The 72,089-nt window shown below is 35.8% G+C and overlaps 1 protein-coding gene across 1 annotated transcript; it reads right to left on the reverse strand.

The window, feature by feature from the left end:
- Window positions 1–347: 347 nt before the first annotated feature.
- Window positions 348–27,779, reverse strand: LOC145668742 (lysozyme-like). Its single transcript, XM_081736872.1, has 5 exons — window positions 27,539–27,779; window positions 9,516–9,698; window positions 8,864–8,937; window positions 4,728–4,866; window positions 348–390 (listed from the first exon to the last, which is right to left on the reverse strand). The coding sequence occupies exons 1-5, from the start codon at window positions 27,597–27,599 to the stop codon at window positions 365–367; spliced, it is 483 nt and encodes a 160-aa protein (XP_081592998.1). The 5' UTR covers window positions 27,600–27,779; the 3' UTR covers window positions 348–364.
- Window positions 27,780–72,089: the final 44,310 nt, after the last annotated feature.

The raw sequence follows: 72,089 nt of genomic DNA on the forward strand, positions 1-72,089 counted from the left end.
ACATAATATTTGTATCAAACCATGATCGAAACACCGATACATTTTGTATACCTGCTATCCTCCGAGGCAAAGCTTGTAACGAGAGCACAGTCTTCGATGCACCAAATAATGCACTTAACAAAAAAGGGACTAAAATATTTTAAATTAAATATTTAACTGTTGCACAAATTCTGAACTTATCGAATTCACTCAAGAGGTCGTTGATGTTAGAGATACGACAGGTTCCTGCAACCACGTGTTTTGGGTGAACTAGGAATCACCAAGGCCACTTCAGAGAAATGTATTTCATATCGTAGAAAAATAAAGTTTGAGCAATAATATTACTTTTCCAGTCTCGATGATGTTTCTTTACCCAAAATATATTTTAGGCATTTCTAAAGAATGCTGAACCTAGAAAAAACAAGAACAGAAGATTTTCAATTATTATGTTAAGGAACAACTATAAATATGTTATTCAATGATTTCATAGAATTTCTAGATATTTCTGGATGACCGAAAACTCATCATAATAGTGACTTAAACGAGTCATAAACTTGTTTAATTAATAAATTCATTACACTTTGATAAAATTCTTTTTGTTATTCTTGAAGTATTAGAGAAATACTAGTAATCAAAAATTACAAACAAAAACTCACAACACATGTTCGATTGTACTGAAATAAAAAATAATAATCAGGGAAAGATCTTACAAGGAATATTAATAGTAAATCTTGTTAGTATATCTAAGGTGTTTTCTTGTTTAACTCTCACTTTCTGCTGCCCTTTAATCTCGGGATAACTAGATTCATATGTCCAGAATTTTCAATTGCATGTGCGCTGTACATGAAATTATCTCATAATACAGGATGGACCAAAAATAGGTATATACCCCTGCATTGATCAAGTATAACATTCTAGTTTATGGGTTTATTTACTTCGGCTTATCCGAGCTTAGTATGTAAGTAAAAACACATTAAGAACAAATAATAAATAAACTAAGTACGGTATACCTGATAGATAACAATAAGAAATGATATAAAATGCAATGAGCTGATCAGTATGGTACTGTATACCTACTTTTGGACCACCCTGTATGTCATCTTATCATAAAATTACGTAGCTGTTTATATTTTTAATGTAGACCTAGATTTCAGTGTAGACAATTTTATTTTAATTCATTTTTAATGTAGGTCTTCTGTCAATATATATTAAAGTGTAGTTTCCTATGTTGTCTGTGTTGTATCTCATTTCACATTTACAGTTTCCAAGTTGCATACTGGTATGCATTTTCCGCAATATTTCTCTTTTAAATGTTGCAAGTTGTTTGTTTTCATCCTCCTTCGTTGCTGACAATGTCCTGTTTTCGTATATTAGAATAAGCCATATGTTTACTAATGTAATGATTCTTCCGTCTTTCTTGATAGGACTTTATACTAAAACAATTTGAGTACTGCAAAGTAGCATGTATTTGTACTAATTTATCATGTGCTTTTTGTGCATTACCTTACTTTTAAAACTATAAAAGTCCATCTTTTTTCCTTGCCCTCATTGTCATATTTCCTTTCCAATTACAGTTTCCTGTATCATTCCTTCAGCTATTCGAACTATTATACGAGTTCGTATGCGAGTGTTCTTTTCTTTCATCTTAACTTCCTTTGGCACTTTCAACAAAGTATCCCAGTTTAATCAGCCAAAAGCCTTGTCTGAATTAATACATACTATCTATATTTTCTTATCCGTTTCTATTTAACTATTTCTCTGTGTAACAATCATTGTTATTGTTGCATGTTTATTGTTGACATTCTGTTATATATTTTGTTATTTTGTTACATTTTCACTATAAGATGGCCAGTATGCGGTACCAAGAACTATGAATATTTTTTTAAATGTATTTTATCTGCCCGGAGTGCTTTCTCACTTCTCACCTTTTCCAAGAGCTTACTCAAATTTCTCTCATAGTACCGTAAACTTGTTTCTGCCCTTCTTGCTTTTTATTCTTTATATTCGGACTCTGTAGTCGATTCTTACCTACATATAATTCAACATAAATAGTTTCTATTTAAGTAAAGCTGCGCTTTCCAAGTTCCATACTATTATCTTTTCATTCTTACTTCTACCGTCATATTTATTTTCTCTTTCAGGTTTCCATGTATTTGTTCAGATATCTTGTTCATTCCTTCCTACTGTTTGTAATCCTTCTATTTCTTCGTAATATATTTACCTGGTTTTGTTTGTTTTCCTTCAGATTTAACATTGTCACATCATTTCTTTAAATTTATCTTATATTCTTTCGTCGATATTATAATGCTTCCATACATTACTTCACCCATTTCCTTTCATATTGGTTCATTACAAAGAATGTTTGAAGGCACTAATGTAATTAATGTAACTAATGTAAGAGAAAATATGATATTTCCCGAAAATTTGTAGTTTGAAAAAATATTCTGCTATTAATTGAAAATACATTTGCATAAACATGTAAAAGAAAACTGAAATAATTGTGTGACCGACTTAATTGACCAAGAGTGCGAATTCTGCCTTTTGCAAACAACTAACCGATGTCATTCCAAGTTTTATAAAGAAGCAAAATTCAACTGCACTCAATTCATTAAAGAGGATATTATTTTGTGTGGCAGTCGAAGGAACATTGCTCTCATGTTTACCAATCTGCTTACAGGAACATTGGCTACGTTCTGTTCTGAGAGTTTGGTTTGACTGATATGTTCCATGTTCTTAGCAAGACAAGAGCCTTATCAACACATCACAATTTTCATCCCTAAAAGCAAATTCTTCACACTAGATTTGGCAACAGCGCAGTCGCGAGTTTATTGATTCAGACTAACGCCAATTTAGCCGCTATATGATACATATAATTGAATTTTACAGCAATGAATTTAAAAGTTTTCAAGATTCTGCAAAATGCATAATCATAAAACTTAAGAAAAAAAAGAGACTTCACACTCGTGTCCCACTCATTTAAAATGTTACAAACAGAGGCAGTATAATATACTATGAAAGTACGCTGAAACTTTGCAGTACAACAACCCCTGTCCTGTTATGCAACCACAAACACGTTAAAGAATGTATGGTTGTCTATAATCATGTTACTTTGATGTAATCAACTTAGCATTTGTTAATTATAAATTGCTACGATCTACGTCCATTTTCCAATATATTTGAGAACTTTTCCATTGTTGAGCTGTACGTTTGTAGGTAAATTATGGTATCATTCACTTTGGTGATGTACTGCTCAACAAGATGAGAAACTTCCAAAAAGTACTAATTATCTTAGATTAAAGCACTTTATGAGTCCCCTGAGAAATTCATGAAAATACAGGATGATTATAAATGATTCACTAGGATTGAAAGGCAATATTTGAAGAAGTATAAGACAATAACGAATAATACAAAAATATACAGAAGCTGTCCAAGATTGACTGTTACAAATGTTCGACGTGGTTTTCGTCACACGACACACATCTATGCGATATTCTAGTTCGCCCGACATTCGCTCCAGCATATCCTTACTAATAGTCGTAAATGCAGCTGTAATACATCCTGGAACTCATCCAACGTTGTTGGTATGGAGATCCGATCCGTACACTGTGTCTTTCATATGCCTCCTAAGAAAAAATCACAAATGTCAGATCTGGAGATTTAGGGGATAAACGCTAAATCATTTTTAGCACATCGCCCAATCCAACGACGTAGTTCTTCATTCTGGCAGCGAGGCACTTCAATATGCCTGTGGAAGGGTATTCCCTCAAGTTGAAATAATTTATTCGAATCCTCTTTCATTTATGGAAACAATCACAAGTGTAGCATATTGAGGAATTACATACCGTTTACAGTGTTCCCCGCGAAGGTGAGCGGACCGCACACCTTTGATTTAGACAATGCACTAAACACATTCATTTTCAGGGAATCTCGTTTATGTTGCATTATAGCATGTGGTTCAGTACTCCAGATATGAACATTATGACGATTAACCTTAGCACTCAAATAGAATGTCGCCTCGTCACTAAACAGAAGGTCAAGAAAACCATTGTCATCCATAGCGTTCTGCATAGAAGTAGAAAATTCATGTTGTTTGACAAGATTGTCCGGTTGTAACATTTCCAACAACTGTGTGTAGTACGGTTTTAATCGCAAGAAGGTTCGTAAAATCTTCCAGATAGTTAGTTGCGGAATAACAACTTCCCAACTGGCGCGCGTGTTAGCTCCTGTGAAAGTGTGGGCTACGTGTGAAACTCGCCATAACTGGATATACTGTTTCATCATAAACACTTAGATCATGTGCTTATACACTTACAGAGGCAGCCAGTATCCTTGAACTGTCGATACCATCTGAGAATATTTTGGTGACCGGGAGGTGCTGTTGGAAACTGCATACAGAACACACGGTGTATGATAACAATGGAAAAGTAGTTCTTATATTCCATACAACAGAATGCTTTCTGCTGCATAGACGCCATTTTGAAAACTAGGCTTGTGCTACCACCAAAAGCCGAGATTATGAATATGATAAATTAAACTTTCAAATGTTTTCTTTCATTTCATCATTAGCACAAACATATCGTATTAATAGTTTTCGAAAGATTTCACTTCAAGGTCCATGAATCAGGGTGTACCTAGCATTTTAACAAGAAAAGAAAAAATCAAAATATAAAGGAAAAGAAAAAAGCTTCGCTGTAAAATTCAACGCATAGTGTTAACTTTAGTTGAAACTAGAAAAATTTCTACTATACCTATTTCCCTTCCTCCATCACATTTCGAATATCTCCTGTAAAAAATTGTATCCTCTATAGATCCTTCGCATCTTACGCCACCGTTGAAGTGGATATGAGCGTAGTCAAGACAATTTGTTACTCCGTCATTGTTGCAATCCTGTTTAATAAGCAACACAAAATTAAATTATTTAATACAAAATATTCGAATTTGCATTAAGGATCTTCCCCAAGCACCCCCCCCACTTTTTGAAGATTTTAGTGAATAACTTAAAGATAATAAAGAATATCAAACATATAGAAAGTCAGCAAGATAGTATCTGAAAAATACTATTTTATGAGCGAATAGTCATTTTCAAGACAATCCGTATACAGTAGTGTATAAATTTGGGCGCCCAACAATTTTGACGTCACAAACTGCACACTCGAATTTCTGCTCTATAAACAAAGGTTTGGAAACAGTTAACAGAAAAAGTGAGGGAGAACGCACGGGGACGTCGTTCCTTCACTTCCAAAAATATTTACAGCGTTCCTCCACTTCCTAAAATTATAATGGACAAAAATGGGCACGAGGGACGGAGTGACGTCATGCGTCCCTCTACCTTTTCAGGTCCACTTTTACCCCTGGAGACAGTTATTAGTTAATTTAAGAACATTTTGTAGATATTATCTTGCTCACTTCATACATTTTTCTTATATTCTGCATTTCTTTAAGTTATTCACTAAAAATTAAAAAAAAATGGAGGTAAGCTTAGCGAATTGTAATGTTACATTTTACAATTACGGTTTAAGGACTAACCAGAAACAATTCAATGAACAGATACGACAATTGTTTTTATTGTTTTATTCTTTATGGGAATAGAAGACAATTAAACATATACAAGGAATATACAGATAATTTTAATCTCTGACAAAAACTTGAAATCATGAAGCGGAACTATTGAGAGGTTCTCGACGCAGATGATGAAGAACGTTGTGCAGAGTTCTCTACACTTTTCGTCAAGTAAAGAAAACTTTAGGATCACGTGTGAAATGCAAAAGAAAGCGATCTACTATGCAGTTGATGGCCCCGCGTAGAGTAGTCGCTAACGCTCTCGCCCTCGGTGCAAACGGTCCCGGGTTCGATTCCTAGTGGGAGCACTCGGTCGAAAAAGTGTTAAGTTCTTTTTCAGGCCAGCCATCCTGAGTGAGATTTTCCTGTTTTTTTTTTTCATTACCCTGATTGGGGTGGTACCTAACATAATAGGTCCCTGACCGCTTCCTACCTCCCCCAATCCTATCATCCTTCCCTTTCCCCGGATCGTGTGATCACCGAGGGACGTCATCCCTCATATGTGACGGGCTAGCATGGCTATAGATGCCGAAAGGCTCAGAAATCCAAATCCCAGAGAAATGAGTTATACGTTTTCCACCCACAACCATTTTTCTTTCTTTTGTTTTCGTTTTCGATTTCTTTTCTTTTCTTTTTCTTTCTTTTTTTTTTTTTTTTTTTTTTACTACTCGTGACTTTTGTGACAATAATAGGTTACACTACCGGACAAATCAGCTTGATTCCTCAACATATAGCAGCCACGTGATTACTTTGATGTCCAGGATGAGAATTACTGGGGGATGAGACAGGAGCGGATCCAGGACCGACTTTTTTTTTGGGGGGGGGGGGTTGTCATACTGCTACTTTTAAGGGCTCCAAACTTTTTGATGGGTTTTATTTATATATATAAAATAAGAAAGTTTCCTCTTCTGGGGGGCCCCTGGATCCGCCCCTGGGATGAGAGGGGTTTTCTCCTTCAATAATTTTGATCTCCTCAAAGAGACCAACTGAAGTATCCCTGCCACCTTCTTTTCCCTTGTTCTTACTGGTGCCCACCTTAACTCGTATTTTATTATGCCTACAGTTGTTACTTGCAATCCTATCTTCAACCTAGACGGGTTACATGCTCTAGGCCAGTGTTCCTCAACCTGCGGATCGCGATTCCTAGGGGTTTGCGAGAGGGTTTCATGGGAGTCACGAAGATAAGAGGAAGAGATAAATATAATTAGAATCTAATACCGGAAAATATTTTTAAATATTATTTTGAATCTTGTTCTGATAGGTCTTTCTTTTTTAATTTTTCTACATACTATTCAGAATAACAAAATATAGATCTACTAAACATTTTCAACAGGTGCAGAGTTGATTAAAAATTAATTTACATGAAAGAGGTACTATATGAAACTAATGAGAACTACATATTGAAATATCAGAAAAATACAAATGGAACAAAATCTGCATAGGATTGAAATACAATTAAAACAAAGCTAATGATATACTTGTGCATATTATGATTTCACTAGTGCGGCAATGTCCGGTTCAATCTTCGTGACGCACATTATCAAGCCATTTAAAATACTCAATAACTTTTCTAAGAACTGTCCAAGTTTTTAAAACCAAAATAAGAAATCACTTAATTTTTTTATCACATGACCCAAAATTAAGGGAGTTAGGAAGTTTTAAAATTTTCAAACGGCCTCCATTTTGAAACAGTATGACGGATAGAATTCGATATTTGTAATATGAATGAACTGACCAAATTTGATTTTAATCCATTCGCTTTTAGGGAAGTTACTGTATCTACTATAAACAAGAAATGGATTCTACTATTATAAAAATAGATGGATATCGTGACATCTCCGCAATAGGTATATTAAAAATCCCATACAAGCTTATTACGAACCAGAAATTATACGGGGGTTGCTGGCAAGAGAATGTGATAAAATGGGAGTCGTGATAAGAATTAGGTTAAGAACCACTGCTCTAGGCCAGTTATGGCAAATCACGGCTCGCTAAAAGTTTCTTTCCCGCCTGGCATGATTCTTAATTTGACAAATGAAAAACAAGAATTAAAGAAAATAAATAATTACACAAATTATTTCATAATCATCTACTCTCATTAATTATCTGTTTCCTTTAGCCTAAATGGGGTTTCTTCCAGAAAATTTTGTCCGCGGGCGGGGTAAGAGGGAGTACAAACTCAAATTATGAGGAGATTGCACTAGGACACTATTTTGATACATTGGCAACGGCAACTTATTTTTTTTTTTTTTTTTTTAACTCCAGGGTGCAAAGCTTCCCCGAAAGATACCTGGAAGAAACACTGAACCTAAAACCTGCTATACACTATAAGATAGATTCTAGGAAGTCTCTCGCTATTTTTCCTAGAGTCAAAATCTAAACATGTATGGCATCAGATCGCATGTCATTTCCTATGTTCTGAACGATTCTATGAGATTTCTCTTGTTTAGAGCACGCTCTATTTCGGCAAGAAAATTCGTAAGACTTCGATTTAATCGGCATCAGGTGAGAAAAAGTGAAAACAAATTTGGGTACAAACAAATTTCAGCCCGCCAGCCGTATATGGGTGAATGAACAAAAATACTCGACAAACTGAAGAGTGGTGTAGGGACTAATGAGGTGTTTTGCTAATTTATATTCTGATTTTTATGCTTTATTTAGAAGTGTGCAATTTAACAATATAGCGCCTGGTATCAATATCAGTAGGATGTGCAGTGTAGCTACGTGTATGGTACAAAAGGGTAGGCTTTCCTACGAGATATATGGTAACATTTTTCCTCAGATAAATCCTAAGATATTTCTTAGGACTTATCTCATAGTGTATAGCAAGGCTTAAATGGCATAACAATGGGTCATTAAATTGAATGTATAGCAAGGCCTAAATGGCATAACAATAAAGGGTGATTATTATTTTTTTTTTAAAGGATATTTAATTTTACGAGTGGTAGCCCATAAGTTTGCATTTTCTTCAAGTTATCACTCAAGAGCACGAATGTTCATGGGTGAGTGTTAGCACACTTTCGATCGTTTAAGTTCTTTGTTTATTTTGCTATGAATTATAATCATAATAGACACATACGTAATTCCAAATGCATTTTTAAAGTTCTGTTAGCTTGAATTTTTCCATATAGGTAATTTCCTTGTTACGCATGCTAATTTTAGCGATGTGTTAATTAAAGCTATTGGCATTGTTTTTAGTCGTTACTCTTTCCTAAATTTTACAAAATCGTAGTTATTACCATTTGTTCCTATTCTATAAAATTTAGGATTTTAATTATCTAGTAAAATTTCTTACTTGCAATTGTTAATATTAAAGTTAACTTACCCTACCATATTTTGTCATGTAGTTCTCTACAATGTGTTTAGCACAGTTGTACTCATTGGCACAGTCTTGATAAGCTGTACAAGAAAAAAAAACAATAATTAAAAACTATAATCGCAGAACCTGTAATTAATAGCTTTAAAAAATCGAAATGAATTTCTGTATTAAACATTAAATTACTCTAAAAAGATTTAAATTTATTCATTTAAGCATATAATTGATAGATGTGGTTTTTCTCTTTCAATTTCGAAAGCTTATATCAAAATTAACTTTAAAAATAATTGTAATTCCAAATTCGAACGTCTTGTCTCCGTGGCTGTTCCTCATCGTTGCGAAGAACTGGTTTTGCTCAAGGACAAAAAATCAGTTAAAGGAGGATGGAATGTTTTTTTTCTAATCTTTTAGTGGTTTTATTCCAGTTTCTAAATTCTAAATAGCTCACGGAATCTTCCATACAGTTATCCAGAAATATGCCAAGCCAACAGTATGGATTTCTATAGAGAACAAACATACAGTGTGCATATTTTTATATATTACCAAATTACCACATTAATACGGAAATAAACTGTAAGAAAGAGTTAACTTTACTCTTAAAACATAGCTTTATTTAGTTACTGATACTTCTCGAGCTAATATATATATAATGAAGTTTTACCTCCTTCTCTTTCAGGATCATCTTCGGGAAGAACGTGCTTTTCTGCATCCACCCAATATATTCGTGAAATATAGAAAGGACCACAATAACCTTTCGTACAACCATGGCTTACATTGCATCCTGGAGTTGCGGCTTCACACAAACATCTCATGCAAGCGTCGTTCAGATTGGGAAGAAATATAGCTGAAATAATAATTAAAAGGAAAACATATATAATAAATGTTCATCATGACCAAAATATGTCTTCGATGTTCATAATTAGAAAGTGAAAAATAGGTATTGTGATTTAAAACATTCTTGTTATCGTCACCTTTAGTCTGACATCGCTGACAAATTACTTTAAATTCTTCCACGCACTACAGTTCCCCACTAGTTGAAGCGAAAGCAGCGAGTGTCTATATTTGACTCTATCGACATTTGTGCGTCTACCTGTTCTATGATAGCTCTCGTAAAACTTTTATTTGGATGGGGAAGTGAATCGCCAGAACATGAGATATTGGTCGGATGCAAACCCACATGCGATCAATCCCCGCAAGAGGGTTACCCCTGCTCATATCATGGTGTGGTGTGGCATATGGAACACGTCGATTATAGGACCCTTATTCATTACTGGTACCCTAAATGGTGTCCAATATCTAGACATGTTACAGGAGTTGGTGTTTCCGTTGCTTCTCCGCCCTGATGCCACCTTGCCGCGATATTTTCAGCAAGATAGTGCCCTACCGCACCATGCGTTGCCTGTGCTGGAATGCTTGGATTTGCATTTTCCTGGACGTTGAATCGGTCGTCGAGGCCCTGAAGAGTGGCCAGCCCGGTCGCCGGACCTCACTTCCTTGTTTTTTTATGGGACACTTAAAACACCTGGTGTATCAGGATAAGATTCGGGATGTTGCACACCTACAGGGACGTGTTCAGTACGCCTGTGATACGCTGTGTTGTTACGGGTTCAGGAGGACTGGATTAAGAGACTCCGGTTGTGTGTTGCAATGGACGGGCAACATGTGAAGCGCACCCTGTAGGTGGGACTTTGGGGCGTCATAAGTTTGGAACGGAACATGATAATTCATTTCTGCTTCCGAGACTGTATTCCCCTGCAAAAAACAGTGTTAATTGATGTGTCACATGCCTAACTTCTCAGTTGAAAAAAAAATAACCTAGATTCAAGATGGCGGCCATCAAGATGGCCGCCATTCACCACGCATGCATCAATCAGTAGCTCCTTTACCCAAGTCAGCCCTCCGCTAACCAAATTTGCTTTATTCATATTTGTTTCCAAAATAATCCACTGTACTGACTTATGGACCACCCTGTACATATGTTTATGCCAAAAATATTTATTAACTTCTCTCAGTATATTTAATCTTTATTTGCAGATACTTTTCGCATTCTAATTTTTTTTAATTGTGTATAATATTTGTAGATTACAATATATTGATATAGATAGATAGTTGTGTTAATTTCAAATACTGAGCTGTTTGAATCTCAAAGAAGCCAAACATATTCAAGAAACCGTGGACGCTTGCGGAGCTGAAAACATTAAAAGCGAACTTGCATTTATCAATGCTCATTTCAATTCAATTTCAAAGATCATAACGAGGTTAGAAAAGCGGGGATTAGGACTTTGTAGTGCATTTGAGCTGTTTGAATCAATAACGAAACAGACTTCACCAGGACCAGTCGGTCAAGCATTTGTTCGAAAGCCACAATCAATATGCCAGCGAAAAATCCTGGAATAAAATTATTTTCTCACGTAAATAAAGTGTTCCTGGAAACAATGAACGAATTTCCAGATTTATCGCCAAGTAACATTGCTTCTGTGAAATGCTGTCCTTTAACGACCTGTGACGCGGAAGGAACATTTTTGATGTACAGAAATGTTTTGACTGACAAACGCAGAAGGTTTTTGCCAGAAAATACCGAGCGTATTGTAACATGAATGCATCATAGTTATACTTGAAGTATATGTAGTTCAAATAATACAACTTTCTTCCCTAAGATGTAATAAGATTTCTCATTTAACTTCATCTTTTGATTGGTGCATATTTATCCTTTTATGTGCATATTCACATATTTTTACTGCATGTTTTCGTGATCTTTAGCGTATATTTGCTGATTTTTAGTGCATACCGATCTGAAGTCTAGTAATTACATATTCTAGGCAACATACTCCTGTCAATTTCCAATATACAATTAATAATACATTAATTACAGGAACAGCTAGTAAAAAGACTAGTGATGAGGACAAGAGTCTTGGTCTTGCAGCTTTTGCAAGTCTTGCATGCAAGACCAAGACCAAGACCAAGACCATACCTGCAAGACCAAGACTTTTGCGCAAGAGTCTTGCACAAGTACCGGCTCGGTGGTAGAGCAGTCACGTGTGGTTATACGGGTCCCTGGTTGGATTCTAGCTTGCGCCATAGGAAAGATTTGGTGGGCAAACATCGTGTGCGTGGGTTTTCTCGGGGTTTTGATCTTTCCTCGTACTTTCTTCACTCCACCATTTCATTTACTTTTCATCATTACCGTCCCCCTTAGCCTCGATGCATAATCGTGGTAAATTAAACTAGATATTTCGTTTCGTTTCCAAACATATTAATGGTACTTTTCTTCCAAAACTAAAGAGAAATGTAGTATTGAACATTGGTAATACCGTACACTACAGGTGTTGACTACATGGGTATGGCCTTGGTTCCGAGACTCAAGCATCCGTTGGGAATTTTTAATGTGTGCCCATAAAATTAATATCGAAATAACATTTTCATGACATTGACAAAAACTTAGTACATGTGACCGCAAGTTTGATTTCATGGGTGGATGCTTATACGTTGAATAATTGTTTAACAATATAACTTCTAGCCTCCTTAGGTATACGGCGCATCGAGGATTGAGCGATATAACATTATACTATAACAATAAATCTATATTATAAAATAGAAAGTGACTATTTTTGTGACTCCTAATCTCTTGAACCACCCGACCGATCTCGATCAAATTTTAACATAGATGGAGTTTGGGCCCGGGATTGTTTTCGTTATTTCACTTTGACGGTAAAACTTAGGGGAGGAGAGAAGGGGGAGTTGTAAAATAATAAATAAAACTTAATAACTGGAACCAAACGAGCAATCTCGATCAAATTTTTAACATAGATGAGGTTCAAGCCTGGAATGGTATAATGTCAGTTCACTTTGACGGAGCAACGTAGGGGAGTGAGAGATGTACAAAAATCAATATGAATAAAAATAAAAGTGGCTAAGTTTGTGACTCAATAACTCTTGAACCGATCTCAATCAAATTTTTAACATGTATGAGGAAATTTCCTGGAAAATTTCTTAGAATTTGTTTCACTTTGATGGTAGAACGTAGGGGAGGAAGGGGGAAGGGGATATACTAAGAAACCATCTCAGTTAACCCATTATCAGCCATTGTCCCTTTTTTGGGACGGTTTATTTCACTATTTTTTGAAAGCGTTTGGAACGATATTCTTCCAATATTTCATTTCCTCTCATTTGTTCACAGTCTCTTCTGCATGATACAGAATTCACCTATTAAATTCCCTGCTTTTAGTCGACTTTATATCTCAAACAGTTATGAATAAACACATTTTATGACATTAACAACGATACAAGTGTTTGGCTGGTAATAGGTTAATATACTATATAAAACTTAATAATTCTTGATCCACCCAACCGAACTCGATCTTATTTACAATATCGGACCTGAGATGGTTTCTGTCATATCACTTTGACGGTGCAGTTTAGGGGGGAGGGAGAGGAAAGATATCTTAAAATGATCGAAAATGATCGACATTAAAATAAATCTATAGTTTTGGGGATCGCTGAGATAAACAATGATACTTCCGGTGCTGTTTAAATGAAAATTCACTCCTGTAGTTTGGCGGAGGGGAGGGGAGATATATAAAAATGATCGAAAATGACGAATATTAGTGTCGAATCCATAGTTTTCGAGGGCGCTGAGTTGAATACTGAGACTTTCTACACCGTTTACGACCCAATTCAGCCTCGTAACTTGGGGAAGTGGGAGATGCATAATAATGATCAAAAATGAACAAATATTAGTGCCGAATCCATAGTTCTCGGGGTCACTGACACGAACAGTGACACTTGTGATAACGTTTAAATCCAAATTCAGCCCCGCAACTTGGGGAGGAGGAGAAGACAGAAACATAAAAATAATCGAAAATGACCGATATTAAAGAGCGCTTTACTAATAGTAAAAAAGAGATTGACTAACGAAATATATTATTATTATTATTATTATTATTATTATTATTATTATTATTATTATTATTATTATTATTATTATTATTATTATTTTAGTTTAACCCAACGAAGTGGGTACTTGACGCTAGTAATCCATATTCACAAGTGATTCTTCAAATAACTTGGAGTTTGATGCCGTTATTTTGTATTTCTAATACAGGTCAACAGTATTTATATAAATTGAGTTTACACAAAAGACATAGACAGTTGAGTCGTTTTCAGTTTTCACTCAAATTATTCTAAAATATTAAGAGGTTTGATTATAATAATAATTATTTTAATTTTCTCTCCCTCTTTTTTGGTCAATATTGTTAAAGATATCATCGTCTTCATAATAGCTATTCTGCCATTATTGGCAGTTTATTTGCTTCAACAGACAAGGTTCGACGTTCGGGGTCCTCAGCTAGTCTCTTCGTCTTGACGTAGCAATTTTCTGTTTTTATACCTTCCTTCAACTAGTCTGCTTCGCTCCCTCCCTCTCTTTCCTTCCACAATACTCTCTAGCACGTCCCTCATAATAGAGTTCCTCCTCAGCCAATATCCTAACCAGTTCCTCTTCCTCCTCTTAACAATATTTAGAATTCTTCTTTTTTGCTCCTACTGCTAATATTTCTAACACCTTCTCATTCGTGTTCGTTCAACACAGCTAATTATCTCCTTTTTTCTCCATGCCCATATTTCAAAAGTCTGCAATGTTTCATAGCTTTTGCGTAATGTGAATGTTTCTGCCCCATAGAGTACATATTGGAATGAGTAAAACAAAGTTTCAATATTTCATTGGAAGTTTGTTTAATACAAAGATGAGCTAATCGTGGTTGAAAAGAAAAACCTGACGCCTTTAGAGTGTAAAAATAATTTTGCAATTCATGGTATTTCAATAAACTGTGCCGTCTGATTTTCTTTCATGCGTCTCAGGGGTAGCCTCCCCAGTTTGGGAACTCGTGGAGTGTTGGATCTGTTAAAAAATATAAACATATTACGAAACGTTGTGATTTACGCATATCTTATAAGTAGTGAAGCATGGGCACCCATAAAAAATAAAGGTCATCAGCTATGTTATACACTATCATCATACTTACACGACGTTGAATTATATTACATTTAGAAACATACATTGTATTTCCGTTACTACTGGTGCATTGTAGAGTTTATTATCCCTTATATCCATAGTAAAATTTTCCTATGAAAAGCTTGAGATTTCTTAAATGCAAGACTTGCAAGACTCTTGCATGCAAGACCAAGACCAAGACCAAGACCAAGACTGGGTGTGCAAGGCCAAGACCAAGATCAAGATCAAAGGTTCTAGTGCAAGACCAAGACCAAGACCATCCTGGTCTTGGTCTTGGTCTTGCATTTGCTCATCACTATAAAAGACTTAGGCATATTACTAGATAGTAAACTTACCGGTAACTACATACCACATATAGAAAAGTATGTTAATGAATTATTCAGAACTCTAGTATTTTTTACTAAAGAATTCAAATTATCTAACAAAAAAATTACAGAACTTTAATAACAATATTTAATATACTTATTAGAAGTAAGGTGGAGTATGCTTCTGTAGTATGGAACTCCTTTTACCAATGTTATGCCAAGAAAATCGTGAGAGTTCAAAAGTTCTTATGCTATCTGCATTATAAGAAGTACAAAAAATCTTCGTACAAAGAAAAAAAGGTCTATGATGTATGTGTGTCTATAAAAATTAATTTCTGGGTGATTGGGATGGACTAATTTTTTAAAAATAATTTGTATGAATTTGGATAAATATGCCACTTTGAGATGCGAGTAACGTTGGAGAAAGATACACATCAAATTTCAGTAAGAATTTTTAGGAACATTATTTTTAATTGCCTCATTCAATACTGTATAAAAGTAACATAGAGCATCATTTGGATTTTCGTAGCCACACGGTATTTGTTCCCAACGTACATTCTGTAAATTTTTGTACAAATTACGGAAATCAGCCTTACAATAATTATATACAGAAATAGCGTTACACCTAACATGTGGTATTTTAATAGAAATAGGTAAATCAAACAATAATGGAGGATGTGTTCTTGGTTTTATTTTTTACGTTATTCACTTATTGTAAATTAAACAAAGCTAAAAAAAATAGAGTGCACATATGTGGTCTCCTTCTATGAGATTCTAGCTTGAATCTAATACTGAAGGAACGTTAATTCCCCCGTTATTATTATATTGTCAGATTGAGAATGTAGAATCCATAGGACTAGATCTGGAATCATAATGGGAATATTCTCGAACGAATAGAATCGATACCAATTGCAGCTCTCATGCGTCAATAGACTAGCAGTGTTTGGCAGACTTGAAGCTTTGTCGTGATACAATTTCACACGATGTGTATACAATGCTGGCCTGTATTTCGTCAATGTAAACTGAGGATGAGACATGTTCTCGGTATGTGATTTTGACAATTTTTTCGATCTTTCGAATCTTGTACCAGAACCAGTAACATCAATGAAATCAGTACCCAGTTTTCTACACTCACTTACATAGATCCATGCTTCGCCCATTGTAAGGACAAATTTAGAGCGACCACCAGCTAGGTGGCGTTCTTACAAGCTTCTTTCTGTACTTGCTCTTTTACTCTGTGATACGCCGTGGAGTCAATGCATGCATACTGGCCATGCGGACAGTTTGTAATTTCAATTTGTAATGTACTCACTATTGATTGGGGCACATGTAGTTGTTTTGTCATAACACGTTGTGTTAATGGATTTCACAGGTCTATATCCCATATCTTCTTTAGCACAGGCATTGTGAGTTTTCCTGACACCCTCCGCGGTGTGCTGGTTTGTACAGACTCTCAGAACGTTCTAAGACTGCTGAATGTTTTCAGTAAGCACATTCTCGTTCAAGACATTCTTCTGAGATGCTATCAGCTAGCAACAGGGTTTGGTCGTCGTTGCCTTCTGGGTGCCGGAATATGTAGGCATTCGGGAAAATGAACGTGCCGGCACAGCTACCAAACACACCACCTTGGCCGGGTTTCGTTAGAGAAGTTCTCCTCGTTCCGACCTTTGTAAATGTCTTAAAGATCCAATGGGCTATCAGCAGCAAAGCAAACTGATTGGAACCAGGCGATTGACTATAGACTTCACAGTGTGAAGCCAGTTTTGGGGCATGAGCAGACATCCTCACGTGCCAATGATGTGTTTCTGGCGCGGTTGCATATTGGACACTCTAACACATTCTTATTAATTACGAGCTGTTATAGCTATTATCTTCTCGACATTTCAACATAGAAACTTCGTTATTGCTTCATTTCATTCAGAATAGATTTAAAATTATTATTTATAACGACTTCTTATCATACATTATTGTTATCTTCAAATATGGAGCCTTAAAGTGAAAGGAATGTGCATTTTCAATTTGATTTTAATCTTTAACTGTGAATAACTTTGAAACGGAATTATATACGGGAAAATGTTCTGAAGTAATTGTTATTCGCTGTTTCAAGATCTTTCCAACGATCCTAAACCATTGTTCTATTTCTAAAAGTAACGCAGCTATTCAGTTTTACGTTGAGCTAGCAGTGATCGCATGCCACAATTTGTTATTACGCTATATTAGTTGATCAGTAGATGGCGCTACAGCTCAAATTATTATTAACGTTTAGTGGCATGAAATCTAATTAATAGAGGTTCTATTACTTACGAATAGAAAAGAAAAAAAGTAGATTTCAAATTGGAATCGTTAGGCTTTTGTACGGTAATGACTTACAAACGATCTTTGAAGGCAGGAACGTGCCTTCTTCAGGTGGAAGATGTCAGCACAGCTCTCCCAGAATCAAGTATATATATATATATATATATTTAAAAAAACTCGACTAGCTGATCTATGCTGGATGTTGGGGTACATGATGGAAGAAACGTCAAGCTCTAGTTGGAATGGATATATGGACGCTATGACCAAAGCAAGGCCGAAAGAATATGAAACATCAGCCGTTTTGCCTCTACCTTTTGTGAATCTTGCCCCAGGAAACCCAAGTACAATTTACACTTGTCTCCTGAACGCAGTGGAGCAATGCATGAAAATGAATAAAAAATCCTGTGTAGTGACATTTGATCAGCTACTATACGCTAAAACCATAGACATGGTTCTAGCAGCAGAAAAAGACAGTCCTCTCTTGTGTGTGATTGTGCACCTTGGTGTTTTCACCTATTTATGTCATTTCTCGGTGCTGTTGGAAACACTATGGCTGGTAGTGGTTTGGAAGAGTTATGGGAAACCATCTACGCAAAGAACACAGTAACCCACATGATGATTGGGTATGCATATGCTCGAGCTATTCGTGCGCATTTTCTGACTCAGGTTTCGATTGCAACGCTGTTGCTAAATGAAATGAATGAAATGAAGATCTTACTCACAGACTGAAAAGCTTGCACTTAGATGTACTTCGAGGTACATTGTTACAGGAAAATATAAGCACGTCTCAATGTCTACTGGACATTCAAAATGTTACACGAAACATTATACAATGTATCTGTCTGAAATCGAACCGGAAAACTATGGGCGCAATACTTCGAAACGGTTAATATTATGCGTCTCTTTATTAGAACAGAACGTTCAGGTGATTGGAACCTTCCCCTTTATAGCGTCCAATGTATGATCCCTTTCTAGCATGCTGCAGGCCACTTCAATTATGCAAAGTCTGCCCACACATACACCGTGCAACAAATACTGAAACTAGAAACAATCATGAGACCTGAAGGATTTGACAAATTCGTGAAGCATGACTATTTCACAATTAGAAGAACAGAAAAATTTTGGTCAGAAATATGGACGGATATGACAATCGAACAAGTGTTAATGCGTACGATGAAGGCTGCAGATGGATTAACACATGGTCGAGGAATGACCGAAAATGTGATTGGGCGCTGGGGCTGTGCAATATCTACATCAGCACATGTTATAGACGCCGTCGAAATCTTCAACGATGTTTTCATTACAACGTCCAAACAAGACGTGGAACTGAGTGAATCTTGGAAAGCCAGGACAATAAGGATCTTCGGAAGATGATGAGTTGCCTCACTCGCACAAACCTTTTATAATCTCATCAAATCTTTTGGTTTCCATATCTACTGTCTTAGTGTGCGATGAAAGTGTAAATTGTGATTGAGCTGAAGATCGAGGTGTAGCTGAGATTAAATAAATTGTGGGTCAGCGCTTTAGTGACGTTCATCTGAAGTGATGAGACAAAGTTCTATCGTAAGAAATGTAGCCAAAACTATGAAATTTAAAGAAAGAGATGTTGAAGTTAACCCTAACCAACTTTTTCATCGTATTCTATGTGTCGTGTGTAGCGATGAGGAGTTGGTCTAATACTTGAGGTATGAGTTTACCGCAAGACCACCTGCTCTTTTTGATGGTGTTTCAATGCGAAAAGGCAAGAAGTCAGCATTGATCGCTGTTTTGGAGGAACTTGCTCCTTCCGAGAACGTATTACCAGCAGATCCCGTATATACAATCGACGGAGGTTTTCTATTGCATCGTGTAACGTGGATGCGCGCGGCCAACTTCTGTCAGATATGTCTCCAGTATGTTAAATATATTCAGCAACACTACGGATACAGAGTTAATGTCGTTTCTGATGGCTACTCAGGTCCAAGCACGAAAGATGAAGAGTACGAGAGGTGAAGGTGTAAAGAATCAGCAAGAGACAATAATCGTGATTTCAAACCATCGATTGTATCCCAAGAGCTGTTTTTGGCAAACGTCTCCAACAAAAGATGATTTATAGAACTTTTAACAAAGTATCTTCAATCAGCGGATATTAAGGTACCTCAAGCTTCCACCGACGCAAGCTTCTTGGCGGTTTCAACATCAGTTGCCGTACCAAGAACAGCAGTATCTTCAGTTCTTTTATTAGAAGACACTGATTTGTTAGTTCTTTTGGCTGCACATGTTGATGTAGATTTCGAAGTTTGGATGCTAATACCAGGATAAAGAGACAGATCTCACAAAGTTTGGCAGTAGGAAACTTTCTTTTGGCCTCGGAGAAGTTCTTTCTAATTTCTTTTCCTCCATGCCGCAACTGGGTGTGATACGTTTAGGAGAGGAAAATAACGATAGCTTTTAGGAAATTTCGAGAGAACTCTCTTTTAAGAAAACATGTAAGTGTATTTAACAGATCAGACACAACTCACGAAGAAATTGTGAATGCTGGGGAATCTTTTCTTCTAGATTTACATGGCTTCGATATAAATGGTAACCTGGATAAAGCAAGGTACCGTCAATACATGAGAGCTGTGGCAATACAGTCTGTTAGGTCAGCATTTAACTTATCTTCACTTCCACCAACAGCAGCTGCACCAAAGCATCATTCCTACCGAGTTTAACACTAGGTTCAGCAGTGGAACCGCGTGAATTTATCACCAACGGATTGGGAATGGATGTTAATAGACGGTCGTTACAAACCTATTCCAAGCAAAAATGTACCTAAAAATATCTTGTAAGTCTGGTGGAAACGAAATTGCGAATGCCGAAGTGGCTTAAATTGTTCGACAATGTGTTGGTCATGGCTGTGAAAACCGTTCACACATTCTAGATGAGGACGATGATACCGAAGAGCTTGAACTATAAGCAGTGACATGAGCAGTTCCATATTTCATTGACATAAGCAGTTCCACGCTCATTAATTATTCTTCTGTCTAACAATTATTGTTTGCTTCTTTCACTTTATAATCATACACATCTTGTTTCACAAGACTATATATATTGAACCGAAAATATAATTTATTCTTTGAATATTTATTATAAAAAGGAATTGTCTCAAAAGAAAACAATATGGATCAGTTGAATCATTAAGTAAAGAAATATTTTTCAGCATTGAAAAATTAAGTTTTAGAAAAATTATAACTTTCATCTGCCTCTTAAGAACATTCCGTAAGTTGTATGTTTCACACTTATTTATGGTAGAAATATAGACTAACAGAAGTCGTTCCGAATATTGCAACTATTATTTGCAATATAAATTTCATTTACTTCCGTTTATAACGTCATAAATGATTTTGATGCGCTCATTTCTAAAGATAGTTGGGTACTGCGAGTTCTACATTAAACTGGCTAGCTCTGTTATTTTTAAAGGTGGAACAATGGTTTTGGGCTCGTTAGAAAGATCTTAAAACAGTGAATAACGATTACTTCAGAACATTTTCCCGTATATAATTCCGTTTCAAAGTTATTCACAGTTAAAGTTTGAAATACAAATTGAAAATACACATTCCTTTCACTTTAAGGCGCCATATTTAAAGACAACAATAGTGTATGACAAGAAGTCGTTATAAATAATAATTTTAAATTTCTTCTGAGTGAAATGAAGCAAGAACGAAGTTTCTACGTTGAAATGTCAAGAAGATACGACGTTTTAAAATTTAAGGGATAAATTCTGTCGTCGGCCATCTTGATGATGTCATATCTTGGTTTCCCTAAGTGGGATTTTTTGGGACTTTGAGTGTGTTGTTCAGAACAACAATGTGAACATCTCTACCAATTTTCAGCTTGTTATTGTAAAATTCCGGGTTTGTACCATTTCTTTTGTCTAACTGTGTGCATTGTGAGGAGTGTATTGTACATCTGAATATTTGGTATATTCTTCTTGAATGCCCTGAATACTCAGATCCCAGAGAACGTATCGGACTGCCTAGTACTCTTAGGTATGCTTTGGGGATGATGTAGTTTATGTGGAGAGAGTTCGTGCTGCTGACCTTATTCGCGTTCTCTGTGTCTTCATAATCGTTGCCTCTTTTTTGTTTAGCAATTGTCTTAGATATTGCCATTTCATTTTATCTTATTTTATGTATCGTTATTTATTATATGTTTTATCTTCTCTATTTATTCTTTTGACTATTACTCGTTGCTTTATTCTTTCTCCAACATCGTTTGATTTTTCTCCTTTGTGCAATTTTGATCTTTTTAATGATTTTTAGAGTTTAAACGTTTTTCTTTAATTTGAAGTCCATGCACTTCGTCAGTAGTCTCTCTCTATGGTGACGGGGGCAAATAATTACGATGCTGACGTCTATATTATTCCCCCAATCACTCTATCAAAATCTTTGAATACTACGTCGATGGTGATGTCTGTGGGTTGTGGAAAAAGTTGTTATGCATAATGTTTAATTCTAACACCAACAGTGGCCCGTCCTATCACAAAACCATTTTCCGATATTATTCCAATATGCGAAAAATGTTAAAGTTTACATGAAAAGGGCCATGATGTACCTTTCCAATAAGCGATTTTCTTGGCAGTATTTTGCACTACTACACAACGACGTGCAGTTAATTGCTCTGTAAAACACGATTTGACATGTGTCGCTGTTTGCAAGTTGTTCGAATAGAAATTGACCAACATGTGTAAAATCAAAATTTGTTCAAATTTCAACTTCCTACGCAGAATGGTTTCCGAGATATGAAGAGTAAAAGCTTACCCTCTTCCTTTTCGACCTCTTAGATGATGAATTTAACAACAAAAAAGTTCCACCTTGCATGTAGTCAAACCCGTGGAGAACCGAAGAGCAGTTGTAGATACAAAATTTAAGGTTCCTATGTAAGAAATTTTCGTAGATCTAAGAAACGGTGAAAAAGTTCTAACCCTTTTCCGCCTTTCATTCTTAGGAACTCCATTTCAATCAGTATTAATATCAGTGTTAGATTCAAGGAGAACAGCTGCACAAGATTTTAAATTTCAAGTTCTATGCCCATCAGTTTCTGAGTCCTGTCAACGTCGTTTTGAAAAAATAAAGAAATCCTGTTTTTCAACATAGGGGTTGCATATCCTAAATTCTCTTTCATTCTCAAATTAGATTGCAAAGAAAACGTTTGTTCAAACATTTAAGATCCTATCCCTATAAGAGCTTCGGAAATCTTTTGATCGGCGAAAACTGGTTCAAGCCTCCCCTTTCCCATTTACGGGTCGAATTTCTTTTTTAAAAAGAAAAGAAAGAAAGAAGAGAAAAAGAGAGAAAGAAAAAGAAATCCTCTTATTTATGTCTATATACAATATATTCATATATATAAATGTATATAAGCGCGAGGTCAACTTCGCGAAATGTGCGTGACATATACAATGGACAGTACGTACTAAACATGCAAAAGAGCAATAAAAATGTCTGAGAGATTCTTGACCTGGTCAGTAAAGAGCCATAAGAAAAAAGTAACCTTCCAAAGTTTGTCAGCCACAGTGACAAATAAAGCGTTGGATTTGTTTCTGGTTTAATATTCCACATTTTTTTAGAAATTAAAAATAAACAGCAAAATATACAGGATGTCCCCGAATAAGTGGAAAGTAAGAAAGGAGGTAATTATTTGAGACCAACAGAGAAAATATGTTCCTAAGAAGTGAGATGAAAAGTTGATAGCTTGCCTTCTAGGTGCTTCTGAAAATGTTGGACTACAGACGGTAAGGGAGCACAAGGAAAGGTGAGGAACAGTATTGGTATCAGTTAATGAAACACATCAGAGATCGCGAAGTGTTGACCGTTGGCCTGGAGACAAACGGCACTGCATGCAGTCCGATATACCGGGCATGTGTTGGACGTGTGTGAACGCCGTTGAATGCATTCATGCAACGTAGGCAGGTTATTAATTGCTATCATTATGTCGTCAGATGCATTAGCCAATGGGAATCATTGTCCTGGTACATTCTATATTGATACATTCTCCTTCTCACTTCCAGAAACCTTCCACATATCTCGTTCATGGATTGGAATCTCAGAGCTATCTACCGCGCAAATTATCAACTTTTTACCTATAATTCTCAGGAACATATTTCATCTTGGGCTTCAAAGAAGCGTCTGCCTTACTTTCCACTTATTTTGGGACACCCTGTATTTTAATAACTTGTTATTTTCGGCAATGCATCAGATACATTATTATTATTATTATTATTATTATTATTATTATTATTATTATTATTATTATTATTTTGCCATCAAGATTAATACCGAGGTATGATCATCTATTTTAAAATCTAAGAAATAAAAGGAAAGAATTGCTCGGTTATTATTATCATTGTTGCTCTGTTTTGAAGCACATATTTCAATTACATTTTTAAAATGTATTCTTCTAGATCTAATACGTTACTCTCCTCCCCGTTTTGTCCAGCTCCGTTCTGTTCAATAATCGAAGCAGAATTTTAGCTACACACGACAGCAAAGCCCTTAGTCTTCACACCTTTCTTAGTCACTATTATCTGCAAGAAATAAAGTGTCTAGTGTTGAGTAAATAATACCTACAACTCTGAAATTACGATGGGGGGAGGGGTCAGTGGTAGAACGCTTACCTCTGGTGCGTAGGGTTCTTGATTCGATCCCTGGCCAAGTAAGTTTGTGGTGGACAACATCGTGCTCGTGGGTTTTCTAGGGGTACTCCCGTTTCCTCCCACTTTATTATTCCACCATTTCTTCCATCATGCACTTACTTTAATCATCGTTTCCCTTAGCTTAACAGGCATAATCGTGGGACGTTAAACTCAAACATTTCATTTTTAAAATTATGATGTGTCTGATTGAAGGTGATGTTACATTGCCATAACTCCTACACAAGTATTATTAATAGATATTTGGTGCGTCATTCTGTTAGTATTAGGTATCTATAAGATATGCTTTGTTATAATGAGTTTGTATAAACTAAAACAGTGTTACCATATTTGAATATTCCATAGCTTCATGACATATAGTATTGTTGAGATTAATACATAATCCAATCTATAAACCATATTCTTTATGATACTCTACATATTTTTCCTTAATTTCTTTCAGGCATAATGATATTGTGATCTTATAACAATTACATTTATCTACTTTTCCTACCCATTAGCCTTATCGTGATGGGGACAAATAGCCTTGTTGCTGACGTCCTTATTAAAGCATAACCATCCATTAAACCATAAAGCATAATTAAAGCATTCGTACATTTCCTACATCCTAAGGTCGAAAACAAAAAATAAAGAATTGAAATTAAATTTTATTAACATTTCTTATTGCTGGGAATTTGGTTTGATTGTCTATTATGTTACTGTACAAATTAATTTGCAGTCATACAAATACTTATTGCAAATTCTTTACAATAAATAATATTATATAAAAATTTATTCCATTTTATTTTATCCCTGACGATGTATTTTAGAAACGCGTTTCTAGCTGATATTCCTGAAACATTTAACAAACAACTGCAACATGACGTCTTACTATGCATTTAGTATTTTATAATTGATTCCTTATCAAATTGCTATAGTATTATCAATAATATGCAATATTTTGAACGTTCGAACTAGAGAATGAAGCCAGTTTTTAATATAATTTTGCTATGTGCTCAAATCTAGTTGATAATTAAAAGACAGTTAAAGTTTAAGGAAATGATACATACATTCTTCCTACTCAACATTTCATTCCGGTGGCTTTGGCAGATAAGTGAAACACAACAATTTACATCAATAAGGTAAGGAAGTCTTTTACGAGGAAAAATTGCCCTTCTCTTACAAGAACGCCGGTCACACTGTAGCAAAAGAGGCACAGAAGAGTAATATAACTTCCTCCATTTCAATTTTACAAATAAACTTAGGGATTTTAATTCATGAAAAAGGAATTAATTGCCACAAACAATGATATTTTCACGAATAATATACATAAAAAATGTTCAAATGTTTTCTGTCAGTTTTGAAAAAAAAAGTAAAATAAGTATAATGCATTCAGAGACATATTTGCGTATACAAATTGGGTAGGCTACATGGACGTGAATCCCGCCCGTTATGGTAGGCATAGTAATACTGTAACTTGTATTACTAATTTAATGTAAAGGTGATACATCGATATATTATGAGTGGGAAGAAAGTGAAGTAAAATATCCTGTGCAGAACAATCAAACACAAAACGTGCACTGAAGATTATACAGGAATTCAATAATTCGTCTCCAAACTTCCAAAATGAACCCATTTTTGACAACTATCGTAAAAAAAAAGGAAAAAGAAATCTCCACCAGTGTTAAAAGAAAAACAGCACAGGGCAGTCAATATAACTATTAAATCAAATATTTTCTGGAACGTTGATGAAATGTATTTTACTCATTTTAAGAATCAAAGAGTCCAGGCACGTAGCCAGGATTTCGTGAAGGGGGGGGGGGTCCGTGACATGAAATATTGTCGTCATCACACCAGAGGCTCGATCATTCTAAACTATTTTACTGGAACATATATTGGTTTGTTTAGCCAGGATTAGGGGGGGAGGGGAGCGTGACGAAATTCTGAAGGCCCAGGAGATCAATTAATCTAAACTACTTTACTATCAACATATATTGGTTTGTTAGGACAATAAAATGAGGATATGTTGGTAAGTATTTTAATAACAAACTATGAAGAAATCTCAAGTAAAATAATAATAATAAAAAACGTATTGAAAAAGATTTTACAATATTTACGTCCTTCCTCTGTTCATTCAAATATAACTATTTTCCTTTCATTATAACCTCAACTATTATAAAAAGTACATATTCACTATTATGAAAAGTACATACTCAATAATGTCTTGTAAAATATTTTACAATATCTGCGTCCCTTTCTCTGTTGAATCAAATGTTAACAGAACTTACTTTCCACATAAGTTTTTGTCTTTATTTTTCCGTCACTACTGTCTGTTCCAAATGACAGGTTAAAGGAGTAGTAGAAATTCTTTTTGAAATAACATGTTTGATACTGCAAGGATGCGATGACGAGAAATTATGATAAAAAATGTCCACGCTATTACCCAAAATCACTATACTTTCGGAAGCTTGAAATCTACCTGACTAGTAGCAGAAATTCTGAGAATTCCGTAACTTTTCTAGAAATTTGAAATTCCCTGACTTTTCCAGGATATCTCGCTCACCTCGCCACCATGTATTGCAAGTAATGCAAAACTCCTCATAAGAAAGAGTAACCAAAAGCTTCCTGTAGCTTCTTATTTTTAACGCTGATCCTTCTTTTTCTCCTTTCATTTTGTTTCATCCTTCCTTAATTTTTTTTACTTCTGGTCTCGAAGGGGGTTCCGGACCCCTCCTTGGCTACGTGCCTAAAGAGTCGACAGTAAATAAATCTAAAATATTATGTAAACATCCCTTTTTCGCCTCTTTTTTCTCTTACATCATATATACTTTAAAAAAAATACACACTAAAACATGTGTTTATTTATTTTAAATGAAAATCTTAATACCAAATGTCATGTCTTTAACCTTAAGGAATTCCGAGATATAGACATATTATAATAGCTGCAATCCTCATTTTTCGACGTCTAATTTCCAAAAATCCTTTCTTAATGGTATCTTCTAACAAATCCAATATAGTCCAAATTTCAAGTTTTTAGCTTAAGCAGTTTTGCCTCGTTATTGATCAGTCAGTTGGTTAGGATTTGTTCTTTTATATAGAGAGAGATCAGAAGAACAAAAATGAACTGATTTCTAAACTTAAAGAAAAAATATTAGAAAACCTTATAAATATTTTGGGGCAATTTTTTACACAACTTTTATCCTGATTACCAATGAGTTTACATTAATTTTGAGATTAATTATGTTCAAACAAAATAACTCTCATATTTAATAAATAGGACTCAAAATTTCCGCCCAACTATTGTCGCCAAGGTGCGTGATTATAAACCAGTTTGAAAGCTTTTCCCTCATCATTACAGAGCTTCCGGCAGTAATTTTTCTTCTGCTTAGCTCACGACAAACATCAAATTCCGGTCAACTACTTACCTGAGAATGGAGTAACAAGGGCAATAACTGTTGCTATGGCAATCCAAACATGTGCGGCCATCTTGGATTATCAACCACTATTGACACTGTAATTGTTAATCAAAATTATTTTCTGTAGTTTGTCACTTAAAATCAATTTACTTTCGTTGAGTTTCTTTGACCAGTTGCACAGAAACACCAACAACACACATTCGACATCGCGCAAGCAAGGCCTTACTCCGCATTGTTGCCAGACCTTGAAATTTTGTTTTCCTTAGTGCTGCCATCCGTAACCATTCGCCACTCACCACTTAGTCAGTCATCTTACGAAACTTCTATGCCAATTCGACGTCTACGAAAGGTGATTAATTACCCTCTGTTGAAGTAAGAGTAGCTTAATCACCTCTTACATCAAGCTTCAATGGATTAATACTTCGGTACATGTTAACGTTAAACTTTTATATTTTGTTAAGTTGGAGCAGAAGCCAGAGATTTCGTAATAATTATTTTTCTTTCTTGATTATCATGCAAAAATTAAAATATCATGTACCGTTAATCTTAAAATCCATGGTCATCTTCTGTCTCAATGTCTTCCTGAGGGTGTGTGACACTTTCAGAGGTCGACAAAGGATATAACATTCTCTATCAAAGAAAATCAATTAGAAGGTCTTAGTGTTGAAAGGCCATTACGTATATATTTCTTTTAGGAGATAAACAGTGGAAATATAACAGACAGTGAAAATGCGAAGTCTTTGAAGAGTGGCAAGCTAACGATATTGTGATTTCCACGGTGACTCGCATGCTTTTATCGTCTGTTAGTCGTTTGAACTTCTTTCTATTAGTCAGGAACGGCTTTTTGGACCAAAATTGAATACAAATTGATAGCTTTATAGATGGGCTGCAAGGTTTGTTTCGAATTGGTCACGATCTCAAGTCAAAGAAGGTAAATGTAAGTTTTAAAAGGTTGAAAATAGGAATAGTAACAGTAATCGTATGACATTAAATAAATTACGCTATATGCTCCTAGAAGTAATTTAAATTACTGGTAAGCTAGGGGAGGAAGCAAAAGTAGTGAGTCACCAAAGGTCACTAACAAATTACCATACCACACAGGAACTTGAAGAAAATAAAATAAACTGGCCTTAATCAGATAGGTTGATTGATTGATTACAATTTAGATCCCCTTCAGCATCGAGGCTATACGGGACGTGGACCTACAGCTTAATGTGGGATCTGAACCATATGATCTCCCACCGGGAATCAAACTCTGGTCTCCCGCACCAAAGATAAGTGAGCATATCTCGTACAATAATGCAGGCTTTCTCAACATATTTCGTATCATAATTCCTTTTTTCACATCCTCTTACCAGCAACCCTTCATAAGTAATTTTTGGTTTGTAATAAGCTTCCTGATAATTATTGCTACTTTCTTAAATTGTTTAATATTCTTTGCTATATTTGGGTAATGAGTATGGAAAAATATAATGCTTAGGAAAATAAAAACTTCTAAACAATCTTTGAAAAAAACGTTTTCCACTAGTAGATTTTAGTTATATCTATCTTTTACACTTCCCTTCGCGACCTCCCAGGTTGAGAAACCCCGCAGTACAGTATAGCCAGGCTACTATAGAGTGACTGATTAGAGAGAATAGATAATACCATATTGACCCAAAGTGATATATTTTCGAGAAATTAAGGAGTGCATCTCGAAAGGAAAAATGGTTACTATTGGATTATTTGTGTTAGAAAGAAATATTATTAAAATAACGACACGCTTTAGTAAATGAATGATTCCAGAAGGAACATTACGGAATTAGAGATGCCATGACAGATATTGTAACATGCCCTTAATACTCCTAAGAAGGTGGTGAGATGGAATTTACATTCCATAGGTATTGAATATATGCTTGCAATGCTCCAACAACAGATATTCCTTGATTTTCGTATAGATTTATTTATTTATTAAGAAAGTTTCAGATTCAACTGAAAGGCCATTATTTGACACTTAAATTTTTACAAAGTTAACAAGAAGGGGGGAAAAGGCAACCAGAGCTTATATCTTAAAAGTATGAATATGACCCCAAAATTCAGCTGAAACGAACGAAGATAGCTGAAGAAAAACTCTAATCAGGAAGGCAGGTCTCGGGATGCGAATCTGGGACTTTTAGGTTGCAAAGTGCACGGGCATATTTGGTGGGGGAACGAGGGGAACGCGTACCCCCAATATTTTGAAGTACAAACTATTCAGTATTTCGATCTAATTTAATTTATTTACTAACGACAAAGTAAATGCAAATAATAATTATTATATTTATTTGGAATATAATAATCAGGCTGTGAAATGATTATAACAGAGTTCTTGATATACCTCAGGGTGTCCGTGAAGGTAAGCAAAAAGGTAACAAATGGAATCGAAGCTAATAAACAGATTGGGCTAGGTAGAACCATTTAAATCACTTTCTTTGATGTCCCCCAAATTTTACATGCCAGAGATGCCAGTGGCAAAGTGTAAATTACCACTTGGTTTCTTTGACGCGAAATCGGGCAAGCATAAATCTCTTTGTACATTGTAAGTTTTGACATACAAATGATATTGTATCTTGCCTGCCTCAACACTTAAGTTAATAGAAGTAATTAGTAGGACAAGACAGGAAGTTTGTTACTCAGTCATGACTATGGGATTTGTAAAATGTGCAACACTAGATACCAGTAGCATAGAGCTGGGAGGGATCAGATTTCCCTATAAACAATTCTGGTGTATTGTGAGGCTTTCGGTACAATAATGCATAGATGCAATAAAAGTTTTAGAATTCCTTCATTAAAGCACTTTCCTGTATATTCTATTTAAAACACTTCATTAATAATAACACTAGATTAACATTTCACATTTGTATAATAATTTTAGAGGGAACATAATATATTTCAATTATTATTCAATACAATATTATACAGAAATAGTTAGCTTATATTAAGCTTTTCATAATTTATTAACACGAATCATATCCTATAATATACAATAAGTAAATGCAGAGTGATAGAAAGTGTGATTCTTATTGAACTCTTTGGTAGAAATCAGGGTCGAATTAACACACTTGGCGTCCTACACTATATTTCCGTATCCCCTTCCTCCACACAAAATGCAGTTCTTATGTTGCAAATTATAACGACCAAATTGTCGTTGAGAATGGATTCAGCATTCATACATGCCTCTCTCCTGCTACTTTGTTCATGTTACAGTACGATGTGCAGAGCAGATTGCGAAATTATAACGGTTGAAATATGTGTGTATGTTTGGGAGAGGGGGACAGAAGTGAAAAAAAAAAAACTCTTCACACTGGAATGTTTTGATCAAGTTCACATATTTGAGCATTCATGGTTATCAAACTATGTAAGATTAGGGATTCTGTTAACTACTATAGTTCATCCATTAACTACGTATATATATAATAAAATAATATTAATTACTGCAATTAATTTGCAAACTTACAACAATAATGTCCCTCTTAGTGTGGGGAGAGAAATTTCTTCCAGAACAATGTAGGAGAATTCTCCCCAAATTTCCAGAATTTCATACTTTGCTGCAGGGGTTTGGATAAAATAGAGATAAGCGGCAGTAGTATTGTAAAAATGAAATCTTTAAGTTTTACGTCCCACGGTTATGCCGGTTAGGCTAAAGGAGACGGTGATAATGAGAGATGAGTGAAATGGTGGAATGAAGAAAGTGGGAGGAAACGGGAGAACCCCGAGAAAACCCACGAGCACGGTGTTTGTCCACCACAAAGTTCACACGGCGCGAGCTGGGATCGAACCAGGGACCCCAAGCACCGGAGGTGAACGCTCTACCACTGAGCCACCGCGCCCCCCGGCAGTAGCATTGTGTGACTGTAAGGTACCAATACGTCTTAAAGGAAAAATTTACAAAACAGTAATAAGACCTGCCATATTATATGGAGCGGAATGTTGGCCGACGAAAAAGAGAGAGGCAAAGAAGTTGCATGTTGCTGAGATGAGGATGTTGCAATGAATATGTGGAGTGATGCGGAAGGACAGAATCAAGAATGAAATGATTCAGAGAACAGTTAAAACGAAACCAATAATGGGAAAACGACAAGAAATAGACTGAGATGGTTTAGGCGCGTAAGATCTTTGGAATATGTAGCTCACCAAATGGATGTTATAGAACTGAATAGGGAACGATCCCGAGGCCGTCCAAAGACGAAGTGTGTTAAGAACGATATGTGCAGTGAGCTGTCACAGTGAATGACACAAGATAGAAACAAGTGGAGAACAGTGATCTGGAAAGCCAATCCCAGCTATTGGGAAAAAGACTTACAAGAATAAGAATTAGTCTGGTCATAAAGACATTTACTCTGGAGATAAAAATTAAAACTGAAAATGAATAAATAGTAATTTCGGACTACGATAAATAGTAATTTTTAATATCGTGATTGGTGCTCAGTTATAAAGACAATGTGTTTACTAAATTGAACATTCACAAACAAAATTGATTAATACTATGCTCCTTTAGAGTAGTCTACCTATGCAATTAAATTCTTTTAAAATCGTTGAACGACAATCAAATATCATTTGTTACTAAAATTGTTACTCTAGAATTACCTTGAATGTATTTAATTTGTGAATGTGAAACAACTTCCTTGTACCATTAAAAAAAGACGAAAAGAAAAATAAAAGAAATTATTCTGGAGAGGACATTATAATGACGCATGGAAAACAAGATTCGCGTGACGTAGTTAGTTTACGTATATAGTCATACTGGAGGGCAACGTTAACCTGGCCGACAAAACAGGTCAATTTTCATTTGTTTAGATCAGTTCGGTGACTTTATATATTTCGTTGTATGTATTTGTGGCCTGGAAATGTTGCGTGCTAAAATATTTGATTTATTTTTTCAATTCAGCAAGCAAAGTGAGTGTAATCTGTTATACTCTTTCTTTACTTTTTCGTTCGCGCTTACGAGTTCTCTCACTGTATAAAACGAGAACTGCTTATCATATTAGTTGATTTGATTTGCTTTGATCTTGAGTTTAGCATACCTTTCAGCAGCGAGGCTATATAAGACGTGGACCTTCAGCTTAACGTGGGATAGAAACCACATGAGTTCCCTCGCGCAAGGAGTCAAATCCAGGTCTCCCACCCCAAAGACGCGTACGCTAGCCGCTTAGCCACGAGGGAGCTCCTCATCATATTAGTGTTAAATTGGTTTTGTAGAAACACTGTTTAGAAAAGTTTACTCATAAGAAAAACTATTATGAAGTACTCTATTATGAAGTAACTACTTCGCTGAAAACTTTTGTAAAGGCTTTGGCTCAATATATTCCAACTTGTTTAAATCTCCTAAATTTTAAAAATGAATATTTATATTAGTAAAGTTTGAAAAGTTTTCTCCGGGACAAGATGACAATTTGAATTTTATTTTCTTTCTGATATAACAATTTCGTTCATAAATCTAATATAATGTAACTAGCAGCGTTCACCCCGCTTCGCTGCGGTCACCCCGGAACGCAATAAACTTTGTTACTTAGATAATTTTTACTTTTTCGCTTTCAAATTGCAAGCGCCTGTCATTTATGTTAACCCGCCGAGTCACGTGGTCATGCGGGTTGCATATACATACGTTTATTTTTACCTATGATGAACTATGGAGATTTGAATGGTCCATTATCTCAAGACACTGGTAATTAAAAATTAAAGTGATATGATAAAAACCATCTAGGGTCCAAATCCTAACAACCCCCCAAAAATGAAAGAAATCGGTTCAGCCGTATTAGCGTGATGAGTTCACAAAGGATTTGTACGTTCTCTTTTATATATATAGATTAAAATTTGCTTAAAGAAAAGTTAATTCCAGACTTATTTCAATAAAAGAACACAATTGTATTAAATTGTTGGTTTAATGCTACTAAAAAGATCAAACTGTTGTCCATCATCTTTATTTTTATTTCATGAAGATATTCGAACTAAAGGTTGACATTTCCGGGTACCATTGATTTTATTGACTTACTTGTGTTATATTAAAAGTGCAAATATTAAACCTAACTTTACTAAGTTTTCAAATAGCACACGATAAGAAATACCTATCTATAGAGTATATAGAGAAAATAACGAATTGATATAATTCACTCCTAAATATGACTTGAATAAGCCAAAAATTCCTATAATATGAAAATAGAATAGCTTCTAAAGAATCACGAGTTAATTATTATCTCCTCAATAGGAAAGGAATATAATTTTAAACTGTCGTTACTTAAATATTATTGATGAATGTACTGTGTTTTACATTATAATTTACATTAAACTAAAAATGTAAATAAACTTTATGCATTCAATATGAATATCATAAAATGTTAAATTCCTCCAACACAGTATAGCATTACTTAATTTCGAGATAGTACAGCACAGCTACTTAAAATCAAATTTAGTAGCATTGTTTGTTGTTTAAATCTGCAAAGTTACAACTTTAATATGTTCATGAAGCTCTTTCGGCACAGATACATTAACGTATCTACGTTTCCATTGAGCTATTTGCATTTAAAAAACTTCATAGATTTGAAACATATAAGGAAAGGTGTTTAAGGCTCATGTTTAATCCAAGCTCTCGATCCATACCATTTATATTCATTCCTGCTCCCTCTTAAGGGAAATATTTGAATCAATACAAAGTCTTAAGTTCCTAGGTCACGCGATTTCAGAGACCTGTGATTAGGGATGACTAGAACCTGGTTCCCGAAATACTCAGGTCTCGGGTAATAATGGATTCAGGTGCCCGATTCTCAGATCTGGAATTGGGTACCCGATACTCGGTTCTGAAACTGGGTACTCGTTTCTCGGTTCTGGATCCGGATAACTGATTCTTGATTCTGAGATCGGGTACCTGATTCTAGATTCTGGAACCAAGAACCTACTCTCACTTTATCCGAAAGTGAATATTTTTGGAACGGTTAACCTGTATCCGAAATTTTCCAGTCATCACTACTGGTGATCAGTGCAAGTGGGCTTATTACTTTAAATGACTGTGTGACTATTCAGAAGAGCTGACTTTCCGGACTGTAAATTTTGAAAATGAGCGAAATCCTATCATTATATAAGCAATCCGTCGTATGAAAATTTTCAGAATGCAGCTTTATGCGTCATTAACGGATATAAATAAGAGACAACCAGGATCAATCAATACTAAGTAATGGACTTCATTCACAAAAGTTCATGCTATTTATGTATGAAGTAATTAAAGCATGACCTATATAACTTTCTTAAATATTTAGTTACTACTAATTGTATTAATAGTATCAAGCTATTATTAATCACCAGCGTCGAACGATTTGAATGACAAGTTAACGTCACGACCAAATTGATGTTGATTAGATTTCTTACTGATCTCTGAATAATTCAGCAAGGAACGTTTGAGATTGATTTGTATCATTAGAAGAACTGATGACGCCAAATCGTCAACGATACAACCTTTCTGATGTGACAAAGTTCTGGATTAGATACAGTGATTTATACTCTTTAAATTCAGTTTGAGTGCTCTCAAACGAGTTTATTCGTGATCGAGTGGCTAAAGCATGTGTCATGTACACGTGGTCCAAGGCTTGACTCAATGAATGCACCTGTCTGTGATAAACTCAAATACTGTTTCTGAATCCCACTTTAGACAATAGATCTCGTCTAACACTGCCTTAGTGCTGCAAAGAGTTGCGAAACCCAAATCCACCAACAAACAGTAAATGCTTTTATACAGAGTTGTTTCTTACCTTGACACATTGTTTAGATTATAATGCGAAGTTGTTGAGAAATCAACTATAGAGCAGTGATGATTTGAGAGGGTGGCCCGGGAAGGGATTTAGCTCGGGAGCTACGAAATTTCTCTCTATTTCGGGAGCTTTTCTCCTATTGTGCTCAACCTGAGTTACCAGTATTTTTACAATACTGCTTTTACCCCTCGTAAGTTCCCTCGTGGCTATGTAGATAGTGTAAGCGCCTTTGGTGTGGAAGACTTGGGTTCGATTTCCGGCGGAAGCTTATGTGGTTAGGATCCCACATTAAATTGTAGGCTCACGTCTCATATAGCCTCGCTAATGAACGACACACTAAACTCAACTCGAATCGAATCACTCCCCGTTCATTGAGTGGAAATCTGAAATCATCACTGTTATGAAGGGATGTTGGAAGGCAATATAAAGAACCCCAAACGCCGAATCAATCTTATTCACGTTTAGGGAATAACCAGTAACTCATAGCTTAGGATACAAACATCTCTTAAATGAGAATTCAGTTATATCTTAGTTCAGCCCTACGAGACCCACCTTCAGCACTGTGGATTAAAAACATATTTTTGTAATATGGTATAAAATTTGTACAAATTTTGTTCAATTATTTTTAATCATACCGTGTACGTGCGATCTATATGAGGCCAAAGTTCACAAATTTTTTTGTTCACAAAACAAAATCTCCATTTGGACAAGTTTCAAATTAAAATTTTCCATTTCAATAACATTTTCTTTGTTCTTGTTTGTAACACAGTAAATAGCACTTATAAAATAAAGTTCTATTATAACAGCAGAGTAAATATTAAAATACTGTTTAAGTTAGTAATATACTAAGTGAAAAACATTTTTTTTAAATGATCTTTGATTTATAATATACGTTTCATATTAAGTATTCTTAATTGTGTTTCTTAAGCTATTATTGTGATTAATGTTTGAGACTTAATGGTTCGCTGAGGTTGCGTGAGTTTCCCATATGTAGGTTTTTTGCCCGTTTTTGTTAGGTTTTTTTGGGGGTGGGAGAGGGACGCTAGTACTCTGACTTACCTTTCAAACAAGTTAAACAGAGAATTGGAAGCTTAAAAAGAGTCAAATTCTATTAGAAAATGACATTTACCTTAGAGTACTGCACAAAAAAACATATGAACAAACTACGGTATTGTTTGAGGATACACCAATTGTGCTCTTTAAGAACGATAACTTCTTTTGTGAAGTGACTTTAATTACACCTTTCGGTGGGAATGGAAATTCCACTTGATTCTGGGAAAGAGAACGAACTACGTGAATAGCGGTATATTACATGTATTTTCTTATATAGTACATTTTACAGTGGAATCTTTTGTTAAAGTTTATGTGAAGGAGGAAACCAGAACAACTTTTATAAGAATATTACATCATGGAACAACTACACTGTGCAACATATACACACACAAATATCTTTGTGAACATTATTAAACCAATATTTTAGATTATTTTTTTTTTAATTCGACAAGTGTGTTCAAGTAATATTGGTCACACATGCAGAACACACTTTTGACTTTACTGACGTGTTAAATGACCTCAAATTGAGGAATCACAAGGGATGGGAACGATTTATAAAATACTTGGTAATATTTTAGAAATACCTAAAACCGTTAGAAGGAAAGGTTGCATAATCCTAGGTTACTACCGTGCGTAAAATTTACGTACAACTGTCCTGTTCTTGCTCCCCCTTTTCATCATTACTCTCCATGTAGCCTCTTATTTGCTGTCATAATTAATTAATTTTAATTCATTGTACTAAAATTAAATTAGCCAGCAAATAAGATACTATATGGGAGTAATGGGAGAGCGAGTAAGCAAAAATATGACGGATACATGTAAACTTTACGCACAGTAGTAGTCAAGGGCTAAGGACAATCAAACGTACTGTCTCTCGGAGCTACAAGCTACAGTATGTCAGGGTGGCAAAAATAGAAAATATCAGAGTTGATATGTTTAAAACATGTTTTAAACGAAGGCTGTTCTTTTTATTCAGTTTGTTTTAAACGTTTTAAACAAATTGTTTTAAACGTGTTTTTTTTTTCGATGGTGGTTGACACGTTTAAAACAACTAAAATATCAAGATTGAAGAAGCTAATTTAATTTTCTAACAAACAACCGAACCGAACCGAACCGAACTGAGCCAGTTAACATTACTACCTGGGTTGGGCTTCTGCTTCGACTCAAAAGTTAGATCGTGCAGGTCTCAGCCTTGGTGGTAAGGACTACAGCATATACCGGTGTTTGATACCCTTGGTGCTCACATTTGAGGCTGTCTTATTATAAAAATCCATAGTCGTCTTGTTAATCGAGACGAGACGAGATGCGAGCAGTGTCCCATCTTCTGAGCAACACTAAAAATGTTCCATATTACTGCTTACATTTCTTATGACTTTCGCTTTCCAGTCTAATCAGGCCATGATTTCAAAACGAGTTAAAACGAGCTAAACGAGAGAGCAGTTTATAAAACTCGACTCGACTCGAAACTCGACCTCAAAACAGTGACTTGGCTCTAAACTCGACTCGAGAATATTACCTTTGACTCGACTCGAATTTGCTTTGAGTTTCGAGTCGAGTCGAGTTTTAGCTTGACTCGTGCCCATCCCTAATAAAATACATACTAGCGGAAGGCTTCATTCCTCAGGAATTCTTTGGTACCAAATCATCTTTCTAGCTTAATTAGGGGCTGAGCTATTAATGTTTGTTGTAAAAATAAATGTAATTTACGTCAAAAAACTGAAACTTCAAAAATTGGCTAACTTTGCCCCCTCCCTGCTCCCCCATATAAGCAAGAAGTACAAATACACAATATTACCATGTAGTGGCCTACTTCATTGCTTCACGTACCAATTTTTATGAATGTATCCCCCAAGAGGGGAACGTGTTTTTTTCAACCCTGGAAAGTATAGATTTTTTACTTGTGCTCTAGTCAGTTTTTCGCACACTAACTGTGTATATTAAAATCCGGCGGCATTTTTTTTCATATGTAATGTCAAGTTTGTAATATGCCATTACAGTCTAATGAAATTATGTTTTTAATAGGAGGGTGCCCGAAATTTTTTGCACCGACTGTACTTGATGTTTAACAAAAAATTTCTGGCTGTTCATATAATTCGTAATTTTATTTGTTATTCTATTTCAAATTAACATGGAAAAAACTGTAAAAAATTCATTGGGAATGATAGTTTTGGGAATCAATATCTTTATTTATATTTTAAATTAGTTATAAGTCTTGCATATGTATATGTAAATGGATTATTACAATTCTTACGGTGTCAGTGCTATCCGAAAATATAGATCCACTATTGGACGGAACTTTCCAGATCAAATAACCAATCTAAAATTCGACAGAATTTTCAGGACCACCCTTCACCTCTCTTTTAGATACCTAGGTCCTTCTAAAATCTAGTTTAATCCAGATTCTACCAAATTTTATTCGTTTCAAAGCCCCACCGCCAAAATGCTTAGTTTTGATTGGCTGATAAACCCACGCTATGATATTAGGGCGCAATTATTCCATTCCAAGCCGGAAAATCTTGCTGACAACAGCCAGATTTCGATCGTCGAGCTAAAAAGGTCGCAACGGAGTGAGAAAAACTGCAGTAAAAGGTAAAACTAATATAATAGTCGAATAACTACCAAGCAGGAAGCTACGGAGCCATAATTTGTTAGTTTTTCCTAGTAAAAACCGGACTGAAGAAATAAAAAATAGATGACGCCATGTTGTGCAGATATTGTTAGTTATGGACAGGCTTTGTAAAGTGCATCAGTTTGCGAGTTTTATTAGGAATCTATAAACAGTTTCGGAGGAGTGGTGTTTTCTCCCTTAAAATATTCTTATCCTTAAAATTATTCCTTTTCTAGTTACGTAAGGCCTGCCTCACTACCGTTTGTGTTCGTGTATGTAGTGGATGTGATTTCTTTTTGTATTTATTTATTAGTAACATGGCGGTATTTAATTTTGTGGTAGTCAGTCCAGTAATCACAATGCACGTGTAAATTTCAGTAAGGGCTCCTATCTGACTCCCAAATTGGGAGTACGGCTTCCAGCGGGATGAGTTAAATATGTAGTTTGTTCCGGGTTCCTGCCCCTTCAGGGCAGGGGTCCTATTGCTAGCTAATACTCCGATATGTCCCCTCAGGGCATCGATTAAATAGGTCGAGTAAAGAATATGATTTGGTAAATATAAGGGCCAGTTGGCCCTGTTCATTTCTTTCCTTTCGTTACCTTTCATAGAGCCGATTTAACATGGTAAAATCTGAATGATTTCTGTGTATATTTATTAGTATAACATGTATTAATGTAGTGTGTAGTATGAATGTGGCATGATGTGTCTTGTAGTTCGAGTAGTATGTGTATATTTGTAATGTAGTATCAGTGATAGTGATAATTAAGTGATGAAAGAGTGTGTTGGACAGTGTAGTATTTACTATGCGATAAATTTTTATTACTCCGTCATTAAGTGAACGTAATATAGTATAATAATTCCGTGTACAAGGTCACATTCAGTTGTTCAAGGGTTCATTATATCGTCGCTAGCCCTAGTGTCAAAAGTCAGTACTAACCGCCATTCTTCCGTCGAGGTGCTTAGTGATTTAGTTTTCATGAAATTGACCTTTCTTTCCGAAATAAAACCTAGAAGGTATAATTCACAGCCCATATGAATGTACAGTTAGGTCAAGTGACCCAAAATTAATATATTCTGAAAGTTTCAACATTCTGCATAGTCTAGAAATCTAAATATTTAAATAAATAAACAATACGTAAATTTTTAACAGAAGTCGGGCGATATGATGCTAGTTCTTCGCTTTGAAAATATATTAAATGTCCATTTTTCTTCGTGGCTGTAGAATTTCATTGTTGATGCAGAATTTTATAAACATTAGACATTATCGCAGATAATTCTATTTTCAGTGAACATACATAGGATTTTTTTTTCTTTCGTTCTTAATAAAGCTACCAAGTATTACATAGTATTGTGTGTGTGGTAAAAGAGTCTTGGGTTCGAGTGAGGTTGTCGTGCGGTGATCGGAATGGGAAAATGTTTGTAGTGATTATAGATTTTAAAGTATTATGATGAAATGTGTAAATAGGCTGGGCGTAGATAGAGGAAACAGGGTGTTTGTAGAATATAGCGTCGTGGCAAATGAATATTAATGTGAATATGAATATTAATAAGTATATGAATATTGTAGTAAATGAATATAGAATATAGGACACCCATATAGTTAAATATATAGTAGCCCAGTGAATACTTCGCCGCGTGTTGATATATAGATATTGAATAGATACGTGTAACTACAAACATCTCAGGTTCTGACCCCTGCACCATAATATCACGCGGACCGGAGGGCGATATATAGTCGGACTACGGTAATACTTTGTAGTTTATGTGTCATAATAGTAATCAACCATAGTAATACCATCTGATAGAAGGGGTAGCATCATATAATCGCAGACTAGACATATTGAATAATAAATTATGAAAAGACAGTAGCAGTTATACAACAGGGCTGTAGTGAATCATATCTTCTGGTCGGTTTTAAAAATAGAATGTACCACTCCGTGAGATTTTTTTTTCTTCACGTTACCTACTCAGGCTAGCTTACAATGTTCATGGAGGCGACAGCTCTGACTGGGTACAGAATCAAAACAATTAGTTATTGAAATTTATTTTCGCGTACCCGGATGTCGACCCCTAGTCCCTTTAAGTATTTTCATTTCTTTTCTTAGTTTAATTAGACGAGGGAAATTAACGACATCCCAGACCGTGGCGTGTCTGCGCGGGGTAGCTATCGGTGAGGTTTGGCATAGAAATCACCGATCCAAAATTCAGTTTATTTAATTTTTTTTTTATTTCGGCAAATCATTAGTTAGGGATATCTTAGATAATACTTCTATTCTAGTTTCATTACTGTCCTCGAACCTTCTTAGTTTTTCTAAGGGGTCGAATATTTTTTTTTTACTTAGAGATTTCAAAATTGGGGACGCAGTTACCTGGTCCCTTTCCCCCTCTCCTTTTTTCCTGCTGGTCTGGGCCGGATACGGGGATCGGATTTCAATCTTACAAGCCAACTCTTGTGGGATTGGGATCTGATGGACACAGAACTTGCATCCTTGGCAGCAGGACGCCCCTTGAGTCTACGTATTTGAGTAGACCACCCTTTCTGGCATGTTAAGAATATTTTTGCTATGGATTTTGTTGAGAGCGAAATTCGACTTCTAACTTTGTAGCGTTAGTTATTTCTCACTTAAGTCTTTGGCGCCCCTATTCTTCGTCTTCCTTCTTCTCTATCTCTCTCTCTCTCTTCATTTCTTCAAGTTTTTTTTAAATTTTTTTCAACCTTCCCCCCCCCGAGATTTTGAACTTGTTACTTACGATTTATTTAACGTACAACTCTGATCTGAAATTACCAGCTGAGACGTTGCAAGACACGATTCATGAATGGAGTAGATAATGATTGGGTCCTCCATCACATTTTGACCTATCGCTGAAATGAACAAAGACTTAGTATTTGACGACACTTCGATTACGTTCTTTCACCATCGTTCGTCTTAAGTTTTTTTTAATCCGTTGGTCACTTTCCTTTCTGTTTTGGTTTTCAATTACCTTGTAGTTAACCTGGGCCCAGAAATTGTATTTTGATTTACCTAGTTATATCTAGAAATGCTCTGTGTTACGTGCCTGCCTCACAAAGTTTTTTTTTCCTTCATGATTTAAGCACTAATTGAATATATGAAAGCTAAAATTTATAGATGCGCGGTATCAAGTAAAAATCGATTTTCTTCTCCATATGTAATGTCGGAAGTCATTTGTTTTGGACAATGTTTGCAACCTTGTAAAAATTTTATTATTGGGGTGATTAATTTAAATGTGTGCGCATTTATTATAAATATATATATAGAGAGAAATAAATACTTCGAAATGTATGTGTAATTAGTATGTGAATATGATGTTAAAGTAAAAGTATGATATTAAATGTATTATGAATATATGTAAGAGCGCTCGTGTCTGTCCCCCTAGACGTGTATTGGTTGCTATAGTTTACCAGAAGTCTTCCGACGAATTTAAGAATGTAGATTTTGTTAAGAATACCGCCGTGCACTTAAGTAATTTTCCTTTTCTTCTGAATCAATGTAAGTGATAACCTCTGTAATTATATAATGGCATGCATTGAAAAAATATCGGCAGGTCTAAACGTAACCCCCATCATAACAAATATTATCCCTGAACAATTAACCTAAAACCATTGTGGAAAGTGCACCTTGAATCCTTCTCACCTACATGTGTATCCTGTGACTTGACCAGTTTTTTTTTATCCTCAATTTGAACCATCATACTCCGTACACCTGTGGAAGATCATTTTTTTTTTAAATCCGAACCATGTATAAACATATACGAAAGTGATCCTAATGAAAGGTCTCGTGAAGTGTCCCAGTGTTGGATAAATAACTTGAAATTATTCGATTAATAAATTTGGAAATAGACCGTCTAAGAGGAGAAACTTCCTCTAGTGAAAGTTATTTTCTCGAAATCCCTAGATGGGTATAGACGTAGCAGTGTGCGATTGCAGATATAAACTGTTACCAGTTACAAACCAAATATAGACGACGAATGGTTTTGTAAACCAATAGATATATATATATACATATAGAGATATATATAAATGACCACAAACTAAGTTAAATGGAGCGAAACGTTTTGGACACTACGACTAGTGCGTGAGTTGTGATTTGGACGCTCGAAATTATTAATATTTTAATATCTCGACGTGAGGTAGAGACTCATATAAGTTCTAATACACCAAAAAGTTTTTTTTCTTTCCTCTTTGTCCAATTTTTTTTTAAGTGAAATAAGTTTTTTTCTTTTGCGTATGTCGCAAATCATCATTTTGCTTTAGCATGCCTAAGATATGATACGTGTAATTATTTTGTTTTCCTTTCTTTTCGTTTGTCAATATGATTGAATATATAAAAAATTACTAAAATATAACACTATGTACTCTATTAATATATAACCAAGAACTTGTGCTTTTAATATTTTCTTCATAATTATTTGTTTTGTCCTTTTTTTTCACTATGAATGTAATAAACTATTTATACCTTTGTAGTTAGTTGGTTTCCTTTAAACATATATACACTGTCCTGAGTGAGTGAGCGTGTGAATGCATGATAGATTTAATATAAGTAATTTTAGTGATATCATTTGTCATATTAACATCTGTAATATATGTGTCATGTTTTAATATATGTGTTAAGGTAAATAACCTAGGTCATGAAGGACCGTCACTAATGGTTTAAATCGGCTCGAGGAGTGAAGCAAAAATAGCAGGATAAGCCTAAATACGACATCTTTCTTCCAGGAAGTTGAGACTTTTATTGATGCGATACATAAATTTATATTGAGTTGATAAGTGTGATTTTTTTTTTCCTCGGCTAATTCATATGTGTGGTCGATCCTAGAGGACAGAGTTCAGATGCTGGATAGTTATCAATCACCGGTTGGAATAACTTTACAAAGAATTAAATTTCACTTTTCTCATTTCCAGGTCTAGGTCTGGGCAACCCCATGATCGTGGTGCCTGGAGCTAGGTCTGGGTGGTATGAGGGAACATGTGTCTATTCCGAAGCATTCCAAAACTGATTAGTTGTTAATAACATTTAGAATGATTCATCTTTCAACGACTTTCCCGACCTTTTACTATATTTCCGGAATTATCCAGTAATCTGTTTCTCATTAAAATACCCTATCTCTTTTCTTTCTTCTTTACCTACCTCCTTCTTTTACCCTTCTACTTTCTTCCCTTTCTTTCCTATTTCTAAATGAAAGAAAACGGAGTCATGATTGAGAGTAGTCGCTATTGGCACGGTCAATAAGTTGTTTCGATGAGTTTTCTTCGGGAGTCCGATATGGAATAATTAACAATAACAAAAGGTTTATTGGAAGTTACTCTATTGGAAAATAATCTGGATTTCAATCAGTAAGTGATCTTTCGTAATCGTCCTCGTTAAAGAGAATTAATTTTAGCGACTCCTCTCCAACTATTACATTAGCTTTTTTATCTTCGTTAATTTTTTTTAACTTTTTCTTTCAATATTGGCGACCGTTGACATCGGACAGTTACCATGGAAACAATTGTTTTCCCTGGTAACGGATCTGAAATTATTTATTAAACACTGTTTAGGATCGAGCACATATTGACTTGGCCACAAAAGGTGCATAATTAAAAGTTACAGTGAGATTAAATAATTATAGTCATTGGCTGTTCTGCTATCTTTGTCTCTCTCTGTAGAAAGGGGGAAATGAAGGAATTTGTCAAAATAAATTCTAAAAATTGAAAATGCTGGAAGTTGACCCAAGGAGGGAATTAGATAGGAGTCCTTAATTTATGAATAGTACCTGAATAATAAGTTTTGTTAGTCTGTAAGTATATAATTGCATGTGTTTATATTGTGTCTTTTTTGTATGGAAGCTATGGCAACCAATAGAGAAGTTGTATCACACGAGAACGCGGAAGTCTCATGTACACAATGTACATTAGAAAGTAAAGAGAAAAGAGCTCGCGTCTCCCGTAGGCTAGTGAGGTGTCACGAATGTGGGCTGAAATGGATACATTTCAGTTGTATTAATTTAGAGGATACTGCGGAAAATGCAGAAAAGGTCCGGGCTGGTGAGATAGTCAAATATTGTAAAGAATGTGAGGGGAAGCTCCACCAGTCGCGTGAACCCATGAGTTTATCCTCTGAAAAAGAAAATGAGCATCCCGATTCGGACGGTGAACGAGGGTATAGTACCCCGAAGAACCGAGGCCAAATATCTCCAGTGGAGATATCTGACCTCGATGATGATGAAAGAGATTGGGATCCAGTTGGTGATAAACCCAAAGAAAAGAAAAGGAAGACTGGGTCGTCTAATAATGATGCTCTCCTCCTTTCATTGCAACAAATGCTACAGGAGATGAGACGCGAAATAAATGAAAATATAGATAATAATAGCCGAGAGATGAGACGCGAAATGAATAAGAATAGCCGGGAAATGAATGAAAAAATAGATGCCTCGAACCGAGAAACCGAATCTCGATTCGAAGTATTAACTCACAAAATAGACAACATATGTTTGGACTTTGCTTCCTCAATAAACAAATTGAGAGAGCAAACCTCTACTGACATCGATTTGGTCAGATGCGAGGCTCAACAGTCCATAAAGCAACTTCAGCAGGAGACTGAAAGTAAATTAGATCATGTAAATTCTGAAATTGAAGAAATGGACACAAAATTACATAAAATCGACAATAAACTGGAAACACAGCAGGCCGAAATTGATAGTTTAAAGTCAACCTTGTCAGACTTATCATTGAAAACCGAACTGGAAGTAACTGACCAGAAAGTTTCGAAAATTCAGAACGACATAGTAAATATTCGAAAAGAAATGACAAAATCTAGTCGCGAAAAATCAGAGGTAACCTATCCTTTCCCCGGTAGCGATTCCTCAGGAATATTACCCGCTACAACTACCCGTGGCGCAGGAAAAGAAAATTTAATGTCGGTTGATGCACGGGATATTGCGACGCACTACCCCATGCATCGGTCAGAACCCAAGTCGTGGTTCAATTCTAATAGTGTGCCGAATCAGTCGAGTGTTGTGACGACTACGGTCACTAGCGTGAGTGCTTCCTCCTTACATGGAGGTATACAATCACATAGCGTGTTGCCGGGAAAAGGAGATGGGTGCCATTCTGAGTCGTTGTTCATGGGTGCGATTGGTCCGGGGATGGAGCCCAACATGTTCAATACGACCAACAAAATCCCTTTCCCTTACATGGCTAGTTATAACACCGCTACTACGTCGTCGGTGGTAAATCCGGTGACGACTCCGATTGTGCAGGATAATATGTTAATTCCCAGTAACTATTCCCCTGCTTATGTTAGTATGGGTTCCAAGGTTTCGCTGAGGGACATCGAACGTTTTCCCACTTTTGACGGGAATATTACCAATGGACAGCCTCGTGTTTTTCTGCGTAGATTGCAGCAGTGTTTAGAAATGTATCGGCTGACCGATAGAGAACGTTTACAAATAGTCGAAAAACTTTTAATTGCAGCATCAGGCGCGTGGTTTGCTTCTATTAAATATAGAATCCATACGTTTGACGATTTCCTGATCCTTTTCAAGGAAGAATACTGCAATGAACATATAGAGAGGCTTCAGAAACGCAACCTCCAATCTTTAAGATATGATCGAGCCAAGTATGGGTCCCTTCTGGACTATGCTTGGAAGATCATAGAACTGTACTACCAGATTGCAGAGAATCCATCGCAAGCCGAACTAGTAGACATCATAGTGAACGCTCTTCCACCAGATGAGTCGCGGGCTATTGCTTCCCACTTATGCCAAACGGTGCGAGAAGTTACGTCACGCCTAGCTGCCCTGTGTGGGAAAGAAACTGGAGGCCCACCAAAGAGGTATTTCGCCCGACAAGCAAAAGTTGTGAAACCCGTGAAAAGCAAGGCAACGGCAAGTTGCCAAACGGATTTTCTGAGTTACACCCAAGCTGGATCTCGCTATCCGAGTGGGAGTGGCTCAGAAAGCAATCAATATAACGGTCGACGTCTGTTCCGTAATCGACCGATGTTTAACAATCGCCGGGGTTATCGCCCCTATGACCGCACAATGGGGGAATCGAACCCGAATAGGGACGATAATAGGAGGAACTTTAACGGGGCGTACCGGAGAAGAGAAAACGGTACTGGTCAAAACGGCAATATTAACAATAACTGTGCAAGTAGACTTCAGAATTCTGCCCCTTCGCAAATACAAACTAATGGCGGAAATGGAATTCTAGCCACTCGAGGGATTGATAGTCGCGAGACCGCTGTCAAATCGACGAACTAATTCCGCAACTACCTGGTGAAATGAGGAAGGATAGTTATATGAGTTGTCTCTTTCAATATCTCAGCTGGAACTCCTGTCAGTTCTGTTCCTTTGTGAACATTTTAGCAGTTAAATTATTGAAAAATTGCGCTGTATTACACAATCTAAAAGGTGAAAGTATCGGAACTCACAATTTCCAAAATCTTAAACTTTTCAACTGTACCGAGGACAAAAAATGTGAACTTCTATCTCAATACCCAAAGTGAATGTTACACTGTCTCATTTGAGTGTATGAGTGTATGAGTGTATGAGTGAGTAGTTAGTTTATTAGTATTAATACATGTTAATTCTATTCAACAAAATTTTGTTATTCAAACAAAATTTTTTTTTAACGACGCCGGGGAACTGTAATATGCCATTACAGTCTAATGAAATTATGTTTTTAATAGGAGGGTGCCCGAAATTTTTTGCACCGACTGTACTTGATGTTTAACAAAAAATTTCTGGCTGTTCATATAATTCGTAATTTTATTTGTTATTCTATTTCAAATTAACATGGAAAAAACTGTAAAAAATTCATTGGGAATGATAGTTTTGGGAATCAATATCTTTATTTATATTTTAAATTAGTTATAAGTCTTGCATATGTATATGTAAATGGATTATTACAATTCTTACGGTGTCAGTGCTATCCGAAAATATAGATCCACTATTGGACGGAACTTTCCAGATCAAATAACCAATCTAAAATTCGACAGAATTTTCAGGACCACCCTTCACCTCTCTTTTAGATACCTAGGTCCTTCTAAAATCTAGTTTAATCCAGATTCTACCAAATTTTATTCGTTTCAAAGCCCCACCGCCAAAATGCTTAGTTTTGATTGGCTGATAAACCCACGCTATGATATTAGGGCGCAATTATTCCATTCCAAGCCGGAAAATCTTGCTGACAACAGCCAGATTTCGATCGTCGAGCTAAAAAGGTCGCAACGGAGTGAGAAAAACTGCAGTAAAAGGTAAAACTAATATAATAGTCGAATAACTACCAAGCAGGAAGCTACGGAGCCATAATTTGTTAGTTTTTCCTAGTAAAAACCGGACTGAAGAAATAAAAAATAGATGACGCCATGTTGTGCAGATATTGTTAGTTATGGACAGGCTTTGTAAAGTGCATCAGTTTGCGAGTTTTATTAGGAATCTATAAACAGTTTCGGAGGAGTGGTGTTTTCTCCCTTAAAATATTCTTATCCTTAAAATTATTCCTTTTCTAGTTACGTAAGGCCTGCCTCACTACCGTTTGTGTTCGTGTATGTAGTGGATGTGATTTCTTTTTGTATTTATTTATTAGTAACATGGCGGTATTTAATTTTGTGGTAGTCAGTCCAGTAATCACAATGCACGTGTAAATTTCAGTAAGGGCTCCTATCTGACTCCCAAATTGGGAGTACGGCTTCCAGCGGGATGAGTTAAATATGTAGTTTGTTCCGGGTTCCTGCCCCTTCAGGGCAGGGGTCCTATTGCTAGCTAATACTCCGATATGTCCCCTCAGGGCATCGATTAAATAGGTCGAGTAAAGAATATGATTTGGTAAATATAAGGGCCAGTTGGCCCTGTTCATTTCTTTCCTTTCGTTACCTTTCATAGAGCCGATTTAACATGGTAAAATCTGAATGATTTCTGTGTATATTTATTAGTATAACATGTATTAATGTAGTGTGTAGTATGAATGTGGCATGATGTGTCTTGTAGTTCGAGTAGTATGTGTATATTTGTAATGTAGTATCAGTGATAGTGATAATTAAGTGATGAAAGAGTGTGTTGGACAGTGTAGTATTTACTATGCGATAAATTTTTATTACTCCGTCATTAAGTGAACGTAATATAGTATAATAATTCCGTGTACAAGGTCACATTCAGTTGTTCAAGGGTTCATTATATCGTCGCTAGCCCTAGTGTCAAAAGTCAGTACTAACCGCCATTCTTCCGTCGAGGTGCTTAGTGATTTAGTTTTCATGAAATTGACCTTTCTTTCCGAAATAAAACCTAGAAGGTATAATTCACAGCCCATATGAATGTACAGTTAGGTCAAGTGACCCAAAATTAATATATTCTGAAAGTTTCAACATTCTGCATAGTCTAGAAATCTAAATATTTAAATAAATAAACAATACGTAAATTTTTAACAGAAGTCGGGCGATATGATGCTAGTTCTTCGCTTTGAAAATATATTAAATGTCCATTTTTCTTCGTGGCTGTAGAATTTCATTGTTGATGCAGAATTTTATAAACATTAGACATTATCGCAGATAATTCTATTTTCAGTGAACATACATAGGATTTTTTTTCTTTCGTTCTTAATAAAGCTACCAAGTATTACATAGTATTGTGTGTGTGGTAAAAGAGTCTTGGGTTCGAGTGAGGTTGTCGTGCGGTGATCGGAATGGGAAAATGTTTGTAGTGATTATAGATTTTAAAGTATTATGATGAAATGTGTAAATAGGCTGGGCGTAGATAGAGGAAACAGGGTGTTTGTAGAATATAGCGTCGTGGCAAATGAATATTAATGTGAATATGAATATTAATAAGTATATGAATATTGTAGTAAATGAATATAGAATATAGGACACCCATATAGTTAAATATATAGTAGCCCAGTGAATACTTCGCCGCGTGTTGATATATAGATATTGAATAGATACGTGTAACTACAAACATCTCAGGTTCTGACCCCTGCACCATAATATCACGCGGACCGGAGGGCGATATATAGTCGGACTACGGTAATACTTTGTAGTTTATGTGTCATAATAGTAATCAACCATAGTAATACCATCTGATAGAAGGGGTAGCATCATATAATCGCAGACTAGACATATTGAATAATAAATTATGAAAAGACAGTAGCAGTTATACAACAGGGCTGTAGTGAATCATATCTTCTGGTCGGTTTTAAAAATAGAATGTACCACTCCGTGAGATTTTTTTTTTCTTCACGTTACCTACTCAGGCTAGCTTACAATGTTCATGGAGGCGACAGCTCTGACTGGGTACAGAATCAAAACAATTAGTTATTGAAATTTATTTTCGCGTACCCGGATGTCGACCCCTAGTCCCTTTAAGTATTTTCATTTCTTTTCTTAGTTTAATTAGACGAGGGAAATTAACGACATCCCAGACCGTGGCGTGTCTGCGCGGGGTAGCTATCGGTGAGGTTTGGCATAGAAATCACCGATCCAAAATTCAGTTTATTTAATTTTTTTTTATTTCGGCAAATCATTAGTTAGGGATATCTTAGATAATACTTCTATTCTAGTTTCATTACTGTCCTCGAACCTTCTTAGTTTTTCTAAGGGGTCGAATATTTTTTTTTTACTTAGAGATTTCAAAATTGGGGACGCAGTTACCTGGTCCCTTTCCCCCTCTCCTTTTTTCCTGCTGGTCTGGGCCGGATACGGGGATCGGATTTCAATCTTACAAGCCAACTCTTGTGGGATTGGGATCTGATGGACACAGAACTTGCATCCTTGGCAGCAGGACGCCCCTTGAGTCTACGTATTTGAGTAGACCACCCTTTCTGGCATGTTAAGAATATTTTGGCTATGGATTTTGTTGAGAGCGAAATTCGACTTCTAACTTTGTAGCGTTAGTTATTTCTCACTTAAGTCTTTGGCGCCCCTATTCTTCGTCTTCCTTCTTCTCTATCTCTCTCTCTCTCTTCATTTCTTCAAGTTTTTTTTAAATTTTTTTCAACCTTCCCCCCCCCGAGATTTTGAACTTGTTACTTACGATTTATTTAACGTACAACTCTGATCTGAAATTACCAGCTGAGACGTTGCAAGACACGATTCATGAATGGAGTAGATAATGATTGGGTCCTCCATCACATTTTGACCTATCGCTGAAATGAACAAAGACTTAGTATTTGACGACACTTCGATTACGTTCTTTCACCATCGTTCGTCTTAAGTTTTTTTTAATCCGTTGGTCACTTTCCTTTCTGTTTTGGTTTTCAATTACCTTGTAGTTAACCTGGGCCCAGAAATTGTATTTTGATTTACCTAGTTATATCTAGAAATGCTCTGTGTTACGTGCCTGCCTCACAAAGTTTTTTTTTCCTTCATGATTTAAGCACTAATTGAATATATGAAAGCTAAAATTTATAGATGCGCGGTATCAAGTAAAAATCGATTTTCTTCTCCATATGTAATGTCGGAAGTCATTTGTTTTGGACAATGTTTGCAACCTTGTAAAAATTTTATTATTGGGGTGATTAATTTAAATGTGTGCGCATTTATTATAAATATATATATAGAGAGAAATAAATACTTCGAAATGTATGTGTAATTAGTATGTGAATATGATGTTAAAGTAAAAGTATGATATTAAATGTATTATGAATATATGTAAGAGCGCTCGTGTCTGTCCCCCTAGACGTGTATTGGTTGCTATAGTTTACCAGAAGTCTTCCGACGAATTTAAGAATGTAGATTTTGTTAAGAATACCGCCGTGCACTTAAGTAATTTTCCTTTTCTTCTGAATCAATGTAAGTGATAACCTCTGTAATTATATAATGGCATGCATTGAAAAAATATCGGCAGGTCTAAACGTAACCCCCATCATAACAAATATTATCCCTGAACAATTAACCTAAAACCATTGTGGAAAGTGCACCTTGAATCCTTCTCACCTACATGTGTATCCTGTGACTTGACCAGTTTTTTTTTTATCCTCAATTTGAACCATCATACTCCGTACACCTGTGGAAGATCATTTTTTTTTAAATCCGAACCATGTATAAACATATACGAAAGTGATCCTAATGAAAGGTCTCGTGAAGTGTCCCAGTGTTGGATAAATAACTTGAAATTATTCGATTAATAAATTTGGAAATAGACCGTCTAAGAGGAGAAACTTCCTCTAGTGAAAGTTATTTTCTCGAAATCCCTAGATGGGTATAGACGTAGCAGTGTGCGATTGCAGATATAAACTGTTACCAGTTACAAACCAAATATAGACGACGAATGGTTTTGTAAACCAATAGATATATATATATACATATAGAGATATATATAAATGACCACAAACTAAGTTAAATGGAGCGAAACGTTTTGGACACTACGACTAGTGCGTGAGTTGTGATTTGGACGCTCGAAATTATTAATATTTTAATATCTCGACGTGAGGTAGAGACTCATATAAGTTCTAATACACCAAAAAGTTTTTTTTTCTTTCCTCTTTGTCCAATTTTTTTTTAAGTGAAATAAGTTTTTTTCTTTTGCGTATGTCGCAAATCATCATTTTGCTTTAGCATGCCTAAGATATGATACGTGTAATTATTTTGTTTTCCTTTCTTTTCGTTTGTCAATATGATTGAATATATAAAAAATTACTAAAATATAACACTATGTACTCTATTAATATATAACCAAGAACTTGTGCTTTTAATATTTTCTTCATAATTATTTGTTTTGTCCTTTTTTTTTTCACTATGAATGTAATAAACTATTTATACCTTTGTAGTTAGTTGGTTTCCTTTAAACATATATACACTGTCCTGAGTGAGTGAGCGTGTGAATGCATGATAGATTTAATATAAGTAATTTTAGTGATATCATTTGTCATATTAACATCTGTAATATATGTGTCATGTTTTAATATATGTGTTAAGGTAAATAACCTAGGTCATGAAGGACCGTCACTAATGGTTTAAATCGGCTCGAGGAGTGAAGCAAAAATAGCAGGATAAGCCTAAATACGACATCTTTCTTCCAGGAAGTTGAGACTTTTATTGATGCGATACATAAATTTATATTGAGTTGATAAGTGTGATTTTTTTTTTTCCTCGGCTAATTCATATGTGTGGTCGATCCTAGAGGACAGAGTTCAGATGCTGGATAGTTATCAATCACCGGTTGGAATAACTTTACAAAGAATTAAATTTCACTTTTCTCATTTCCAGGTCTAGGTCTGGGCAACCCCATGATCGTGGTGCCTGGAGCTAGGTCTGGGTGGTATGAGGGAACATGTGTCTATTCCGAAGCATTCCAAAACTGATTAGTTGTTAATAACATTTAGAATGATTCATCTTTCAACGACTTTCCCGACCTTTTACTATATTTCCGGAATTATCCAGTAATCTGTTTCTCATTAAAATACCCTATCTCTTTTCTTTCTTCTTTACCTACCTCCTTCTTTTACCCTTCTACTTTCTTCCCTTTCTTTCCTATTTCTAAATGAAAGAAAACGGAGTCATGATTGAGAGTAGTCGCTATTGGCACGGTCAATAAGTTGTTTCGATGAGTTTTCTTCGGGAGTCCGATATGGAATAATTAACAATAACAAAAGGTTTATTGGAAGTTACTCTATTGGAAAATAATCTGGATTTCAATCAGTAAGTGATCTTTCGTAATCGTCCTCGTTAAAGAGAATTAATTTTAGCGACTCCTCTCCAACTATTACATTAGCTTTTTTATCTTCATTAATTTTTTTTTAACGTATTCTTTCAATTTTGGCTAACCGTGACAGGATCCGTTGCCCTAGAAACTGCAGTTTCTATGGCAACGGACAGAAGTTTTCTTTCAAGTTACTATGTCTTTTTTATTATAACCGACGGTTTTAGAATTTGTGAACAAAGGGTACGACACATGAAATAGCTTCCCCCTCAAACATTATACAGAATGAAAATCGATTACAGTTTCACGTAGTCTTTTATAGTATTACAATACCTTTACCGAATGAAGTGACTAATGTAATTATAATTTATTTCCACGGCAAAAAGTAAGTGCAAAAGCAAAATTATTTTTGCGTAAATGCGTAACCTATTTTTGTTTACATTGAAATCCAATAATTTTCAAATTCCCTGTATTTCCGTTGCTCCATTAATAGTTTGTATAATAAAATTTGGTTATGGATTTCTCTTCTAGTGGATAATGTATTATACTATTTTTTCTAATAAATTTATATGTAGTATCTGTATCCTTATGTGAATTTTTTTTTATTAGTTCATTAACACAGTATAATTAACATAAGAACATTTTTAATTGTAGCTTGTGTGTATGAATAGCACTAGTAAAAAGAATCCTTCTAACGAAAACTATTAGTGCTATTATATTGTTAATTTCTTTTGTATTTGTTATAATAGGACACAGTATACGATACAATTTATTACATACTATATTTTTTCTCTAATATGTGTTTCGAAACAATTCAGTTAACTTATTACCGAGTATTACACCTAAATCATTGGTAAAATATTCTCCTCCTTTCTCAAATATGTCCATACATCTTATACTCTAAACCAGCAGTTCCCAACCTTTTTCAACTTACGGCCCACTACGGGTGTTACCTGGATTCTCGCGGCACATTTACAGATACTGTATTATTATTTGTAAATATAAAACACAGTGGTATTTTTTCTGTGATTATTGATCTTCTCACAGAGAAGAAAGATCTATCACTGGTTTTTCCCCATGGTAAATCATTATGCTTATTTTTTTATTCTAATTTAAAAATAGAAAACAATTGCAATGAAATATTGGACTCAGGTATTTAAAAATACGCTTTCTTTTTAAAAACTGTGTCCAACCTTTTACTAAGAAGGAAGTTCACTAAATAACGAACGAACAATCACATCTCTTTTACTTTTAAAACATAAATGTACCGGTAGGTAATTTGTCGAAACGATTGAATGATATTTTAAATTTTCAAGTTACGAAATAATCTGCAACAATAAAGAAGCAATAATGGTCATAACAATGATAAATACTTTTTTCAACATTAGAAATGTACAGAATAGTAACCCTGAATGAAACTTAAAATTGTAGGTTCATAGTAGAATTTCACAGTAATGTGAAATACAAATATAAGCCTACATTTTCCCCTACGTTTTGCAATTTGATTGCTATAAAATTAATAATTTTGTTTCGATTCCTCGCGGCACACTAGCGGCCCATTCAAGACACACCAGTGTGCCGCGGCACACCGGTTGGGAAACGTTGCTCTAAACAGAAGAAATCTACCTTTCTCTTGTGACGCTGGTGTTCATAAGGTTTATTTACTTTTCTTCTATTGGTAGTTGTACCGAAACGTTTGTGCGTGTTAAAGATACTAACGATAACAATTGAGTTTAGAAAAGAACCCTTGAGATCCGTGCAATTTGAATTTATCAAAGAATTTTAACATTTCTGAACATATTAACATTTCCGGTTATGTTCTGCATTCATATCACCAAGGCATCTGTGAAACAAGAACTATAGGCATACCATCGTATCCTCCCTGGAGCCACAAGTTGATCATAAAGAGCCATTTTCTAAGGAACTGTAATTGGCTAGCTATCAGGGCCGGTTCTAGACATTTCCTAAATGTATGTAAACAATATTTAGGCGCCCCCCTCCTAAATGCTAATAAAAGAAGAGAAAGTTGTAATGGACGAAAATTCTTCAAATAATTTGTTACAATTACAATTTTTTTGTTCAATATCTGTAGTTTCGCTGTGAATATTAACAAAAAATGGAAAAAAATTAACTAATTACTGTGTTTGAATACTGAACAAAGTTTCAATTTCAATAATAGCTTTGTTATTATTATTATTATTATTATTATTATTATTATTATTATTATTATTATTATTATTATTATTATTATTATTATTATTATTATTATTATTATTATTATTATTAAATGAACACAATACACAACTAAAACCTAAGATATATTTTGATAAGTATTCAATTGAAACATAAAAGTCGAAACAACAAAACTCATGAGTTTCAAGACTAAATACAGGTTTGATTTTGATAAAGAGGTATCATCTCATGCTTCATTAAAAACATATTTAAATAGTATTTTCTAGTGATACGATTATGGTAATTCGCTTAATTTCTCGTTTTCTCGGTTTCTGAAAAGTTCATGTTGTAGAGTCGCTCTTTAGGCTTTCAATTTCGCAAAACCTTTTATTATTGCATTCGTATCCGTTTCATTAAGAATGTCATTTTTAATGGCCCAAAGCTAGTTCATTTAACCGTTCTTAGGATATATTTGATCTCAAATATTGTTTTATAATTTTAGAACTTATTTAATACACAACAAATGACAAAAGTGTGTGTCTTAATCGATATTTAATTTGTCTTCAATCCAGTGGCGGAACTTCAAATTCAAGTCCTCCTGAAAAAATTCTTTTCAGGGCCCCTTAAGCCTATATAACAATTCAGTCCTTTCATGTCTCTTTCCAACATAGATGTTCAAAATCAGGCAATGAGTAACATAATGTAGACACAAACAGTGGCCCATCCGAGATTTCTCTTTTGGTTCCGAAGATTTTTCGGAGTATAGCCTACAAAATGCAAATAATTTTGTGCATTTGTCTCCTGAAATTGTCCTAATTTTCTTAATTAAAAGTTCTGGGGGATCTGGACTCTCGAAACACATCTGTCGGTGCATCCCTGAACACAAGTAACTAATGATCAAAACTCTACTTTGCATTAGGACTATTACCAAATGTTTAAAATTTATCGCTCCATCTGAATTTAATACTAGAGAATGCATTGATAATGATTATATATAACTGTTATAACACAACGAGCATATGCATATGCATCTGTGATTGACAGTTGGAGTTCTAAAAAAAATGAGTCACTTTTATCCAGATGACTTTTCGATTACAGTTTCGATGTTGATTGCAGTTATATACTCTCGAGTTATATACGCATATACTGCGTGAAAACTAATTGTATTCAAAAAAAAATTAAATACATAAAATTTAACTCATCCGTAACCGAAGAGTCTATATCCATTCCATTTTAATTTAACAATTAAATTACCAGTGTACGAATTATATACTTGTCTACACAGTAACACAATACTAAAGTTAACGGTGATAGTACTCGTTGAAATAAAATGTTTTAAATTTACATGTGTTAACACATTAGAAATTTCATTAAAGAACTATTTCAAGAGTGTGTTTGCAGTAATTAAATTGCAATATTAGAAATTATCTTCACATATTTATACAGGAGAGAAATATGTCCCTAGCAAGGAAGACATTTACTTGTCACAAGCCGGGAATAAGTTGAGACGAGGGGGGTAGGAATCTCCCCTATCCTCCCGTTAATTCAACCCTGTAAATTACGGTTATCAAGTAAAATAAACTTACAGTTTCAAAAGTTTGTCGGCTTGCAAATGCTTCGTTAACAGTAACTGGTATTGACACATCCCCCTACCTCAACATTTGTATGATTATCACTTTCGAAATTTAGTCTAGATGTCGAAAAAACATTTTTTTAGAGCTTTCACATGCCTCTCATCTTCTTTCAAATTTCCTAGCGTTCTTTTCCGTTAAAATGCTCACAATTAGTTTTTTTTTTATCGTTGGCCATTTATTATTACATGAAAAACAAAGTGTTATTGAAAAGTGAAAAAACACATCATTAGATTTTTTTTAATAAAAAGAAAGATTCAGGATAGAAACGAAAATGCTGACGAATAACAAATTGACTAGTAGACATTAACAAAGTGAGCATTAAACAGTGGGTAGCAATTGTGAGCCACTGATGTTAGGAACTTAAGTAAAATTTCCCTCAGAAATTTAACCCGTCATTGTACCACCCGTCTTTTCTTAGTGTTCGCCCCCCTCCCTGGATTAATGGACAACAAAAGCCTAGTCGCTGGAACTTCAATAGTGTGCATTTTATTTACGCTGACCTTTTTCAACACTAAATTGTGGTAATTGAATCGAAGCACTATGTGCGAACACTGTTTATGAAAAGGGGAGAACCCTTGCAGACATTTCTTTCTACTTTGATAATGCCACCCAATCCATAAGCAACACGTGCAGTTGACTTTCTGTTGTTTGTTGATTCATTCCCATTTCAAACACATATTTGGCAATGATATTCTCTAGCAATGTCGCGGACGGGTTGCTGGGAAAGGAATAAAGAGTCTATTATATTTGTATTTTCTGTATATGGTGGGATTGTGAAAAGAATGTTGCCGACCTATGTCGTACTGCCGTAGTGCTTAATGTAACATCTTTTGAAAAGCTAAATTTTTCTACATTTTATCTCATGTTCGTAAAATCTATCTTTTCCCCCTCTTTAAAATCTTTCCTAATTCTCCCTGCGCCGTGGGAAATTTTCCTCGAAGTAGCATCACTTGTGAGTATGGCATTGTCACCAATTGATGTACGAGTCCATTTCAATTCTAAAGGGGTGCGTTACAACCAACCACACAAAGATTGGACTTTATTGTCCTTTTGATTTATTTTATCTATATTTTAGTTTCTACATATATTTATTTGAAGTTATTTGGAAAATTTTTCATCATAAGTTTCCGCTAAAAATATTCACACTTAAAACGCAAAAGCCATTATTCAGTTCGGCGCCCTCTTCATCTGGCACCTCCTACGAACGCGTAGTTCGCAGGATTCAAGATCCGGCCCTGCTAGCTATCAAATAGCGAAAAATAGTTACTGTTATCATCTTGATCAAGAATTAATAAACTTTTTTTTTTTTTTTTTTTTTTTTAAGTGTGCATTATATTCCATAATGTCCTAACTTTCTCCTGGTACCCGTTTGAAAATGGCTGCTCTAAGGAATGTTATAATATGTTATACTATTGTGCTGCCAAAATGTCTTGAGCCGTGGCAAAAATGCGAACTAAAGCTCACACCCACGCGATGAGCCAATAAGGATTCAGCTGTTGCTAAGAGAGAAAAAGCGAGTGGAATTCCTTCAGCCGATAGCAGCGCTTGCTACAGAAGACTAGGGATCAAGTCAATGTGGCATATCTTTAGCAAACGGGAGTACACTAACAGCTTGTTCGATTGAAATATGTTCGTACATTTTCAGAAATACCTATTTATTTTTCGGAAATCCACTTAATCAATCATTTACTTGAGATATACAGATATTTATCACTTAATTGAAACACCTGGACTTGGTTGGCAACGCTCAGGCGGCAAACGCAATGTGGTGTGTTAGGACAAGCTCCATACTACGTGAGGAGCAGTAGAACGGCAGTGTACAGTGAACTCTGACGAGATGATAATATAAAATGTACGGCCTCTCTGATTTTCAAAGAGAAAAAATGTTGACGCCCCGTTATATAGTGCGTGTGTGACGAAAATGGTAAGTATATTGGATGTACCGTGAAGGATAGTATCCGAAGAGATAGTGGGTCTAACTTACGGCAAAACGACATCGACGAAGAAGCAAAATGGTTGGAAGAAACCCCTCAATGACAAGTCTCGCTGAGCATAAAAATGCATTGATTTTCAGAATCTTCGTTTGACTGCGGTACAATTGACGGGAAAAAACTCATGCAATGCTTCCGACGGGTATTATACATGACATGGGCATACGGGTTCAAGTTACACGGATAAAACCGTTGAAAAGGGACCTTCATACTTTGGTATGACGCCAATGGGCAGCGAACATGAAACATGGACCGCTGATGACTGGGAACGTGTGATATAGTAGGATAAATCAACGTTTACCTTATTTCAAAACAGAGACCATGTTTGTATGTGGTGGACACCCAAAGAAGCGCATGATCCACAATGTCTCCGCCCAGCCTTGAAATATAACGGCGTCTTTGTAATGCCGTGGCCCGCAACATCCTGGCTTTCAGTAGGTTGACACTTAACCGATTGCGTCGCTGCTCGTGATTATATCGCCATTCTAGGACTATGTATGTATTAGGGATGGCCACATTTTCCGGAAAAACGGAAAACGGAAAATATTTTTTCCGGAAACCGGAAAATTGAAAACGGAAAACGGAAAATTTTCCGGAAAATCGGAAAACGGAAAATATTCCGGAAAATCGGAAGGCGGAAAATTTTCCGGAAAATCGGAAACGGAAAATTTTCCGGAAAATCGGAAGGCGGAAAATTTTCCGGAAAAACGGAAACGGAAAATTTTCCGGAAAAACGGAAACGGAAAATTTTCCGGAAAAACGGAAACGGAAAATTTTCCGGAAAATCGGAAACGGAAAATTTTCCGGAAAATCGGAAGGCGGAAAATTTTCCGGAAAATCGGAAACGGAAATTTTTTCGGAAAAACGGAAATTTTCCGGAAGACGGAAAATTTTTCGGAAAATGAAAATGTTCACTTGGAATAGTGACATTGGTCGTCTTACATTAAGAAATATAACGAAAAATGCTACGCGAAAACAACCTGTAAATGAGGCAATGCTCTTCACCATATAGTGCTAAAGAAACGCAACTCAAACTTAACACTGGACAGGAGAGAAAAGGTTGAGTAAATCAGCGACGAAACATTCCTTCCTCCTACATCTATTTGTACACTTGCTTAATCATGTACTTTTTTTGTTTGCGTGAGGGCTTGCAGATCATTCGTTTGCACCGGGAAATTCCCATCATGCGTGTGTTTCGGGGAATCCCCGATTATGCGTGTACCTGAGGGCAGAACTCTGGCAGTAGAGCTGGCAGTGTGTTATTAATACAACTGGTATGTTTATATTCCAACCATTTCTTCATTGCTTATCGTGATCCCGGTGATCTGTCAAGGTCACAGATCCTGGGGGGCCGGGGGCAGCCCCCTCAAAGTTCATGTGGACCTCGCATTCTATTTATAAATAGACAATATTTTGCACAATTTGAGTTCAGTTTGTCTTAAAACCCTCATATATATCTTCTGCATCTGAATGGATCCCCAAAGTTACAGAGAAATTGGCGCCCTAGATTGAAACTATAGAATCCACACGCAGTAGTATTGGCGGGAGTACACTACGTATTCCAACTGAGCTCAGGCGTTAGAACATCGGATTAACATTCAGAAGGCCGATGTTCGATTCGAGCACAGTATTGTCCCGATGTTTTTTTTTTCTGTAAGTTTGTTACTCAGTTACATCCGACCTGTGCCATAGACTTTTTAACCCTAAGATAAATTCAATTCTACTGATGTAATTCAATTTTACACTTTACCCTAGTGTTACCATCTTGCAACTATAAGCGTCACAAATTCCAAATACCGGTACTATTGAGATAAATACCATACTATGTAGCACTACTTGAAACTAGCGCCAGCTATTCATATAATGATCTATTCCACATAATTCTCTTCGTAACTTTTTCCGCTACTTTCTCTTAAACTGAAGGACGATTCCACCTAGTTATCGATACATCAATTCAGTTCTCAATGCTGACTTATTATCTATGATTCTGTATGCATTTGAAAGTTTTACTTATTATTAGAGCAACCCAAAAGCATAAAAAGCATAATAGCTATTTACACATATGGTTGGTACCTTGAACATGGTTGTGGCTGTCTAAGGGTCCAGAAGAAACTAATTTTAAAAGTATAATTTTAGAAAATAAAGCATAAAACATAATTTAAAAGATATAGCACAATTCTTTAAAAAATCTCTTTAACTTCAAATTTAACATATTGTATTAATATTTTTAAGAAACAATATTTACAGTGCAAAATCATTGAGAACATAACAATGCAACAATGAAAAGCTTATTTTTATTTTTGTAAACTTTTTGGTCTAATCTTTTGACGTGGAGAAAAGAATAAAGGACAAAAAGAAGAAAACTTCCACCAACAATGAATAGTACACAAGAGCTCCACACTATAATGTTATGTGTACCTCTTGAAGTTGAGCACTTTCTGTACTTATTGGTGGCATCTTTTACTTTCCCTTTCTGTATATATGCACCTCTAAGGCGCACACAAGTGATTAAAAAAAAACTTACTCGAGTAAAGCTTCTCTTTACAGTGCATTAGGTAGAAAGTTCATTAAATATGAAAGAAACTGGTTGCATAAAATATTAATAAATAGATCAAGATATTTAGAATATTTAATGTATAGTAAATATTATACGTTATACACGATTGATGTAAAACAATGATTGAAATTAATAATAAAGCATAATAAAGCATAATTTGGAAAAAAAATAAAGCATAATGTGGGTTGCTCTACTTATTATTCTACATTCATGTTTTGTTACTAAATTGTGAACTCCTAATGTAATCAAAGTGTTTTATTATTATTATTATTATTATTATTATTATTATTATTATTATTATTATTATTATTATTATTTCATAAACGTAGATGATAATCTAGGTGCTGCTACTTCTATATCTCAGATTATCGCTTCACCTGGCGCACGCTCAAATGCATCTAAAGTAACAGAAAGATCCCAGAAAAAATGTTTTACAAATAAGGGAACATAGTAGTACGTAAGAAACAGAAAAGAATTCTGTCTGATCTCAGAGACCCTAAACCTTGTTCTTCCGCAAGAGCAGAGGTGCTTGATAGTAAAATAAGTAATACGGTACCAAAGGATTCTTCTCAGGGGCGTCATTTCAGACTTTGCTTGAGGGGGGCAAGATCACCACTGACATAAGACTTTCACTTTTTGTACTAGTATATCAGTAGACAATCGATAGAAGTATATGTATTCCTCAAACTCTTGGGGGGGGGGGCAATTGCCCCTCCTGCCCCCCCCCTAAATGACGCCTCTGATTCTTCTTCCTTTGTCTTTCGTTGAAGCAATTCGGTTTCTTGAATTTATGAATGAAGTAGAACCAAGTTACCACTCACCATCCAGGCAAACTGTAACTCGCCGTATTGAGGCCTTGTTTTCAAAGGAGAAGTGTGGCTGCGGAATCGATTGATTTGACAACAGATAGCTGGGCTTCGCAGGCTACGGAAAGTTATATTACAATCACAACCCACTATATGCTTCCATCTAAGTTCAATAAGTTCAGTCCTTCAAATAATTGAAATAGAAGTGAGGCACACAAGGGTAAACCTAACTCAGCACTTAGCCCATGTTGCAGAGTAGTGGAATATTTTAGATAAAATACATGCTATTGTCTATGACAATGCTAGTAATATCACAAGTGCGGTACGAGAACTTCCGTATGCAAGCATATGTTGTTTTGCTCAGACCCTAAACTCTCTATAATGAAGGGACTTGCAATAGAGAAAATCGAGAAAATGTTAGGTAAGTGTTGTTAGTCGGATTGTTTCCCACTTTAAATATAGTACGTTGGCAACGTCAGAACTGGAAAAACAGTAAAGGTTATTAGAATTGGAAGTACATTTCCTTATACAGCAAGTTAAAACTCGGTGGAACAGCATACATGAAATGCTTGAGAGATTGATAGAACAAAGAAGAGCTCTTAACAATGAATTATCAGATAGAAATGTAACAAAGACGTCAGATTGCAAGAAATTTAACCCTTTAAGGATGTCCAAAATTTTAGACTTTCACTCAAACAGCTACTGCTTCCTTACTATTTATCGTAGGATCATGGTTCATACCTCGTTTTTCTCACGATAGAGCATACTTACCAACGGTACCACTTGTCGGTATCATAAACCTTAACCGGAAAATCGAAAAAAAAACTGATTTTTTCTAAAAAAAATCACCCCTTCGTAACACTTGCGCCCCTCGGGCCCGTCCTCGGTTTCACGTAGGAATCTAAAAAAAATTGATAAATACCCAAAGGTATGTCTACACATAATCCTTATGCAAGTTTCAATCTGATATCTTGAAAACTAAAGGCGTGAAAAAGTTTTGAAATTTGCCTTAAGAAAAAAGTCACGTCCCTTCGCACCACTTGGCGCCGCCAAGTTGACTATCCGGTTCCAAAACGCATCTGCGGTGTTCTTTGGTCCATCCATAACTTGAAAAATAAAAAAAATCCCGGCTTAAATACCTGTTATAGAACCTAAATAAGCGGTCAAAGACGATAGTACACCATGGTATATAAATATACCAGAACTCTTTAAAAGGTTAAACTTCCTACAGACTAGGGATGACTACATTTTCAGGGAAAACGGAAAACGGAATATAATTCTTCCGGAAACTGGAAAATTAGAAAGACGGAAAATTTTCCGGAAAAACGGAAACGGAAAATTTTCCGGAAAAACGGAAACGGAAAATTTTCGGAAAACGGAAGACGGAAAATTTTCCGGAAAAACGGAAACGGAAAATTTTCCGGAAAATCGGAAAACGGAAAAATTTCCGGAAAAACGGAAACGGAAAATTTTCCGGAAAATCGGAAAACGGAAAATTTTCCGGAAAAACGGAAACGGAAAATTTTCCGGAAAATCGGAAAACGGAAAATTTTCCGGAAAATCGGAAGACGGAAAATTTTCCGGAAAAACGGAAAACGGAAAATGTGATTTCCGGAAACCGGAAAACTCTTTTTCCGGAAATGGCCATCCCTAGTATGTATCTGTGTCCTACGGTCCAGATGTTTTCAGGCAATCACGCAATATTCCAGCATGATAATGTGCCAATTCAGACAGATGGAGCTATTCAGACATGGTTTGATGAACGTCAGTATAAAGTTGAATACTTCCTCTGGCTTACTCAATTTCAGGATCTGAACATCTGTGCTTCATTTGGGAAACACGAATGTGGCGCAGATTTCCGCCTATATTCTCTTTCACTCAACTGTGTAATCCATTGCAAGCGAAATGGTGTATGATTCCATTTGGTATCATTCACGACTTCTACGACTACATTCCACATCGTATTAGTGCAGTTCTGAGGATGTAAGTAGTCCAACGTCATACTAATCTGGTAAGTTGCATGTTTTCAGATGTTTTAATTAAATTGTAAGTATCTGTACTTAATTAAATTAAGTATCTGTAAGACCGCGTTGCCATTTTACAAGAATCCTGTAGCTGCCATAAAAAAATCTTGTAACCCGATCTTTCTACTTACTATTTACACATTACAACTTTCTGAGAGCAAGAAAGATATCTCCACCCATGCAGCATTGCACTCTAGTTGACAAATAGTGAACCTCCTCATTTAAAAAAAAAAAAAAAAACATGTATTTTGGTGCGATTCCCCTCCCTGCCCAAAAGAATCCGTCGTTTTGGAAGCATCAAAACTGTTTTTTCCTTTCTATCAGCGGAAGGGCGATAGCAGGTAGCAAGCAAGACGACCCAGAAAGCTGCACATGGTTTAACTCCTTGCAAGATGAAAAAAAGTTGTATGTCCCTTTCAAGACAATGTTTACATGGAGAAATAATATAGGGTTTCAAGATTTTTTTATGACAGTTATAAGATTCATGTAACATGGCAACGCGGCCCAAGTATAACATTCAGCATAAACATCAAATCCACATATGTTACTAGATAAGGAATCGTGATTATGTTACGCTGTTCACAATCGTTTTGAAGGAAAGTTAAATGAAGTTTGTATGTGACGATGAGTATTCTTGCTGAAATTGAGATGTCTTTATTTAAAGGAACGCATTTCAGCCTCGGGCTGTTCCACTCGTTAAACCTTATAAAAAGTAATTGAACAAGTAGAGTATATTCAAAGTAAGAATATGATACAAACCTATTATTATTGAGCTATTTCACAAAGGTACTAATCTTTTTGTAGACTTACCAAAATCAAAAGTTTAACAACTTTATAAAATAAGACTAATTACAGATAAGATCACTAAGGAGATAAGAAAGGAAACGGGGATATTTACGAATTACTTTTACTGTATGTCTACTTCACATTTTACAACTAGAATAGTACACATGCATAATCTCCATAATGAAGTTTTGCCAAATGTCCCAGCTCCAAACGTTTATGCTGGTTTCTGTAATATGGAGAAAGTTTGACGAATTAGTCATGTATTCACGGACATTTCCTTTCTACTTATATGTTTCTGTGCTATTGACATGGAATCTACAGAAGAAAGAAAGTAACATTATATTGGAGTTTATCAGTGGATGGTTCGAGTGACACAGACTGTAGTTTTTGGACAACGTACAGCAGACGTATAACTGAAAACGCATGTTTTATAATACTTTCTGTATAAGTGTTCCATCTATACGTACTTTCCGTATGAAACAATGTAGGCGGTCAGGATTTCACATAAAAATGGACGTATATAACATATAGCTGACGAAGGTAACGTAAGTATATGCATGTGATATACGGAAAACTGTTAGATGTCAGACATCCTGCAACGACATGATGTAACATCTAAGGGCAGCGCCTATGTAGCATACGGATAACGTATGCTCCGTACTGATTTCTATAGTAAACAAGAGAATACCATATATTTGTACAATATACCGCTGTCCGGAGAACGGATTTTTCTCTGTGTACCTATCCTTTGCCCAATAGGAGATAAGGTAAATAGAAAATTCAAGCTTTCGAACAGTATCTTGAGAAGCTTAATTGGAGTTCAAATTCACGTTAGTTGCGGAAATCCCCTATCTCAAACCAAATGCTTAATCAAGTGATTAAAGTAAATTCTCCCACTCATCTCCGTCAGTGGCGGATCTAGAAGGTAAAAACTGGGGGACAGCTAAAACCCAAACTATGATAGGTATATCATGAATTTATAAACTTTCAAAAATATATAAATAATAGCTAATAGCTTCAATATTTTATGTCATTCAAAAAACTAGGGGACCTAGGCCCCCGACCCCGGGCTAGATCCGCCACTGATATCCGTCCACCGTAATGAATTTGTAGAAATGAATCAGACATTCATTTTATATGCATCAAAAACTCCCATATCAACTTTGTGTTTTCATACCTTACAGTTTAGAACGTATACGATTAATACAAGTTAAATACGATCCCCTTCCACTTAAAATTTTGTGAATTTGTGTCAAAAAAGACTCCACATAAATAATTTCGTGGCTTTATATCCAACTGCTTAGAAAACCTTGTGTTCACCAGAATAAGCCATATTTAGTTCGTTTTTACTCCTTCTGGATGAAATTATAACTCCCTACAAGTGAATGAGATATAGTGAAACCTATTAACTTGGTCACCTCTCTATGTTGACCATCTGCATAACTTTTCTCGATTCTCAGAGAAAACTAAATTTTCGTATAAGACTTGAATTATTTATTATTCTGAAGGTGGCCACCTGTTAAGATGGCCACATTGATTGAAAGTTTATCTTAAATTCACCTCTGTATGTTGGAAACCTACGGATGCTGGTATACCTCTCATCCAGGACCGTGCTGGGATGCTAAGGAGGGCGGTGGACAAGTCTACCAAAAGGGCGCCCATAGAAAGGTGAATACGTGTATATATATATATATATATATATATATATATATATATATATATATAACAACACCGACAACATTTGGGAGGTGATTCCCACACCAAGATAAGACAAAAAGTATAGACTAACTTGGGTGCACAAATGCTTCCTTTCGGAGTTATAGGCTGACAAAAATGAACTTGAATGGTTTAGCTCCAAAACTATGAGATCTACAGTAGTCGGGCCCAAGACTTCACTTAGGAACTAATATGTGTTCTACCCAAAAATAAATGTTTCAGAATCCTAAGGTACTCAAGAAACAATTTTTTAGAGGGAGTTTGGTTACAGACATTTAATTGCAAGTACTCACCAACTACCTCTACAAAAACTGTTGCAGAAGTATCACAGGATTCTGAAACTTGGATATTTGGATACGGCACATACTAGTTCCTAAGTGAAGTCTTGACCTGACTACGTTAGGTCCCATAGTTTTGGAGCTATGGGCTCTCAAAGTTCACTTTTTCATGTTTTTAGCAGCCTAGAACTGCGAAAGGAAGCATTTGTGCACCCAGGTTGGTCTATACTTTTTCTTATCTTGGTGTCAGCAATCACCTCCTAAACGTTGTCGGTGTTGTTTAGAAACACCCTGTATATATAGTAACTTAATTAATATACATATATAGTAACTTAATTAATATACATATATAGTAACTTAATTAATATACGGGAGAGCTCATTCGTGGCTAAGCGGTTAGCGTACGCGCCTTTGGCGTGGGAGACCCGGGAGCTCATGTGGTTCGGATTCCACGTTAATCAGTAGGTCCACGTCTCATATAGCCTCGCTGCTGAACAGGACGTAAAACTCAAAGTCAAAGTCAAAGTTAATTAATATACGAAACGTCGGGAGGTGATTCCTAGTACCGAGATGAAACAAAAAGTGTAGATCAACCTGGGTGTAGAAATCCCTCTAAGCTATGTCCACCCGAAAATTTTCGAGAAAATGCAACAGCAGCTATACTCGAGAACAAATTGTCGGATCGAAATTGTGTAAAAGGGAATGTCCATTATTTTTAGTCGTAGATTCCATTAGTGTACAATCAGATGTAGTGCAATGGTGACGCAAGGGTGTCTCCCAAAGAAACTGGAGTATTTCTTCGAGTATTTTATCAAACGTTGAATGAGGAAAACGAACAACAATCAAGTACAATATTTCAACAATCAAAAATAATAGCACATCTTTCAAGTTAGAAGAAAACTTCGAATTCGAAAGACAGAGGAATATACATGTGTGATTGATCTCTTTGTCTCAGCACAGAATAAACTTTCGGGAGAAGAATTTAAATGAAGTCTTTAACGTATCACAGGTGAATCTTCTAGACTAATGGTAATGGATGTCAAATGAACGGCTTTCTGTCCAAGTTACGAGTGTGTGAAAATGGAAAAGATAACTTTGAACCAGATTAGGTTTATAACGACAGTCAGGCGGCAAAGATCATGTATGATGAAAGAGAGTACAAGTGATTTTTGACATGATAACAGTGATTTCCACAAATTATGTGAATACAATTTAGACAAAAGTAAGCTGCATTAAAAGGTTTCCTCGTAATACATAATTCCGTGGAAGATTATAATTTCGAGCACAGAAGCAATGGAACTCGACGAAATACAAGCTGTTGCGCCTGTTGCACAATGATACAAAGAAATACGAACTACCGATTTATTGTTTCGTACAAAGTAGGATAACTGTGAGGTATTTGTACAGTGTTTGTGCAACGCAGTATGTGTACACGAGACAGCTGTGAAGAATAACAGCTCACTTTCTGATATTGTCAACCGTTGGCCGCTTTGCAAAGATGACGTCGGCGAAGCAAATTTTTCCGCGTGCCGTCAAACACACCTGAAATTTCGGGGATGATTTTCGCAGCTATATTAACTCGAGCAACAAGTTTTTCGCCTGGTGTTGCATACAAAAGGCGTTTCATAACCCCCGAAATAAGGGGGCGTGAGGTAGGGTGACCGAGGTGGTCATAACACAGGTCAATCTCTCAAAATCCAACTATCTGGGAATGTTTCATGTAGCTAGGTCTGCATATTCCTGTCAAAATGTGCAGGTGCACTGTCAAGCTGGGATCACATCTGCTGTCTTAAGTTCAAGGGCACATGTTCTAACCATTTTGGGAGAACATTACTTAAAAATAAGACATACATACTCTTAAACAGGTAGGCCAGTAATAAATAAGGTCCTACCACAAAATTATCCACCATACCGCACCGCGCGCTCACACTAAATCTCGCTGCTGATCGTTCACTAGAGTTGCATGTGGATTTTTACGCCCTACACATGGCTAGTGCTAGTTTCAGAACGGTCTCTGATCATTCCCAGTACGCTGTCTTCAAATTCAACTGTCCACATAGTGCGATTTCCTCCGATTTCAAGTAGGGGAAATTGAAGAGACCCTATCTCCTGAAGGCGAATATGGAGGCGTGGAAAAAATAGGACAGTTACTCTCTTTTGAGGGCGACGGCCACGATATAAACGCCTCGCCTCTGGGGTATTTTCCTTGCATCTCCATAAATGAGGTGTATATCTGCCTGCTCGTGGATAGGGTAATCTACCATTACGCAGGCACGTACAGATTAATATAATCAATTTTACTTAAACACCAACGTCTACAGTTTTACACGACCATGGATACCTGGACACAACACTCAACCGTTGTAAGCAACACTTTCTATCCTGTTATACAGCAATTCCTTACGTAATACCAAAGCATTGGACACTATATATCACTCACAAGTTGTGTCGGATGCCCACTACAACACGGCCACGCTAATTTATGCCTTCCACATCAAAATGCTATACAGCCTTCTGTGAGCCACTCGCAAGTGGCACACAAGGGACGATAATTCCGTAACTGCTGCTACGGCTAAGCAAAAGTGCCATATTTTCTTTCCTCCGTGTAGGTATTTCATCCAGATCCAAAGTACATAGAAAACTTCGAAAAAGATCTTCCACCATTTGTTGCAAGTGTTTTCTTCTAGAAAATTTTTTCAAGCAGTGAAAAAATCAAAATATAAGTGGGCTACACTATTTTGGTATGTTCACAATAGGAGTGGTTTTCCGTAGCTCAGGATTAAGGGGCGGTTTGCCAACTCCAAGAGAAGGGAAAAGCCCCTCGAAAGTATCCCTGGAAGAAGATTTACCTAACGGATAAATTAAGTATACTGTCCCAACGCATTTCTTTGTATCGTTATGCAACATATACAACATCTTGTGTTTCGTCCATTTTTGTAGCTTCTGTGAGTATCAAATTCCACGAAATAGCATATTACGAGAAGGAAACATTTTACTGCAGCTTACTTTTGCCCAATATTTAGGCCTATTCATGCAATATATGGGAATCCCTGTGTCATATGAAGAATCTCTTGTACACTCGTTCATCATATATGATCTTTGCACTTTTGGATACTACATGTTGTTTCTTTACATGCCGCCTGACTGTCCAATACACAGTCGTTTTAAACCTAATTTTTGGTCAAAGTTATTTTTCCATTTTCACACACTCGTAACTTGGACAGAAAGCCGTTCATTTGACATCCATCACCATTAGTCTAGAAGATTTACCTGTGATACGTTAAAGACTTCATTTAAATTCTTCTCCCGAGAGTTTATTCTGTGCTGAGACAGAGATCAATCACACGTGTATATTCCTCTGTCTTTCGAAGTTTTCTTCTAACTTGAAAGATGTGCTATTATTTTTGATTGTTGAAATCTTGTACTTGATTGTTGTTCGTTTTCCTCATTCAACGTTTGATAAAATACTCGAAGGAATACTCCAGTTTCTTTGGGAGGCACCTTTGCGTTGCCATTGCAATATATCCGATTGTACACTAATGGGATCTACGACTAAAATAATTGGCATTCTCTTTTACCAGACTTTGATCCGATGTTCTGTTCTTCAGTTATGGCTGTTTTTACTTTCCTTCCGATAAATTTTCGTCTGATCAAGGCGCCGAAAGGAGGTATTTTTTTCTCTCACATTGGTGTATACTTTTCGTTTTATATCCGTGTCAGGAGTCACCTCCTGAAGTTTCATGTTAGTTAAGTTACACTCTATATATATACGGACGCCATTTTATGTATTAAAACCCAAGGTTTGTTTAATAACGTCAATAGCTAAACTGTGAACATTTCTTTGGTAGAGAAACAATTTTAGTCCTTGTAAGAATTTTAGTCCATCAAAATGAAGCTAAATATATACCAATAAATCAATATAGCTACATTTTAGAAATACAACAGGCACTGATTATTCCAATACTTCTCTAAAACACACAGGAACAATCACAAGACAAGGGCGCCTTGCGTAAAGGGCGCACTGTGCCCTTCAAGGGTTCTTTACCAACAGTTATAGTATGTATTCATTATACACAACTGTGCCATAGAGAAAAATAAAACCGTTTCTCTTTGATGTGGTTCCGCAAGGGCGCCTTATGCAAAGAGTGCACTGTGCCCTTCACGAGTTTCTTTAACAACAGTAACAGTATGTATTCATTGTACAGAACTGTGCCATAGAGAAGAATAAAATTATTTATCTTTGATGTGGTTTCGCAACAGCGCCTTATGCAATGGGCGCACTGTACCCTTACGGGTTCTTTACCAATAGTAACAGTATGTATTCATTGTACAGAACTGTGCCATACAGAAGAATAAAACCGTTTCTCTTTGATGTGGTTTCGCAAGGGCGCCTTATGCAATGGGCGCACTGTACGCTTCGCGGGTTCTTTACCAACAGTAACAGTACGTATTTATTGTGTAGAACTGCCATATAGAAGAATAAAACCGTTTATCTTTGATCTGGTTTCACAAGGGCGCCTTATGCATAGAGCGCACTGTACCC

Source organism: Thermobia domestica, chromosome 13, assembly GCF_964235325.1.
Source record: "Thermobia domestica chromosome 13, izTheDome1.hap1.1, whole genome shotgun sequence".
In the NCBI taxonomy this organism is placed as follows: Eukaryota; Metazoa; Arthropoda; class Insecta; order Zygentoma; family Lepismatidae; genus Thermobia; species Thermobia domestica.

Bases quoted from the DNA above. Each gene is read 5' to 3' on its own strand.
- LOC145668742 (XM_081736872.1), bottom strand. From the start codon at position 27,599: ATGGCCGCACATGTTTGGATTGCCATAGCAACAGTTATTGCCCTTGTT. The intron at 4,867-8,863 runs GTAAGTTAACTT...CTTATTAAACAG, and splicing joins ACATGACAAAATATGGTAGG to GATTGCAACAATGACGGAGT. The intron at 391-4,727 runs GTATAGTAGAAA...TGTTTTTTCTAG, and splicing joins TGATGGAGGAAGGGAAATAG to GTTCAGCATTCTTTAGAAAT.